The sequence below is a fragment of the Rutidosis leptorrhynchoides genome, chromosome 4 (assembly GCF_046630445.1).
Source record: "Rutidosis leptorrhynchoides isolate AG116_Rl617_1_P2 chromosome 4, CSIRO_AGI_Rlap_v1, whole genome shotgun sequence".
NCBI lineage: Eukaryota > Viridiplantae > Streptophyta > Magnoliopsida > Asterales > Asteraceae > Rutidosis > Rutidosis leptorrhynchoides.
This window is the reverse complement of record NC_092336.1, coordinates 599,004,463-599,076,551: the sequence shown is the minus strand read 5'-3', so window position 1 is coordinate 599,076,551 and position 72,089 is coordinate 599,004,463. Positions and strand designations below refer to the sequence as shown.

The window sequence follows — 72,089 nt, the reverse complement described above, 5'->3', positions numbered from 1 at the left end:
AGTTCATGTTTTCGCAGTTCAAAATATATTTCAAAAGCATTTAATAAAGCAGTTGTAAAAACAGCGCATGTATTCTCAGACCCAAAAATGTAAAGAGTAAAAGGGAATCAAATGAACTCACCCTACAATATTTTGTAGTAACAATATTTGTGATGACCCGGAAATTTCGACTAAATTTAAACTTAATCTTAAATGATTAATGATTTCGACACGATAAGCAAAGCCTATGAAGTTGAATCTCAAAATTTTGAACTATTCAATTACCCTTCGGTTGTTCTCAACGATTCGCGAACCATTATATGTAAATAGATACATATATATACTATAACTTGAAAACGTAACAAAGTTTTAATTGCATGATACCATACATTAAACTTATTGGTTTATATATCTATTTGAATATATATGATTTCAAGTTATTTAGTAAACGATAGTAACATTCGTTTATTGATTCGATTGATATTTAGATAAGTTAACTAAAGCGTTTAAGATGAACCAGTTAAACACTAATTTGTTACAGTGTTTTCAAATTGCCACATTACTCAAAATGCTACAGTGTTTTCGAAAATCACTATTTGCTACAGTGAAATTGGCTTTGCTACAGTGAATTGCTACAGTAACTTTGCTACAGTAACTTTGCTACAGTAAAACACTATTTTAACAAATAGTGAGACGATGATTTATAGAAGTAAATGACCAAGATACTCGAAAGTTTAAGATATACTTTGAGTGGTATAGTTTAGGAATAATTTAAGGCTATATTTTAACAAAGGTACGAGTCACGAAATGTAAAATGCAAGTTTTCTCAGCGTACGAAAGGACATTCGAGAAACCGGAACCGGGACCCGAGTCAAGAAGAAACGCCCAACGCAACGGACCAAAAATATCTAGTCTACTATGAACAAGAATAAAATATAATATATAAATAATTATATTAATTATTTATATATTTATATTTATTTTATATTATGTCGACAAGCTAGGAGCCAAAACAATGTGAGCTGTCCCTGGTCCTCATGCGAGTCGCATGGCCAGAAGGCCATTTCCATGCGAGTCGCATGACTCCAGATTTCAGGCCACATCTATAAATTCCAGTGTTTTCGCTCGATTTAAATCACACACATACACAAATATATATATACTCCGTAATATTATTTATTATTATTATTATTATTATTATTATTATTATTAAGATTAATATTAATCTATTATTATTAGTATTATACCTAAAATACTACGACGAGGTCATGAGCGTGTCACTTTCAAAATATGTTTTCAAGCGGGATAGAGTTAAGGAAAATATGGGTTATTACCAAGGAGGTTATGGGTAATGTTCGGGGGTATTTTTGTGAAGCAAACCTCGTGTTTATCATCTCCGATGCGTCTACGTGCTTTCCTACAATATTGTATATCAATATTTAACTGTGAGTTTCATATGATCCCTTTTTCTCAATATATTTTTGGGCTGAGAATACATGCGCAGTTTTATAAATTGTTTTACTAAATGGATATAAATACTAAAACTGATTTTGTGTGAGTTTCATAAGATCCCTTTTACTCTCTACATTTTTGGGCTGAGAATACATGCAAATGCTTTATTAACCGATATACAATATTTATATGCGTGAGTTTCATATGATCCCTTTTACTCTCTACATTTTTGGGCTGAGAATACATGCAAATGCTTTATTAACCGATATACAATATTTATATGCGTGAGTTTCATATGATCCCTTTTACTCTCTACATTTTTGGGCTGAGAATACATGCAAATGCTTTATTAACCGATATACAATATTTATATGCGTGAGTTTCATTTGCTCCCTTTTTAATTGCTTTTGCAATCTATATTTTTGGGCTGAGAATACATGCACTTTATTTTAAACGCAATGGATACAAGTACATACTAAATTCTACACTGAGTTTGAACCGAAAATCCCTTAGCTTTGGTAACTAGTAACTGCCAGTTATAAGAACTGGTGGGCGCGAGTAGTAGTATATGGATCCATAGGGCTTGATATCCCCGTCCGAGCTAGAGCACTAGCCTTTTAACGGACGTATGCTATTTGAGAAGCGTACACGTTGGTTTGCGTGTATTATTAAGATGATTATACAAAGGGTACAAATTATATAAGCATTAAAGTTTAGTTACCAGGGTGCTCAATTTTGTAGAACCGATTGATAAATGTTTCGGATGAAACAACTGAAATCTTGTGATCCACCTTTTATGTAAAACCTATTGATAAACGTTTTGAATAAAACAACTGAACTTTTGTAATCCACATTGATATACGGATTATGTGTAATATTAAAACTATGAACTCACCAACCTTTGTGTTGACACTTGAAGCATGTTTATTCTCAGGATTCTAGAAGTCTTCCGCTGTTTGCTTATACGTGATACAAGATATGTGCTTGGAGTCATACATGCTATATACAAGAAACTTGCATTCACCAAACCATTACCATGTATCTTATTTTGACTATATTGTCAACAGATGTATTATTGTAAACCATTTAAATGGTGATTGTCTATACGTAGAAATCATCATATGTTAAAAACCTGGAATTTATATATTCATTTATGAAATACCTTTTCAAATGAATACAATGTTACAAAATGTATCACATAGAGGTCAAATACCTCGCAATGAAATCAATGAATGACGTGTTCGTCCATATGGATTTGGAGCGATCGTCACAATATTCATACAACGAAACTGAACAATGCAGAGTTGGCCTCGGATTCACGAACCTATATCATTTGTGTATTTATTAATATTCATCGTTGTAATCGAACAAATATATATATATATATATATATATATATATATATATATATATATATATATATATATATATATATTTATTAGTCATATCATTTTTTTATATTAATAATATATATATATTTCATATATTAATAATATATATATATATATATATATATATTAATTTTTTTTGTTATGTTATATGTATTAAACATATCATTTGTATATCAATGATAGTAATTATAAATACACCAAAATAATATTAATAGTGGTAAAAATGATAATAATTATAATACTTAATATTATTATTAATAATGTTAATAATTCTAATAATGTAAAAATATTAATTTTACTGTTAATGATAGTTATGGTAATGGTTTATGTATTTACATAATAATACTCATGATAAGATATATAATAATACTTATAATGATAATAATCATAATAATGACTATAGTACTTATAATGATAATTATAATACCAATAGTAATTATAATACTAGTGATAATAATAATAATAGTAATAATAATAATAACCATAATATCTATAGTAATATTACTTTTACTAATAATAATAACAGTAATACTTATAATACTATTAATAATGATAATAATGGTAATAATAATTATAACTAGGTTAATAATACTGCTAATGTTTATAAATGATACTAATACTAATATTTAATGAAAATAATAATAACATAATAAAAATGATAAGTTTAATCGTTCTCATAATACTATCGGTATTCCTAATCTTTTATATACATATACTTCTATGCATTACGTTAATATTTTTATAACCTTTTATATCCATAAGCTCATATAATTATGATCATAATCATAACAATTTTTATACATATATCATTATACTCTTATTAAGGGTACGGTTTATGATAATTTCAGTAACAATATTAATAACAATACTAATAGCAATAATAATAATACTAATGGTGATAATATTAATAATTATGATATTCATAATACTTAATAATAATAACGCTATTGATAATATTACTAATACTTATTAATAATAATAAAAATAATAAAAATAATAACAACAATAACAATAATAATTATAATAATAATAATAATAATAATAATAATAATAATAATAATAATAATAATAATAATAATAATAATAATAATAATAATAATAATAATAATAATAATAATAATAATAATCAATGCTAATAAGGAAACTACCTCACAAAGAAAGAGTCCCAAAAAAATGGATGCCCTCGCCCGGGCTCGAACCCGAGACCTCCCGTATACCGACACACCCCTTAACCATTCAAGCAGTAATATTTTCCTGATTATAAACCCATTTGAGTCAATTATAACCCGCGTTCTTTATTCATCTTCTTCATCAAACAGATTCGACCAAAATAATTTGAATCTTTCCAACAATGATTAAGATATTTTAAAACAAACATAAATAATCAAAATCAAACGTTTTTATTAAAGGAAAATGTAAAAGGAAAAGAATTTAAAAATATTACAACTGCTACTGCAGTTCGTGAAACACAAAAAAAAATCGTGATTTTGATTTCAAGACCGTTTTAGATAAAAGTCACAACATGAAATAACTTTTAAAAGCTTCCTATAATCTTTCTCCATCCTTAATTGAAATAGAAACGTACAGTCGAGCTTGAATTTCACGAAGAATACAACATTTGACTTTTTTTAATAAAAGTTTGACTCCAAAATTCTCTTTCGTTTTGAAGAATTGAAAGGTGAGATTTTGCAGATAGAATCACGACTAGATTTAGAACAGTTTTGCATTTATAGATTTTGATAATTGGTTCGAATTGGAATTATGGCCAAAAAGTTGAGTTTACAGGGGACGACTTAGTGTTCTTGAGTTTCTGAGTAATTGTGCTTTTGGTAACAGATGAAAACTGTGGATGATTGATAGTTAATGATAGAAGGTTTTATTAAAACTCATTTGGTCGATTGTTATCTAATGGTGGGATAAATTGATTTATTTCTCTCGCAAACCAAAAACAAAAAATATTAACAGTTGAAAATGAATCAAACAAATTCTTTTATTTATATTGCAAATGAGCTCGACAACTATCATAATCAGATCAGGAAAAAAAATCAAAGAGAATTTGAAAGAGATGTTGACAGGAAACTAATTTTAATTGCATCAGAAATTAATATTTTATAATTTACTATATAGCATGCTGTTATTGATAAAAATAAATAATAATAAAAATGGTAATAATTAATAATAATGATATCAATAAAGATACTAGTAATATGATAATATCAAATAATGATATCTTTAATAAAAATAATAAAAATAATATTAATTAATGCTAATAATAATTATAATAATAATAAAAATAATGATTCCTAATGATAGTAGTAATTATAAATTTAATGATAATAATCTTAATAAAAATCATAATCATAATAATGATATTAATATAATAACAATAATATTAGTAATTTAATGTATCCATCTTCATATATATATGTTATACGTATATAATAGTATTAATAATACTGATATTAATATTAATAATAATAATGAAAGTAATAACATTAATATAACAATTATATTTTAACTTGTGATTACATTTTTATATATTAATCTTTTATATTATTAAGTATGTAATACTTATATCACATTTGAATTGTTAATATTTATATATTTTATATTTAATATAATGTACATATAATATTAATTATGTATGAAAGTCATATATATATATATATATATATATATATATATATATATATATATATATATATATATATATATATATATATATATATATATATATATATATATATATATTCATTTTAATAACATATTTAATTCAATTGATTAAATTGTATTTGTATTATTTCAAATTATTATATGTATGCTTTTGTTTATATTCATATGTATATATATATATATATATATATATTGAAGGTTTTTCGTATGCCCGAGAGACATATTTAATTAATGTGGCTGATATGTTATGATCCAAGTCGGGTCATACCCAATAACAAGCTTACCGACACTTTACAAGTATTTAATCTTAACGGTTGGATCGTTAAATAAATACGCGACACTTGGATTTTAGAAAATCGGTTTTCTAAAATAATATCACTTGAGATAAATTATTTGGATAATTTATATATAATTGTTTATAAGTTTAAATAATTATGTTGTGTTATATTTTATAAAAGGTTTATAAAATATAAAAGTAACAAAACTATTACATGTTTTATATATATGTAGATAACATGTTCATATATTTATTAAGACATGGTTTTATAAAATAAGTAGAGTGCAGAATTTTGGTCTCCAAGACAAGATTCCATACTCTTTTTGTTACTTTCAACATACACAACTACATAGGAGCATGGCATATTACTTGTACCCATGCTTGACCATCATCTTTCAAGTGATATACACATTCTAAGCTAGTAAAAAAACTGAATATTCTTCAGCAAAAAAGGCTGCTAGGCCGTGGCCTTTGTAGCTCAAAGGAGTGTTCACATTTTTTTACAAGCTCAATTCAAGTGTCATACAAATCCTAACTAAAGGCAAGAGTGTTGGGGTTATAGTTTGGGGTATTACACACTTGAGACTTCAAGTTAGAAGTTGCTATTTCATCATCATCTTCATCATCTTGTAACCTCCTAACTTGGAGTAGGTACATCCCTTTACTAGCACTCTTATATTTGTAAGTATATTTCTAGACTTGATCTATTTTGGAATTCATGTTTAAAAGGTTAAACTCATATTAATTTTGTTTATGTAAAATTGCTTCCGCTTCACTTTAAAATCGGGTTTTGACATGCTTGTTAATATAACTTGTTAATATGATGAATTCCAACAATGGTATCTAGAGCCGAGGTCATAGAAATATGCTTCTTGTATTTGGCTTTAAAACCCATTTAGATTACATTCTAGTAACATGCATGAAATTAGAATGTAAAAAATTTTTTGGGTTTTGGGTGGGGTGCTTTTTTGGCCGAATTTTTGGGGCTTCCAAAAGGGTTTGGAGCTTCAAATTTGGTCAAGTTTTGTTGTTTGTTGTTGTTCACAATCAAGCCTAGACCTTATGTTTGGATGGTTGAATGATTTGGTTGTTTTATTCATTCTTATGGCTTGTAATATTAATTCATTCATTTGGTTTGTAATATTGTAATTATTTTTTGAATCTTGGTGATGTAATTTATTTTATCTTGGTATGTAAAATAGATTAGGATGTAATTTCTTTTTCCTAGAAAAAATGTATTAGGTTGTATATTTTTTTTTGTAAAAAGAAATGAAGATTCAAGATGATGAAGAAAATCACAAGATGGAGCATATGGATGCAAGAGTTAGTGGGAGATTTTAAAAATCTCTTACTTTGTGATTTAACCCTTTACCGGTGACACTTGTTTTCGGCTAAACAAGTGTCCACCACTTTGGCTTGATTGTGAACATTGTTGTTATGCATGCTTGTATGATTATTGTGTTTGTATGTTTGGTTGATACAAGAAAATCACATGTTAACAACTTGCAAAATGACAGTATAATTGGTTATATTTAAAACAACAAAAGGACACCAATAAATGGTTATTAAGAACAAGATGACAATGTATATAAAATGGTTTATATCAAGTAATTGGTTTTATTACTAAGACATGAAAATAGGTTTTTCATAATGTACTATACACCAAATGCATGTTGGTGTATGGCAATATGTTTTCTTAAACTAGAATAAAGAAAGCCGAAAATCCCTTTAAAACTAAAACAAGGTAAACAAGTATAACGCCATCCTTTTGTGGGACACTTAAACATAGTAGGGAACTCATAATGGGATAAAGGTCACCTAACCGTTATGAGCTAACTAATATGGTTAAGGTAAAATTCGCATGCTTGTGGGATAAAGGTCAACTAACCACTTGTATGTTAATTTTACATGTTTACACAAGTAGGACGACTTGATTTGGGAATCATGAACTTACGGTCACCGAAGCATGAGGAACAAATAGGCGTTGATGGGATAAATATGCCATGCAAAAGGATTGCATGATCCCATAATTTAGAAGTTGCAAAAGGATTGCAATTGTCATATAAATGACTACCTAGCTAAATCAAATAACGGGATAAAGGTCACCTAACCGAAATTTGATTTACCGTTGGATTCTAATATTTAATAAGTCAATTAAAATTTAAAAAGGTATTGTTTATTAAATTTAAAATCGATACTTAAATGAACTTTGTTAAATTTTGTAGATGGTTGCCAATAACAACAACATGCAAAACGCACCTATTAACTTGAACAACCTATCGTTAAGGTCTCTCCTCGAGAAAGACAAACTCAACCATACGAACTTTATGGATTGGTTCCGCAATCTTAGGATTGTCTTCAAACTTGAGGATAAGGCGTATGTGTTGGAAGACCCCATTCCCGATCAACCCAACGAGGATGATACGGAAGGCATGGCTTATTGGGATAAGTATTGCGCCGATTCGGTGCAAGTCGCTTGCCTAATGCTTGGGACTATGATACCCGAACTCCAAAAGGATTTTGAGCATCATACTGCATACGACATGATCACGCAATTGAAGGAGATGTTCCTTCAACAAGCACGTGTCAAGCGCTTCGAGACCGTTCGAGCGCTTCATGCATGTCGTATGGACGACTCCCAATCCGTTTCATCTTATGTCCTTAAGATGAAAAGTCTCATTGATCGCGCAAACCGTCTTAATCTCAACATATCTAATGAGCTAGCCACGGATCTTATCCTAAACTCCTTATCAAAGAGGTTTGACCAATTTGTAATTAATTATAATATGAATGGGATGGATAAGACCATTGGCGAACTTCATGGCATGCTTAGGACGGCAGAAACTAGCATGGGTAAGAGGGCTTCACCCGTGCTAATGATCAATGATGGTGGGTCCAAAGGTAACAACACCTCTAAGCCAAAGGCGGCTAAGAGGAAAGGACCCGCCCATCAAGGCAAGGGAAAGGGGAGGATGATTACCCCAACCAAAAACAATAACAAGAAGCAAAAGGTTGCCGAACAAGCAAACCCCAAGGAAGACCCGTGCTTCAGTTGCGGTGAAATGGGTCACTGGAAACGCAACTGCCCGGTCTACCTTAAGGAGTTGAAGGAAAAGAGGGATGCGGGGCAAACCTCAGGTAATATATATATGGTATATATAGAGCTTAGTATCACTTCTTCTAATACATGGGTATTAGACACTGGATGTGGTACTCACATTTGCAATTCTTTGCAAGGGTTCAAAAGAAGTAGCAAGCAAACGGGAACATCAAGTCTCTTTATGGGTAATGGAGCCAAAGTGCAAGTGAAGGCTCAAGGAGACTTTGTATTAAAGCTTCCAAGTGGTTTGGAACTTATTTTGAACAATGTTTTGTATGCACCGGATTTATGTCGAAACATTATTTTAGTTTCCCGTTTAAAACAATGTGGTTTTTATCTTAATTTTGTTAATGATGATATCCACGTTTATTTAGATAATGTATTCTATTTTAAGGTTTCGCCTTCAAATGGAATTTATGAATTGGTTCATGATGACACATCATCTAGTAGCTCAATATACCATACTAGCACCAAGAAACTCAAAAGGGATTTGAGTGATTCCTACTTATGGCATTGTCGCCTTGGTCACATAAACAAGAATCGAATGAATACACTTCAAAAGAATGGCCTTTTGAAATCAAATGAACTAGACTCATTTGATGTATGTGAATCTTGTTTACAAGGCAAAATGACTAAAGCACCTTTCAAAGGGACCTACGAAAGGGCTAAGGACTTATTGGGATTAATACATTCAGATGTATGTGGACCCTTTAAGCCCATAACTCGGAATGGTGAAAGATACTTCGTTACTTTCATTGATGACTTCAGTTGTTTCATATATGTCTACTTGTTAAGACATAAGGACGAAACTTTTGAAGCATTCAAAGAGTATCAAAGCAAAGTACAAAATCAACTCAATAAGACAATCAAGGTACTTCATACCGATAGAGGAGGTGAATACCTAAGCGATGCTTTCCAAGATCATCTTAAAAGTTGTGGGATTATCTCGCAGCTCACTCCTCCTGGAACACCCCAACTAAATGGAGTTTCCGAAAGGAGGAACCGAACCCTAATGGATATGGTTCGATCTATGATGGCTAGAAGCTCGTTACCTCTATCATTTTGGGGTTATTGTCTATGCTCCGCGGCTCGTATTTTAAATATGGCCCCAACCAAGAAAGTGGAACGAACTCCTCATGAGATGTGGTTTGGAAAACCTCCATCTCTATCATACTTAAAGGTATGGAGATGTGAAGCTTATCCTAAGCGTTACGTCCCTAATAAGTTGAATGCTCGATCCACGAAGTGTATCTTCATAGGATATCCCAAGGATGATATGGGATATTATTTCTATGATCCATCCGAGCAGAATGTTTTTGTTGCTCGAAAGGCTGAATTCCTTGAAACTAAGTTCCTAATGGAAGGAAATAGTGAAAGGAAGATAGATCTTGAAGAGGTTCAAGATCAAGTAGATGATACACAATTGGTTGACACTAGCACTCAACATGAAAATGTTGAGGGTGATCAAATGGATGATCAAAATACACAAGACGTTCGCAGATCTGGTAGGATTAGTAATCCTCCTGAGAGATATGGGTTTCTCATGGATGGTTGCTATGTGGTTGATTTGGATGAAAGAACAAACTACCAAGATGCTTTATCAAGGATTGATAAGGATAAACGGCAGGAAGCCATGAACGCTGAGATGCAATCCATGTATGACAACCAAGTTTGGGAACTTGTTGAACAACCTACTGGCTCTAGGCTAGTTGATTGTAAATGGCTTTTCAAGATGAAAACCGACATACATGGAAACTTGGATACATATAAAGCTAGACTTGTAGCAAAAGGTTTCACTCAAACTCAAGGGGTTGACTATGATGAAACTTTTTCGCCCGTGGCAATGCTAAAGTCTATTAGGATATTACTTGCCATTGCTGCTCATTATGATTATGAAATATGGCAAATGGATGTCAAGATCGCTTTCCTAAATGGACATCTTGAGGAAGATGTCTATATGGTTCAACCTGAAGGTTTTGTTGATCCGAAATATCCTAAAAAGGTATGCAAGCTAAAGAAGTCAATCTACGGATTGAAACAAGCATCTAGAATGTGGAATCATCGTTTTAATGAGGAAGCCAAGAAATTTGGCTTCATTAAAAATGGTGATGAAGCTTGTGTATACAAGAAGGCTAGTGGGAGCACAATCATGTTCCTTGTACTATATGTGGACGATATATTGTTATTTGGAAATGATATTCTGGCAATGCAAAGTGTTAAAACTTGGATAAGTAAATGCTTCTCCATTAAGGATCTTGGAGAAGCACAATACGTTTTGGGGATTGGGATCTACAGGAATAGATCCAAGAAACTGATAGGTTTGAATCAAAGTGCATACATTGAAAAGGTCTTGAAAAGGTTCAAGATGGAGAACTCTAAGAGTGGTTTGGTACCTATTCAAAGAGGAATGCCTCTCAGTTCATCTCAGTGCCCTACCACGAAAGATGAATAAGAGAGAATGAAGAGAGTCCCTTATGCATCTGCTATTGGGTCAATCATGTATGCAATGATATGCACTAGACTGGATGTGTCATGCGCCCTAAGCTTGACAAGTAGATACCAGAATAACCCAGGAAACAGTCATTGGATTGCGGTTAAAAGTATATTGAAATACCTTAGGAGGACTAAGGATATGTTTCTAATATATGGATCTGGTGAGGAGGAACTTGCTGTAAAGGGTTACGTGGATGCGAGTTTCCAAACTGATCGAGATGATTCTCGATCACAATCCGGTTATGTCTTCACATTAAATGATGGTGCGGTCTCTTGGAAGAGTTCAAAACAGGATGTTGTTGCATTATCCACTACAGAGTCGGAATACATTGCCGCCTCATTGGCAGCTCAGGAAGCTACATGGATAAAGAAATTCATAGACGACTTAGGAGTGGTCCCTTCCATTCAGGACCCTCTTGAGATCTTTTGTGACAACGAGGGTGCGATTGCTCAAATCAAGGAACCTCGTGCTCACCAAAAGACCCGTCACATTGAGCGGAGATTCAACTACATAAGGGATGAAGTTGAAAAGGGAAAGATATGTATTCGCAAAGTTCACACAGATCTTAATATAGTGGATCCTCTCACGAAGCTCTTACATGGAGCAAAACATACAGGACATGTTTGTGCATTAGGGCTTCGATATTCTAGTGATTGGTCATAATCTGTTTTAAGTATTGTAACGGAACGAAATTATTCAAACTCATTAATATAATTATGGTATTAATTTATTTTGAGTCATGTTCCTATTTTGCATATTTTATCCATGAATAAGTAATTATTCTAAATTTCGTAGTCGATCACATTCGTGGGAACAAGTGTGAGGTTTAGACTATTATGAACTTGGATTGGTATACATTCACGGGATGAATGTGGGGCAAGGTTGCAACCAAGGTTCGTGGATATTTGTGGGATACAAATATTGGAAGACCCGCCCTCAAGATTTACTAAATGGAGCCTTTGTAGTTGATCACATGTAATCTTGAGTAAAGGCGAATATCATTGTATCCTCTGACCTGAGATACATATTGGGTTCGGATATTTACCAAGTATGGTGCCTTGATTCTTTCCTTCGCTATTATGAAATATGGTAGTTCATAATGAAGAGCTCAGGTACAATGCAAGGTACATATTTAGGACGTATGTAGTCAAGATGGAATTTGTCCCTCTTATTCATTGAGAGTCAGATGTCTAAGGCCTGATAAAGTTAAATCTAGAAGAGAGTGATCACTCTGTGTCTCTTGGATTTAACATGACATCTAGGACGAAAGGAAATAATGAAAGATTCACCTATTCATATTCGAGATGGAAACTCGAAAGGGATGATGTTATTGAATGGCAAAAGTCATAACATATTGGGGGTGATGGACGGTCGTTAGGTGGTATCCATCACTTGCATTAATTTCTTATGTTCCTCGTGCAAGTGGGAGATTGAAGGTTTTTCGTATGCCCGAGAGACATATTTAATTAATGTTGCTGATATGTTATGATCCAAGTCGGGTCATACCCAATAACAAGCTTACTGACACTTTACAAGTATTTAATCTTAACGGTTGGATCGTTAAATAAATACGCGACACTTGGATTTTAGAAAATCGGTTTTCTAAAATAATATCACTTGAGATAAATTATTTGGATAATTTATATATAATTGTTTATAAGTTTAAATAATTATGTTGTGTTATATTTTATAAAAGGTTTATAAAATATAAAAGTAACAAAACTATTACATGTTTTATATATATGTAGATAACATGTTCATATATTTATTAAGACATGGTTTTATAAAATAAGTAGAGTGCAGAATTTTGGTCTCCAAGACAAGATTCCATACTCTTTTTGTTACTTCCAACATACACAACTACATAGGAACATGGCATATTACTTGTACCCATGCTTGACCATCATCTCTCAAGTGATATACACATTCTAAGCTAGTAAAAAAACTGAATATTCTGCAGCAAAAAAGGCTGCTAGGCCGTGGCCTTTGTAGCTCAAAGGTGTGTTCACAATTTTTTTTACAAGCTCAATTCAAGTGTCATACAAATCCTAACTAAAGGCAATAGTGTTGGGGTTATAGCTTGGGGTATTACACACTTGAGACTTCAAGTTAGAAGTTGCTATTTCATCATCATCTTCATCATCTTGTAACCTCCTAACTTGGAGTAGGTACATCCCTTTACTAGCACTCTTATATTTGTAAGTATATTTCTATACTTGATCTATTTTGGAATTCATGTTTAAAAGGTTAAACTCATATTAATTTTGTTTATGTAAAATTGCTTCCGCTTCACTTTAAAATCGGGTTTTGACATGCTTGTTAATATAACTTGTTAATATGATGAATTCCAACATACATACATACATATATATATATATATATATATATATATATATATATATATATATATATATATATATATATATATATATATATATATATATACATACATACATACATATAGGTATACATATTTATTTACACCATATTGTTCGTGAATCGTCAGAAATTGGTCGAGGTTAAATGATTACATGAATGCAGTTCAAAATGTTTGAGATTTAACTTAACAGACTTTGCTTATCGTGTCGGAATAATATAAAGTTAAAGTTTAAGTTTAATTTTGGTCGGAAATTTCCGGGTTGTCACAGTAATACCCCTAAAAGTACACTTGGCTAGTGTGTATGTCCTCGAAGTATCAAACACCCCTTAAATGCTAGCGCAACTAGCCCGAGTGGGGATGTCAAACCCTATGGATCCATATCTAATATTCGCGTTCACCGGTTCAAAACCAATGATTAAATGTTACCGTGCTAAGGGGAATCTTTATGCCATTATATAACCCACACATATGTAAAGTTTAAGTACTCGTGTCAAGTAAGTAAAACATAAAAAGCGCATGTATTCTCAGTCCCAAAAATAGTATAAGTAAAAAGGGAAGCTATAACTCACAGTGAATAAGCAGTAAAAGTCGATACAAAACGTATGCAGGTAGTAAGTCGGTTCGAAAGGTCGTCAACCTAAGTCAAAGGTCACTAGGTCAGTATGTTGTCCTAAAAGGTTAAAAGTGAATAAATTAAGTTTAAGTTTCATCATCGACATCATCATTATCATCATCATTCATCAACACTAAGGTAAGTTTAACAAGAATAGAGATCGAAACAAAAGGCTGACTTCGGATAGCTGTTACGACCTCTATACAAATTAAAAAGACGTGTTGTCAGTGGCTATGGCTCCGTATGTGAGTCCTTTAACCACTGACCAATTTTCAGAACCTAACTCATCTTCGTTTGATCGTGGCGACGGTTTTAGTGCGAGTAGGTCAGAAATTTCAACACAACGTTACAAGGGCGTAGTGACTTTCGGAAGGTCATAAATCCTAAACCGTATATCGGATTAAGTCTAGGCCTAAACAAAAAGTCATCTACTCGAAACTAACTATCTGAAAATTAATTTTCCAGAAGCCCAGGGGTCTAATCAGACCCTAGAAATAGCAAACAAGTGCTCCGGTGAGGTCCTTGGTGCTTGATGCTCATCACAGTTCTCATCCTTGATGCTTGTAAGCTTCAAGTGTACAACTCTTAGATGTTTTAACATCACTTTGACCAAGGTTCAACCATAAACATACAACTAAGAGTAAAATCTATCATTTTACAAGTTTTGAACATCAAGATTGCCTCTTTATTGCATAAATCCAATAAAGCTTCAACCTTTGTCCATTTTACACAAGTTCATGCATCTATATCATATGTGATGATGAATACTTGATCTTTATCGTCACAACAAACACAAAAAGGTTCCAAGTAAGTGAGATCTACAATAATAACTTAGATCTCAAGTATTAAGAAAACCCTAAGCTAGAAAGCTTAGATCTTTACAAGATTAATGAGACCATAAGCTAGAAAGCTAAGATCTTTAACAAATTAATGAAAGTAATGAGACCATAAGCTAAAAAGCTAAGATCTTTAACATAATAATGAAACCCTAAGCTAAAAAGCTTGGATCTTTAGTGTTCTTGAAGATCTTGAAGCACAAAGTTTGGATCTTTAAGATACATGAAGATTACAAACAAAAGTTTGAATCTTTATAATAAAATAACAAGATTAAAGCTAAAAAGATTTAGATCTACAAAATAAGTGAAGATTCAAAGCTAGAAAGCTTGAATCTTCCATGTTTTTGAAGGATTCAAATCCATGTTTGAATCTACAAGATGTAATCAAGATCAAAAGCTAAAAAACTAGACCCTTTGATGATGATGACGAATTCGTGAATGGTGAAGGGAGAATAAGAAGAAAAATCAAATACTTACACTTTTTAGAGAGAGAAAGACTAGAGAAAGAATTAGAGAGTAAGTGTGTGTAAATTGCAAATGAGATCAAGTGTAAAATGGGTGAAATAAGGCTTGTATTTATAGGTGGTGAGGGTGTGGGAGGGGTGAGGTGGCTGTGGGTTGTATGGGGTGACAAGGGGGACACTTTTTTGCTTTTTGGTTAATGGTTGTCTAAAGTTGGTGCTTACGTTAGGATCCCATGCAACATTAAGGATAATGCTTAACAAAAATGCTAGTATGTTCCCTCTAATAAATGGGCATTTGTCTCACATATTAATGGGTCACTAGTTACTAATAATTGGGCTAATTAAATAGTCCACTAACTAGTGTAGGGTGGACTAAAGTCCAACAAGGTAGAAAGTCCAACAAGACTAACTAGTGTGCTTTAGTAAATTACTAAGCGTAATTAAGCATCCGAAAACCCAAGTAATTGTTATTATAAAATAACAATTAGTATTTCGTAGTCGTAATATTTCGGTTATGACAAAAGTTAAACGTGTACACAGTACGCAGTTCGTTTTAAACGTCAAGTGACACCAACGGTCATAAAGGCTTCCGGGGATCAAGTTAAGTAACCTACGTACTTAAAGGCACGTTTAAACATATAAACGAAAGTAATCCACATGTAGTAAGATCCTAAAGTATAGTATAGCTCAGTACGCACAATTACGAAGTTTCGTGAAAGAACAAAGCACAAAAGCAAGTCGAAAAAGTCGGGTCGTTATATATATATATATATATATATATATATATATATATATATATATATATATATATATATATATATATATATATATATATATATATATATATATATATATATATATATATATATATATATATATATATATATATATATATATATAATCAAGAGGGAAGCATTTTTTTGGGGGGAAGTGGGGGGAAGTAATTTTTTTCGTTTTTTCGAAATTTTTTTCAGGCATTAAGATCACATGAAAATATGAACATTTAAAAAAGACACTTTGTGATGAATGTTATTATTTTGGCGGTAAAACGCTCGGAGAAACAAAATGAAAACATTCAATGTAATGAATGTTTTGATTCTGAGTTTTTTTAAGGGTTAGAAATTAGGGTTTAGAAATTGAGGTTTAGAAATTAGGGTTTTGGGTTTAGAAATTAGGGTTTAGGGTTTAGAAATTAGGGTTTAGATTGAATATTTTAACATGAACGGTTTAGATTTTAGGGATTTGGGTTGAGGGTTTACGGAGTAAACCCGAAAAACCTAAACCCTAAACTCTAAATCGGGCTAAATTCGAAAAAAAACACTTCACACAAGATGAAAACAAAACGATGCAAATAAACTCAGCAGCAAAACATTCAATGCATTGAATGTTTTTATTTTTTTCTTCGAGCGTTTTTCCGCCAAAATAATGACATTCATCACAAAGTGTCTTTTTTAGATGTTCATATTTTCATCTAATCTATAATGTTCGTGAACAAATTTTTTTCAAAAAACGAAAAAAAAAATTTCTTTCCCCCAAAAAAGTGCTTCCCTCTTGATTATGACCCTATATATATATATATATATATATATATATATATATATATATATATATATATATATATATATATATATATATATAGTCATAATAAGATACTTGGTTGTAGCAAAACGTATAAATTAATGGTGCTTCAATTTGATTAAGTTGTTTGATAACGCAGTTGATCAAACCAGAATCGTTTAGTATGAATAGATTTCGGGTTTGAGTGCTTGATTTGGGGGAAAAAGTGGATCGAATGTTTTAAATCCAATAATTGTGCGAACCCCAATTTGAAATATGGATTTCAAGGGCGTAAAACAATCGATTAGATTAACCTTCCTCGATCGGAATCGAATAAGTCAATATCTTAAGGTGAGGATTAATTCCGATGATGACCGGAGCCTTAATCGGAATTGCATTAACGACTGGAGAGATGCTACTGTAATTAATTTGAGCAGAGTAACATTAATGCATCCAGTGTTGTGAAATAAATGATCTTGTTTACGTATTTATAGATGTTATGAGGGAATGGTGACGTGGCACCTGTCCCTTTCATGGTTGTAACAAACTTTGCCAATCCCGAGGGGTGATGTGGCACCTGTCCTTTTCATGGGAATAATCGAGCAGATCCTAACAAACTTTCCTAGATTCATGGGCTGAAGTGGCGTGCAGCTTGTTTGTATGTTTGTTCCGGGATCAAGTACTCGTTCTGGGACATTGTACTCACTCCGGGATAAAGTGGCTGCTCCGAGATAATGCACTTGCTCCGAGACAGGTGCTTGTCCTGGGACGTTATCCTTGTACCGGGTCAAAATATTAAACTAGGAAGCTGTGGTAGTTCTGGTAGTGTGGTGGCCCCGACTAGGTCATTACGGGTGAATGCCTTGATTAGTCGGGAGGGGCTTTGCTTCTTATTTACTCCAAGTGTTTCTTCGCGGTGTTTGTCATGACCGGGCAAAATTGTTGTCGGTTTATGAACAGGCTTATTTGTGTTGATATAATCCTTATTTTTTTAATGCCTCTGCATCCGGCTAGGTGATGCCGTTAGCGTGTATGCTTATTCGGGCTGGATGACGTTCCCGTTTAGCCGTTGTCCGACATGGTCCTTCCCGGGTGCATGCGTAAGTAACCTTCTGGTCATGTTACTGAGGTGATGCCGGGAAGACGTCCTTTTCCGGGATAGGCTTATGCCGGGTAAGAACCCTAGCCGGGATGCCGCTAATTAGTGTCTTTTTGAGACGGACCATTATACGTATCATAAAGTCCCCCCAGTTTGATGATGGTAGCCGCAACGGGTGCTGTCGTCAAACTTTTAAAATGAAGCCATGGTTCCGAATGGATGTGTATTTAATGCTTGTCAGGGTGAAAAGACAGTTTCTGCGAATACGCTCCCTTTTGTGTTTTTTTTTCCATTTTTCAACTTTTTAGAACGGCGTTTGAGGAACTTCTTTTTGCAATTTTAATGATCACTTTTGTTGATCCATCCTTTGATCTGATCCGTTGGATCAATTTCCTTGAAACCTATAAATAGCTTTCTTTTTCCAATATTTTCACTTTTTACAACCTTCATACCCTAAACGTTTCTTCTTCAAAAAACCAACAGTTTTTCACTAAAAAAGGTACCTTTTCTGCTTCCTTCCTTTTATTACTTTGTACTTCTGTATTTTCTTATATATATGGCGAATCAGTCTTCCACTTCTACTAGCGTAGATGCTCCTGAATCATCATCCAGGCCTTAGATGTTAGTACTATTATGAGTCGAGTGTGTGACCAATACCTTGACGAATTGGTACGTAAGTACCCATTTTTGACTCGTTATACTTTGAGAGTGCCTGACGCCAGCCATCGTGCCCACAATCCTCTAACGGACATGGTCAGTGTGTACGGTGCAATCCATCACTGTGGGCAATTTTCAGTTGCCCTATTCTGAGTTTATGTATCAATTCTTTACTCATTACGGAATAGCGCAGAGCTCAAGTACATCCCCATGCGTACCAGAAATTGGTAATGTGGGAGATGTACCTTAACCATTATCATATACTTCCTACCGTTTGTATGTTTCGATACTGTTTCTCCGTCTCGAAGTCTAAGATATGATGGTTTTCCATTAAATGGAGAGCATTATTCAATTTCACCGGTGACATGGATACCTCTTTAAAAGAGTGGCGGGAGTCGTTCTTTTTTGTTGATAGAAAGGGACTGCCGGCACGGTTTGTCGAGCTTTGTAAATGGGCAGTCAATGTGAAAAAAGAGCCAATAAGATCCCGAGTTTGAATGCTGCAGAGCAGGCATGTATATTGGCCATTCGGGAGTTCAAATTTCCCCAGCGGCCATACCTGGAGGCCATGTTTGTGCTGGAAGGAGTTAGTCACCAGTGGCCAGATCCAAACACTAAGCCTGCCATTCGCTTCAATAGAGCAGGTGGAGACTGATCCTAGCCAACTGTTACGTCGCATAGTTTATCATTTGTACACTAACTTCGTTTATGTTTATGCACCAGTGATGGATTTTGCTACCGCAATGGCTTTTAGTGATCTGGAAGAGATCTAGGTTGAGAGCATCCCAGTTAACCCAGGAGATGAGCCAGATATCGTTCCACAAGACCTAGGACAAAATGTCGGTGTTGGGTCCGACTTGGTCCTCCCGGGACCGGATGTGCCGAAGGGGCACACGGCTGTGAAGAGGAGAATTCACGAGCTCCCTCAGCTAAGGATGAAGAAGGCCAAAGGTAAACTCCTTTTTCCGACAAGCCAGTCTTACTTTTTGTTATGACTTGTCTCATGCTTGACTATCTTAATTTTTGCAGCTATTGCCGAGCCTTCTATTAGTGCCGGGGCAACCAGGATGGAGCCCATATATTTGGGTGGTGGAGAGGGTGAACATTTTTCCCTGGAGAGTTTTGATGACATTCACTTTAATGTCCCGCGGCGAGGATCTCGTCCTTGCGTTCTCACAGTTGGATATCGATTATCCTACCTGCATGAGTTCTTTGGAGAAGGGGTCCTCTCCGGTCCTCCGTCAAGCTTTCTCTACCCTTCCTATGGGTGACGCCAAGGTTGTCCGTGCCTGGACAATCTTGGTGTTAAACACTTTTTTGTATGACAGCTTTAACCGTGACGAGCAGGTAATGATGGACCTGGAGCGTCAGCTAAAAGCTGCTCAGGATGAGCTGTCCCGGACGTCCATGGCCAGGGAGGCTATTAAGAGCTTGGAGAGCCAGCTTAGGGTTGCCAAGGAGGAGCTTGTCCGGGTGTTGGCGGAGAAGGATAAGGAGGTTTCTTCTGATGTTTCTGCCAAGGAGGCAGCCTTGGTGGAGTGTAAACGGTTGCAAGGTGGTCTGCCTTCACTTTTGAAAAGGGCTATCAACTCCGGCATCGTGAAGGCGCCTTTTTAGAATTACTTGAATAGCTTCGGTGCGGCCAACTTTACACAGCCGGCATTGAAGGAGATCCGATTTGGCAGCTTTGAGGATCTTTGCTCTGATGAGGCGACAACCGTGCAGCAGCTGTTAGACTTTGAATTTTAGTTTGTTGTACTGCATGTTGTTGCACATTTTTTGAAGTAAACTTGTAATGAAATCATATTTAATTAATGAAATTTTAATTTTCAAGTGTTTTGTGATGAATTTTCTTCAATCGAACTAGTTTGTATCTTCATATGTAGGTCTAGACTACATTTGTATTAGTTTTAGCGTGTACACCGTGCAGTCATGTGTGTTTATGCCATCTACTCATTGGCCGTTTATCAGTATAAACTTGTACCGACGAGGGCTAGACAATCACCGCTTAAGGGGGTACAGAATAACTAGTGTGGGACTTATGTGGATGCCGGAATCCGTCTGCCGCTAGCCGGTTATTATTATATGAACATTTTTTGTAAATAACATAATGAACAAGTTATTGTAAACGATAAAATGCTTTTATTCATTCCTAAGAGGGAAAAACATACATAGATTCTTTTATTGAAAAAAAAAAAGACATAAACATCAAGATAACCATGAGTTGAAGTGATCAGTTTCAATCACGGTATCCATCTAAATTTTAGTGTAGCGTCTAGCCACTTTTGTTTCCTTTAACCGGTGTTCCATCTTGGTTGGAGCTTTCACAACTTTCTGGCCTGAAACATTTTAGTGCCGGATTAAGGTATTCAGTTATTCCATGGGCATTGTTAAATTGTTCCTCCTATCCCAGCTGATAGTGCCAGCCGACACTTTTTTGTTCAATCTTGTAAGAATTAGTCGGGCTCTTTTTGTTGGCGCGCGCTGATGGAGGAAAGTAACTTATCCGTTTAAGCACTGACACACGTTTTTCTTCCAAGGTGTGTGGTGTCTTTCTTGCTGTGATGCTTCGTGTGACTTGAGTATTAACTTTTTCCGGGAAGGGTTGTCGGGTGGATTCAACCGTTGTCACGCCTTTTCGAGTTAGAAATTTAAGCAAACTGTGAGCGGTGGAGGTTATGGCGTTAAACTTTCTGAAGAAGTTTCTTCCCAATATCACATTCTTGGTGATGACGGATCTGATGACGTAGAAGTCAATGACCTCACTACGGAGGTAGGGCTGGGTGCCTACCGTGACCGTTGCCTTGATTCTTCCTATAGGTTCTTCAGTAGAGCCCGTGAACCCAGAGATGACAGCATTGGACTGTCTCATTTTCCTACTGACACATTTCGGGAGTTGAGAAAGGTAATGGGCATATAAGACATCAACCTCACTCCCGTTGTCAGTGTACATTTCTCGAACTCGAAAGCCGTCTATCAAGCCGTCAATCACCACAGGCTCATTTCGAGCGTAGCGTGCCGGTAGCTTTGGGAACATGAGTGCGGCTTCTCTCCAGGGGTTGAGCTCGTCTTTTTCAATACTGATCATGTTAATTACAACCTTATCTTTTACTTTCTCACGCTTCTTGCCGTCTTCTTTCTGCCAACTAAATGTCTTGTTTGGATCAGCTTTTCATGTGTGCAGGGTAGTATACAAAATAGTTATATTTTTATTGCGAAATACTATTAAATACGATACAATTTTACACAAGTTATTTATTTTTTTATAGAGTGGATATACCTAAACCTTACTACAACACTATAGGCAGTGTACCTAATCATAAAGTAGTGTAGTTTTTAGTAAGTCCGGTTCGTTCCGCAGGGAGCTAGCTGAGTCTAACGCTATATTTATTTTAAACTATATTTGTATCAATATATATATAAGTAATATTATTATTATTATAAAAGGGGGGGGGGGGTTTACCGTTTAATGACCGGTTTGTCGATTTTATGTCTTAAGTCACAATTAAAACCTAATGCAAAATATTAAATATAAATACAACTTAATTTAAAGCGTAAAGTAAATGACGATAAATAAAAATGCGATAATTAAAAGTACGATAATTAAAAGTGCAATAAATAAAATGACAGTAAATAAAAGTGCGATGAGATATAAAATAAAGGAATTATGCTTATTTAAACTTCCGTAATCATGATGTTTGACGTGTTGATTTTAATTTATTACCATGGGTTAATTGTCCTTTGTCCTGGATTATTCGACATGTCCATCTGGTTTTTGTCCATAACAGTCCATCAGTCATAAATATAAAGTGCGAGTGTCCTCGTCAAATTATCCTTTACCCGAAGTCAAATATTCCAATTAATTGGGGACTTAAACTGTAATAGGGTTTTAATACATTGTTAATTATTACACCAGGTTATCGACTGTGTGCAATCCAAGGTTTTAATAATTTATTAACAATTACACCAAGCGTCCTTGTATGTAATCCACCCCTGTTTTAATGAGTCCATTGACTATTAATTCATCCCCGTGTCCGGTTAAATGAACGATTATTAGTATTTATAAATATCTCGCCCATCGTGTCTGATCGAGTGTATGTGGTTATTTATAATTACCTCAAATTGTAAATCTCTATATTAAATTAACGAACTATTATTCAGTTAAACAAATATAAAGCACATTAATAGCCCATAGTCCAATTTCTACAAGTGTCGATCGTTTGTCCAAACCCCAATTATAGTACAAAACCCAATAACCCCGTCTTTAATATTTAGCCCAACATCATGATTACTTTGATTTAAATAAGCATAATACTAACTTAGCTACGAGACATTAATTTAAAAGGGTTGAACATAACTTACAATGATTATTAATAGCATAGCGTTACACGGACAGAATTTCGACTTACAAACTTATAGTTGGTTCATGTCTTGGTTCCGGACTTTTAATTATAATATATAATAATATATATAATTAATTATATATTATATTATATTCTTGTGAATAGTTGACTTGTAATTTTTGATCCGTTGCGTCGCGTGCTGATAGTTGGTTCATGTCTTGGTTCCGAATTTTTGAACGTCTTTTCGTACGATTTAATATCTTGTACTTTGCGTTTCGCGGCTTGTACTCTTGTAATTTCTAGACGTTTTCATCAATAATTTGAACCACTTGGATTGTACTTTGTACTTTTTAGCTTTTTGGTCGTTTGCGTCTTCAAATTGTCGAATCTGTCTTTTGTCTTCACCTTTTATTATTTAAATGAATATCACTCGTAAATAGAACAATTGCAACTAAAAGTTTGTCTTTCTTGAAGGATAATGCTATGAAATATATGTTCGTTTTTAGCATTATCAAATATTCCCACACTTGAGTGCTTGTCCTCAAGAAATATAGAACTTGAATAAAAACATACTAGAATCACTTCTTTATTCTTCACACTTTGTACATCAGTGATTTCAATACGGCGGTTATGAACAATGATGGTAACGATGTGGTTTACAGTCCCACATGACTATAAAATTTTAGATCCGTTAGGAAATTGGATCTTTATGAAAACATTTCATCTTTTAAAAATTGATTCTAGCTTTTACCCTTGATAAGTTTTCCGGAATAACCCTTCACCGGTGTTTGCAAAATGTTTTTGTTGGTTTTGTGAGTTTCAAATTTGAAAATTTTAGCTTAAAACTTGCAGTTTTGTGTCACCCACTTGCTAACCTTGTATTAGGAAAGCAACACGTCCAGTATACTTGCTCAGTATATTACCTTTTGGTAAACTACCGTCCGGTTGTAAAGGAAAGCGTTGAACAAGCAACTGTTAAGGCAATTTCTAATGACATGCTTTTGATTATGGTCTATATCGTGTCGGATGTAATTACTATCCTTTGTAGGAGCAATAGCAAAGATCACCCTATAGTTTTTCGGTCTGGCACAAGGTCCTGTCTTCGACCATGCTATGCAACCACCGTTCTTACGGTTGACACCCGATTTGGTTCAGGTGACCTAATGAATTCCGGTGAATTCTTAGGATTTTACGTTCAATGATAATGAACGCATTAAAAATGGGTTTTCAGAAAACAAATCGGTTTGTAATTTGATCAAAATATTTTCTCGTTCAAGCTCGAGTTTAGATATCATCAAATTTCATGAGTTTGTAATTCTCAATCTTTAAGATCAATCTCAAGGATTGAGTAATATCAGGCTTAAAAGCTGATTTTTAATCTTTTAAGGAGATTATCCTTTCTGGGGATCTGATTCATTAGTCTTATAAGCTAATTTGCACGGTGCCCCCCTATTGTACGAGACAGATCCTCTCATGGTTAGGATAAGTCTGACCACTTGACGACCCTGTTTGATGCTGAGGTCTGTGGATTGCCAGCTGATTTTCGAGAAAACTTTTCAAGGTTTTTCGTAAACTCTACAACTGGTCTGGACGACAACTTCCTGACCTAAATCAAGAAGCGCGTGTCTTTTTCCTCGGAAGACTTTACTTCCTTTTAAATCAAGTGGCACATTTCTTTCAAATATATTATAAGAAATCGGGTAAAACTGATAAAATCGTTCAAAACAAAAGTATCTTTAATTATTTGTACAAAGATATGTGATTTAAATAACTTGGTAAAAATTTCTCACACTTGGCTTTTATTTTCCTTTCTTTGCCTTTTTATTCTCCTCTATTTCATTTTAAATGAATTCTAACATTTTAGGTTGTTTCTCAATTTATGTCCTTTACGAGGTAACGACAATTTTGGTATTAACACCTAGTTTTATCGTTCATAAATATGTATAAACATGATTTTGAATTCATTTATTTGAAAATTTTTTAAATTTTTTTTACTAGAAGTAGGTAGTCAGTATATAAGACTAGGGCTGTTCTTTATTATCAGAGAGCACTAGATTCTAATACAACTACTGCGTTACTAGTATTTTTTAATAGTAACCAAGTGTTTAAATTAAAAATTTTTTAAAAACCCGGAAGAATTTAATCCCTTCCCACACTTAAGATCTTGCAATGCCCTCACTTTCAAGAAATCAGTAACAATTTAAATTATTGAGGGTGATTAGCGTAGAAAAATGATTAAAATTTTACCAAAGTTTTCAAACATATTGGCGTTTGTTTTGAATTATAAATGGTGCACTTCATTTGTTCATTCCGTCTGTTGTTACATCACACTTGTTTTTCGTTTTGTCATCAAAATTAATAGCTTTTGCTGAACTTAATGCCAGTCTTTGAAAGTGCGCTATTTTTTCCTGTTTTGTACATGAGATCAACTACAAACATATATATATATATTTTTGAAGTTGGGTATATCACCCCACATTCAAAAATTATTAAAATCTAATAATAAAAGTTAGAAAATTATAAAAACTATTATAGTATCAAAAGAAGTATTAAAAGTATAAAATCACAAGTTACAAAATACATAAAAATAGGCATAAAAGAAAATTAGGGTTGATGAGGATGGTGCCAGTAGGGATTCCATTCATAGCCGTAAGTGCTGTAGAATGCTTGAGCTGGGTCATATGTAGGGTACGGTGGTCGGGTCTGTATAGTCCAGGGAGGAAATATGAGCATTTGAGTAGGAATGTTGTTTGTATTTATGTGTGCACAATGACTTATGATTTGACTTTGATGATACTGCCAATCTTGAAATGCTCGTTGTCTAGCCATTTCATACTCATGTTGAGCCATAAAAATTTGCATTTCTGTCATCTGATTCCCTCCTCCCGCATTACCTTGCTCCTGATCTCTTTCTACCTGTGGATGATTGCCATCATATGGTGGTGCTGCAGCGTTATGTCGTTTCTTTAAAACCTTTGCACCATGATATACTTGCAAACCAATTCTATCACGGGGTTCTGGTACTGCAATTAATAATCCCCCCTGATTTCTATCCACACCGAGATACTCAGCAATTAAAGTAATAAAGATACCACCTCCTATTATACTATTAGGCCGCATACCCCTAACCATTACCGATAAATAATAACCCACACAATAAGGTATGTTCACAACGCTCTGTGGGTCTCTAATACACATGAGGTAAAATAGATTATTTTCATTTACCTTCTCTTTGTTCCTACCTCGCTGTGTAATCGAGTTTGCTAAAAACCTATGGATCACTCTTAGCTCAGCTCTATTAATATCAGTATAAGAGTAATATCCCCCACGAAATCGGTTATGGCTAGTCATTCTACTCCATATTCCATTCATATCAAAATTTTCATCAACCCTCCTACCATTAATTATCAACCTTTGACAATCAGTAGATGCTAGTTCCTCCGGCGTATATATACACAAAGCCTGAGCCATATCTAATAGAGACATATGGCGCATCACACCTCCTAACAAAAATCTAATAAAGCTCGGATCGGTTAAGGTAGCTACCCGATCATTTATTTCAACACTACATAATAATTCCACACACCATTCTCTATATACAGGCCTACGTATATTGAATAATCGTTTTCAATCATTAAAAGCAGAATTAACATACCTTTGTGTAAGTAATTCTCGGATTCGCTCGGTTAATCCCACTGTTTCTAACGGTTCCCAATCTATCACCCTGGGTACTTCAACATTCTTTGACTGAAGAATGTGTAAGTTCCTCTGATATTTTGGATAATCTATTCAATGTCTGTCAAATCTTAAATTAGGGTGTAAATCTGCCAATTGTATATTTGAATATGAAATGAATTGATGCGGTAGATTTTGTCTGTATTGGTCGTTAATCTCCTGTTCATCTGCATTCTCAGGAGGAGCATTGTGAGCCTGGGATGCGGATGAAAATTCACCCCTTTCAGTCTGCAAAACACATTAAACACAATTTTTGTGCATCCAAATATACATTAGTGTTAGCAGAATCATAAATTAAAACAATCATAATGACATGTTTAAACAATATTAAACTTATACACAATTTCATAAAATTAACAATTCTACACTTTTACAAATAAACATATATCAAAATGTATACAATGTTTCTAAGCATTCATCTTCTAAAACATGTCAAAAATAATCATTATAGCATTTAAACAGGTTCCAAATGGCATTCATGTCAATTAAATCAAGTTCATGCATTTTTGACTTAAAAAGTCAACAATCTTGCTCAAAAATCATGTTTAGAATCAAAGTTTTGATCATTTAGCAACCTAAACATGTTACATTACTTAATTAAGCATGAACTAATAACATAATTTGGCCATAACCTGTTTATATCAAAAAACCCCAATTTTGCTCAAGAACACAAACTCTAGATTACTCAAAATTTGAAGTTTAAGGCTTCTAATCATGTTAAATAGTATCAATCTAGGTTATACAAGTATAATATACAAACAATTTAAGCACAATTAAACTAGAAATCATTAAAATCAAATTAGGTAAAATTATGCTCAAGAACACTAAAATTCTGGATTAAAGAGTGTTTAGATGTAGAAATTACCGATCTCCTTGAAAAACTTCTTGGTAGGATTCTTCTTAACATGTTTTTATGAAAGATTTGATGAAAATGGGTAAAAATCGCGAGTTTGCAGAAAAATGGGTGTGTGATGTGTTTAGAACTGGTCTGTCGACTAGTTAACCTGGTCTGGAATTTTGGAGCTCCGCAAGTGCTGAGATTTTTCCACTCTGGAGCTCCGAGAGCGCTGAGCCCCCCCCCCCCCCCCCCCCCCCCCGTTTAAAAAAAAAAAAAAAACCTTTAACCATTAAAACAATTAATTGATTAATTAAAAATTTTGTTTCTTTTTAGAATGAGGGCGTTTTGGTACATTGACCTAGTTCGTCCCTCGACAAAATTTTAAAATTTATCATTTTAAAGCGTTTGTTTTAAAAGCAAAGATTTTTGGGTTTTTTAAATGTTTTTGGCATACTTTAAATCAATAAGATTAAAAATAATGATAATAAAATTTCTCGTCCCGCCCTCGGGTAAAGCAATTTAGGTTCAACGCCCTAGTCTTCAACTTACGACGAATTTTAAATATCAAATTTTTAACTTAATGAAATAAAGTAATTTTTTTTTTAAATTCACACCAAACTTAAATTTAAAATGCATAAAATTTCATATAAGTATTATTAATATTTATATACATTAATTTTACAAATTTTCATTTAAAATATTATAATTATATATTGGTTTTAAAAACAAGGTAAAAATAAAATAAAAATCTTTTTGGTCTTTTATCCCACTTTAATCAATCAAATTTTAACAAAAATATACGTCCCTCTTTTGGGTAAAGTAATTTCGGCTATATTACCTAGTTTTACTCCTGACGAATTTCTGAAATATTTTGGATTGATTGATTAAAGATATTTATACCTTATGAATAAACGGTAAATTTCGCAGTGATGTAATAAATTTTTGTATGATATCAATAATTTTAGTTATGCATACCTAATTTTATTGAATATCAATTTAATACTTTATAGCGAACAATTCAGCGTTTATTATCAAAAGGTTAAAAGCAATAAATAAAAACAAATAAAAACTGTACATACTTACCTGTGAGAAAGAATTCTCAGAGACCTGCTTTAGTTGACTCATAGGAGAGTCGTTCGATTTGGTTCTCCATTGCTGCATAAGCGTAACCTCGATTCTTCAATAACTTTTCTTCTAAACATGTGAACGGTCCTTCTCTGCATAAAGTAACGAACTCGGTATTGGAATGTGTTTGATAATTCGAACATTTTCCTTCGTGTGACCATTTTCCGCATTTATGACATCTTTCAAGGTGTCGTGCTCTTCTTTTTGTTGTGGATTTTGATTTTCCTTTACCAAAATGTGTCTTATGATGATCTTTTCTGAGTTCTTTCCTCACTTCGTCCATTTTGCCTCTTATGAATGATACCAGTTCACTCGGGAAGGTGTCATTATTACGTTTAGTAATCATAGCGCGTAGTAGTAGACCATGGGTCAGATCAAAGGAATTCTTCATCTCGTAAAACCTAAAAGAAATAAAAATTCAGAATGGAGGGAGAAGACTAGTTCTTTAGGGTCTGCTAGGGAAAGACCATTCGGATTCTATTTTCGAAAACTACACGAAAACAGAAAATCTAACTCTAACAGAAATACAGGATCTTAAAACATTCGAATCTTCTCACACTTAGTTAGTTGTGGTGTCAAAATTGTGATTAACTTCATCTTCAACTTCCATTGGATTATCTATGTAATGTTTAACTCTGTGACCATTAACCTTAAATTCAATCCCGTTTGAATTTATTAACTCTACTGTTCCGTATAGGAAAACTCTTTTGACTATGAATGGTCCAGACCATCTTGATTTCAATGTTCCAAGAAATAGCTTGAATCGTGAATTGAAAAGAAGAACTCGGTCTCCTTCCTTGAATTCTTTTGAACTTCTGATTCTTTTATCATGTCATTTCTTCGTTCTTTCCTTATAGATTAAGGAATTTTCGTATGCCTCATGTCTTAATTCTTCTAATTCGTTTAGTTGACTTAACCATAGACGTCCAGCTTCACGTAAATCAAGATTACATGTCTTCAAAGCCCAAAATGCTTTTTGCTCAATTTCTACTGGAAGGTGACATGCTTTTCCGTAAATGAGTCTAAAAGGTGTGGTTCCAATTGGAGTTTTGTAGGCTGTTCTAAAAGCCCAGAGTGCATCCTCCAATTTCATGGACCATTCCTTCGGATTTAATCCTACGGTTTTCTCTAGAATACGTTTTAATGCTCGGTTGGTATTTTCAACTTGTCCACTTGTTTGTGGATGATAAGCGGTTGAGATTTTATGAGTTACTCCATATCTTTTGAGAACTTTCTCAAGTTGATTATTACAAAAATGAGTACCCCGATCACTTATTAAATCTTTTGGTGTTCCGAACCTAGCAAAAAGACGTTTTAAGAAGTTGACTACAACTTGTGCATCGTTAGTTAGGAGAGCTTGTGCTTCCACCCATTTAGATACATAATCAATGGCAACGAGAATGTAGAGATTATTATGAGATTTTGGAAATGGACCCATAAAGTCAATACCCCAAACGTCGAATACTTCACATACTTGAATGACATTATGCGGCATTTCATCACGTTGACTTATTTTTTCGGCCCTTTGATAAGCATCACAGGATTTACAAAGAAGGTGTGCATCTTTGAAAATTGTAGGCCAATAAAATCCAGCGTCGTAGACTTTTCTTGCTGTGAGTTGAGGCCCATAATGCCCTCCTGTTGCTCCTGTGTGACAATGGTTTAAGATTTGACTAGTTTCATCCCTGAATACACATCGACGGATTATTCTATCGGGACAATTTTTAAACAAATGTGGATCTTCTCAAAAATAGTGTTTTATATCACTAAAGAATTTCTTTCGTTTTTGGTACGATAACCCTTTTTCAACGAATCCACATACTAAGTAGTTTACATAGTCTGCAAACCATACCATTTCATTATAATCGATCTTTTAAAGATATTCATCAGGAAAGTTATCTTGTATGGCTGATTCATTTAGAACTTCTAATTCAGGATTTTCAAGACGAGAAAGAAGATCAGCGGCGAGATTTTCTGCTCCCTTTTTGTCTCGGATTTCAATATCGAACTCTTGTAAGAGTAAGATCCAATGGATTAATCGTGGTTTGGCATCTTGTTTTGAAAATAGGTATCTAAGAGCAGAATGGTAGGTATAGACCACCATTTTAGCTAGAACGAGATATGAACGGAATTTGTCAAAAGCAAAGACAATAGCAAGGAGTCCTTTTTCAGTAGTTGTGTAATTCGTTTGTGCTCTTTGTAACGTCTTACTAGCATAATAAATAGGTTGAAATCGTTTTTCAATCCTTTGTCCTAAAACGGCTCACATTGCAAAATCACTTGCATCGCACATGAGTTCAAATGGTAGATTCCAATTTGGAGTTATCATGATTGGTGCATTAGTGAGTTTTTCTTTAAGAATATTAAAAGATTTGATGCATTCATCTGAAAAGATGAATGGAGCATCCTTTTCAAGGAGTTTATTCATAGGAGTGGCAATTTTAGAAGAATCTTTTATGAAACGTCGGTAAAAACCGGCATGCCCTAGAAAACTCCTAACTCCTCTAACATTGGTAGGATGTGAAAGTTTAGCAATTACATCTACTTTAGCTCTATCCACTTCAATTCTTTCCTTTGAAATTTTATGACCAAGAACGATGCCTTCTCTAACCATGAAATGGCATTTCTCCCAATTAAGAACTAGATTTGATTGCTCGCATCTAATAAGCATTCGTTCAAGATTAACTAGACATGTTTCAAAAGTATCACCGAAGACTGAAAAGTCATCCATGAAAACTTCCATGCATTCTTCTATCATGTCGTGAAAAATCTCCATCAAACACCTTTGAAAGGTTGCAGGGGCGTTGCAAAGTCCAAATGGCATGCGTTTGTAAGCAAAAGTACCATAAGGGCACGTGAAAGTAGTTTTCTCTTGGTCTTCCGGTGCTATTGGAATTTGAAAGTATCCGGAGAAACCGTCAAAAAAATAATAGTAACTATTCCTGGCTAATCTTTCCAATATTTGATCAATGAAAGGTAAGGGAAAGTGATCTTTTCTGGTGGCATCATTTAATTTTCTATAATCAATACAGACACGCCATCCTGATACAGTCCTAGTAGGAATAAGCTCATCTTTTTCATTTGTGATGACAGTCATGCCACCCTTCTTAGGTACACATTGAACTAGGCTTACCCATGGACTATTAGAGATTGGATAAATTAAACCTGCATCAAGCAGTTTAATAATTTCTTTCTTAACAACATCTTGCATATTAAGATTTAGTCTTCGTTGGCGTTGCACATATGTTTTATGACCTTCTTCCATAAGGATTTTATGTGTGCAATACGAAGGACTTATTCCTTTAATGTCATGAATCTTCCATGCAATAGCTGGTTTATGAGTTTTTAGCACAGAAATGAGTTGAGATTTTTCATTCTCAGTAAGAGAAGACGATATTATTACAGGTAATTCAGATTCACCATGTAAATAAGCGTATTCCAAATGGTTTGGAAGTGGCTTTAACTCTAATATTGGTGGTTCTTCTATCGATGATTTGTATCGATATCTGTCTTCCTCTTTTAGCATTTGAAGTTCTTCTGTTGTTGGTTCGTAATCATTAACCATAAGTGCGGCTAACAATTCAGCTTCATTAATTGGTTATGTTCCTTCTCCTAAAGAACATTCTCCTGTTCCTTGTAATTCTGGAAATTCTTGTAACAATTCTGCTTGTGAATCTATAGTTTGAATATAATAACATGTATCATCTAAAAATTGCGGTTGTTGCATGGCTCTATCAACAAAAAAGGTAACACTCTCGTCCTCTATACTTAGGGTCAGTTTCTTACCAAACACGTCTATTATTGCTTTAGCCGTGTTTAAGAATGGTCTTCCTAATATGAGAGGAACTCGAGAAACTTCTTCCATGTCCAGAATAACAAAATCTACTGGAAATACTAAAGTACCAACTTTAACTAGCATGTTCTACATTATTCCTCTAGGATATTTTACAGCTAGTTGTATGCTTATTCGTGTTGGTTTCAATTCTCCAAGGTCTAGTTTAGCGTATAGTGAATACAACATTAAATTTATACTAGCACCTAAGTCTGCCAATGCTTCTATTGAACTAAGACTATCCAGAAAATATGGAATTGTGAAACTTCCCGGATCTGATAATTTTTCTGGTAGTTTATTCAACAGCACTGCAGAACAATTAGCATTCATAGTAACAGCCGAGAGTTCTTCCATTTTCTTTCTATTTGTGATTAGATCTTTCAGGAATTTAGCATATCTTGGCATTCCTAAAATCACATCAATGAAAGGAAGATTGACATTTATTTGTTTAAACATATCCAAGAATTTGGATTGCTCGGCTTCAACTCTTTCTTTTCCCATTTTACTGGGGTAAGGAAGCGGTGGTTGGTATGGTTTAACACAAGGCTTTGCCTTAAGTGTGTTATCTTCATTAACTTTTTCAACTACCGGCTCTGTTTCCTTATCTTGCTTAGGCTGTGGTGCCTGTGTAGTAGGAATAGAGTCATCGAAAATTACAGGTATTTCAGGTGGTTTAAGTTAATACCACTTCTTGTGGTAATGGCTTTAGCTGTTTTATTCCGGGGGTTAGCATTTGTATCACTAGGTAGACTCCTCGGTTTTCTTTCACCTATCAACCTTGCTAGGTTGCTCACTTCTTGTTCCAGATTTTGGATAGAAGCTTGTTGGTTTCTAAATGCTTGAGCATTTTGTTCATTAGTTTGTTTCTGAGATGTGAAAAACTGCGTTTGAGATTCAACTAGCTTCGACATCATATCTTCTAAATTTGGCTTTTTATCATCGGTTTGTGGTGGTTTATTTTGAAAAATAGGTCTTTGCTGGTTGTAAGTATTATTGGATACTTGTTGATTGCTAGGACCTTGTTGATTGTTGTATGGAATATTTCAGTTATAATTCTGATTTTGATTGTAGTTTGGTCTTGGCGGTTGATAATTATTTTGATAATTATTTCCAGGCCTTTGGTTCATGTATGAAACATTCTCTCTTTGTTCCATTGTTTGTTCAATACTGAGACAATATTTTGTCAAATGTGGTCCTCCACACTGCTCACAACTAATTCGTATTACGTAAATATCTTTCATCATCTTTTCCATTCGTCTTTCGAAAGCATCTAACTTTGCGGAAATGGAATCAAAGTCATGGCTAGAATCGGCTCTAGCTGCTATAGATGATCTAACGATGTCTTTTTCTTGATTCCACTCATGTGAGTGGGAAGCAGTGTTATCAATAATTTTGTAAGCTTCAGTTGCGATTTTCTTCATAATGGAACCACCAGCTGCTATGTCGATGTCTTTTCGTGTAGTAATATCGCATCCTTGGTAGAATATTTGTACTATTTGATAAGTATCTAAACCTTGTTGAGGACATCCTCTCAATAACTTTCCAAATCTTGTCCACGCCTCATATAGAGTTTCATTTGGCTATTGCGTGAACGTAACTATTTCTCCTTGAAGTCTCACAGCTTTAGATGCCGGAAAGAATTGTTTAAGAAAATTTTCAAATAAGACATCCCATTTATCAATCGCCCTTTCAGGTAATGATTCTAACCAATCTTTGGCTTCTCCCTTTAAAGTCCGGGGAAATAATATGAGATAGATCTGTTCATCCTCAACTTCTCTGATTTTGAATAGAGTACAGATCCTATTAAAGGTACGAAGATGTTCGTTTGGATCTTCCTTCGTTTCACCACTAAATTGGCATTGATTAGTTACCATGTGTAGGATTTGTCATTTAATTTCATAATCTGGCGCATTAATGTCTGGTTAGTAATTGCGTGACCTTGGCCAGTGCGTTTAGCTCTCATTCGATCTTCCATACTTAGAGGTTCTTGATTTTCCATTATTGAATTTGATGAATCTGAATTACTAAAGGATTCTGATTTAATGGTTTCTTCCTCAACAATCTCTGGTTGTATGATTTGCCGTTCAGGAGGAATGATTAGTGGTTCAGGATCTCTGAATTGTCCTTGAATATCCTCCGGGTTCTCAATTGTGAGGTTGGGTTCAAAAAATGGATTATCGGAAATTTGAATTGGAGTACTTGGTCGACTAGATGACGATTCCAAAGAAAAATCAACGGTGACAATATTGGCTAGATGTCTTGATTGAGTTACAGGTGGTGAACTTATGAAAGGTGGTGAACTTTTTGCTCGGTGCATTCATTGAATATCCTATTAGTTATAAAGATAAAAATTATATAATTTATCAAATTAATAGACTTTTCTGCTTTTGCCCACGTTTCGAATAGCCAAAAGATGCAGCAGGGAGCAAGGATCCTTTAAGTCGGAAAATCCACAACTCAGCCACTAACAAATCCAACTATTACTACGAAGCAGAAAATTTTGGATGTCTATCAATTTAACCGCTTAAAATAATTTTTTCGTCGAAGTTTAAAGAAAATAAAGGAAATTCTATGTCCTAAAAACTAGAGCGTAGAAATGAGAAAGAAGAAGAGTGCGTCGAAAAACGTCGAAAAATAAAAGGTCAAAAAACAATAATAAGAAAGTAGAGCGTCGAAACTTAAAAGTCTAAAAACTAAATATTAAAAGTTGCGTCTAAAGGAATTAAAACTTAAAGGAATTCTATATCCAAAACGGCAGTTAATTAATTAGGCACTAAAATCTCTTAAATACTAAAGCGATAAGCGACGTCATAAAATTCTAAAGCGCCGAAATCTTAATCTAAAGAAAAAGCATTTAAGGGATTTTACGGCAAATCCTAAAAATCTAGAAATATAAACAATAACTATGGCAAAATACTAAGTTTAAAACTAATTACGAACGATAAAAATACAAATTACAAATTAAAAGATTAACATATACAATTTATAAAAAGATATAAAAAATGATAAAATTACTTATTTTTATAAAAATATTATTTTTATATTATTATTTTATAAAAGTATTAATTTATATATTAATAAAACTAATTAAAACTTAAAATACAAAATTAAATAAAACTAAACTAATTATTATTAAATTAAAACCTAATTAATAATAATAATTAAATAATTAACCCTAATTTCGTAATAAATGCAGTGTGATGTTTGACCTGTCAGACGGCTCCGCGAGTGCGGATTTCTGCTACCCAAATAGCTCCGCGAGTGCGGAGTTACGCAGGTTTAAATTGAGTGCGGACTCAAATTCGCAGATTCAGTTTTTAATATTTTTTTATTTTATGTTTTTAATTTAAAAAAATATTACTTAACTAAAAAATAATAAAAACTTTTTAATTTAAACTCTTAAAAATATAGAAATATATACTTTTTTTATGTTTTTATATTTTAAAACTTATATAAAATTATATTTTTACAAAAATGGCTTAAAAACTAACTTTTTTATAGCGTTTCGCTTCGGTGTTAATGAAGTTCCCCGGCAGCTGCGCCAAAAAATACTTGATGTGTGCAGGGTAGTATACGAAATAGTTATATTTTTATTGCGAAATTGATAAGCTAAAAACGAACATATATTTCATAGCATTATTCCTCAAGAAAGACAAGCTTTTAGTTGCAATTGTTCTATTTACAAGTGATATTCGTTTAAATAATAAAAGGTGAAGACAAAAGATAGATTCGACGAATTGAAGACGCAAACGACCAAAAAGCTCAAAAGTACAAAAGACAATCAAAGAGATTCAAATTATTGATAAGAAACGTCTCGAAATTACAAGAGTACAAGATTTAAAACGCAAAGTACAAGATATTAAATTGTACGCAAGGACGTTCGAAAATCCGGAACCGGGACCAGAGTCATCTCTTAACGCTCGACGCAACGGACTAAAAATTACAAGTTAACTATGTATATAAATATAATATAATATATAATTAATTATATTAATTATATATATATTATATATATAAAATAAATCGTCGGCAAGAAAGACTCCAAACATGGGTGAGCTGTAAAAGTAAACTCCGCGACTCGCGGAGTTTGAAGGCAAAATATGCCGCGAGTCGCGGAGCCCCAAAAGTCGAAAATCCCTATAAAAGCAAACGAATTCTGATCGCAAAAATCATCTTTTTCTTCTTCTCCTCATTCATACGTAAAATATATATATATATTTATAATTTATATTTTAATTTTAATTATAATTCTAATAATAAGGGTATGTTAGCGAATGTTGTAAGGGTGTAAGTCGAAATTCTGTCCGTGTAACGCTACGCTATTTTTAATCATTGTAAGTTATGTTCAACCTTTTTACATTAATGTCTCGTAGCTAAGTTATTATTATGCTTATTTAATCCGAAGTAATCATGATGTTGGGCTAATTACTAAAATTGGGTAATTGGGCTTTGTACCATAATTGGGGTTTGGACAAAAGAACGACACTTGTGGAAATTAGACTATGAGCTATTAATGGGCTTTATATTTGTTTAACTAAATGATAGTTTGTTAATGTTAATATAAAGATTTACAATTGGGCGTCCCTATAAATTACCATATACACTCAATCGGACACGATGGGCGGGGTATTTATATGTACGAATAATCGTTCATTTAACCGGACACGGGAATGAATTAATAGCCACTAGAATAATTAAAACAGGGGTGAAATTATGTACAAGGACACTTGGTATAATTGATAACAAAATATTAAAACCTTGGGTTACACTCAGTCGACATCCTGGTGTAATTATTAAACAAAGTATTAAAATCTTGTTACAGTTTAAGTCCCCAATTAGTTGGAATATTTAACTTCGGGTATAAGGATAATTTGACGAGGACACTCGCACTTTATATTTATGACTGATGGACTGTTATGGACAAAAACCAGATGGACATATTAAATAATCCAGGACAAAGGACAATTAACCCATGGGCATAAAACTAAAATCAACACGTCAAACATCATGATTACGGAAGTTTAAATAAGCATAATTCTTTTATTTCATATTTAATTTCCTTTATTTTATATTTAATTGCACTTCTAACTATCGCATTTTTATTTATTGTTATTGTATTTATTTGCACTTTTAATTATCGTACTTTTTAATTATTGCAAGTTTATTTTATCGCACTTTTATTATTCGCAATTTCATTATCGTTATTTACTTTATGCTTTAATTTAAGTCTTGTATTTATTTTTAATATTTTACATTTAGTTTTAACTGCGACTAAAGTTTTAAAATCGACAAACCGGTCATTAAACGGTAAAAACCCCCCTTTATAATAATAATATTACTTATATTTGTATTTTTATAAAAGTAAACTAATATAGCGTTAAGCTTTGTTTAAAAAGATTCCTTGTGGAACGAACCGGACTTACTAAAAACTACACTACTGTACGATTACGTACACTGCCTATAAGTGTTGTAGCAAGGTTTAAGTATATCCATTCTATAAATAAATAAATATCTTGTGTAAAATTGTATCGTATTTAATAGTATTTCCTGCTAAAATTTAATAGTATTTTATACCCCTTAGCTTTGACATCAAGTATTTTTGGCGCCGCTGCCGGGGACACTCTTAAAAGCCGGAAGCGCAACGCTAATATAAAAAAAAAAAATTTAGTTTACTTTTATTAAATTTCGTTTTCATAAAAATACGTTTTAAAAATTCGAAAATATAAAAAGAAAAACAAAAATTTATATATTTTTAAGAGTTTGTTAAAAGTTTTATAAGTTTCTTTATTTTTATTTTAAGTTTATAAAAATATAAGTTTTATTTAAATATCTTTTATTTATATAAAAAATAGAAAAAAATATAAAACAGAAAAAAAAAAAAAACGTGTCGAGTTTTAAACTGTTCCAGGGTTGAATTTTGGAACCCCGCGACTCGCGGGGTTTGCTGTTTGAAATACCGCGACTCGCGGAGCTTTTTCTGACACGCCTGCCAGAAACCCTAACTGCAATTAATATGGAGTAATAATTATTATTATTAATTAATTAAGATTTAGGTTTTAATTAAATTAATATTTAATTTTAATTATTTAGTTATATTAAGTTTTAATTATTTTTATTTATATATTTAAATTAATACTTTTATAAAATAATATAAAAATAATATTTTTATAAAAATTGTACTTTTTACAACTTTTTGTATATTTTTATATTTTATCCCTTTTTAATTGTTTTAGCGTAATATTTGTATTTTTAGCTCATATTTAGTTTTAATTCATAGTTTTTGCCATAGTTATTTTTACTTCTAGATTTTTAGGCTTTGCCGTAGAATTCCTTAAGTGCTTTTTCTTTAGACTAAGATTTAGGTGCTTTAGAATTTTGCGACGCCTTTTTAAGTTTTAGTTTCTTTTTAAGTTATTTCCATTTGGGATTTAGTTTTTCCTGTAAGCTTTAATATTTTTAGACACCTTTTACCTATGTATCAATTATCATTCCAATTAGTAATCTCAATTTGCGATTATAATTTTAAGTTAGTTGTAGTAATAAGGTTAGGTTAGTCAAAGTACTTTTAAGTTTTATAAGTTTCTTTAATTTTTCCGTCACCTTTTATTTTTCAAACATTTTTCTTTTTTGACCTTTTCCGACGAACTCTTTTTCTTTCTTATTTCTCGCTTTTCTAGTTTTAGGACATAGATTTTTATTCTACTTCTTATCTAAATTTCTTAAAATTACGAAAATTTATTTTAAGTGGTTAAATTGATAGACATCAAAATTTTCTGGTTCGTAGTAATAGTTGGATTTGTACGTGGACCTGGTTATTGGAGCCAAACAGTCCTCAATTATATTGAGACCAAACGAATCCTGCCCCTCTGCTGCATCTTTTGGCTATTCAAAACGTGGGCAAAATCAGAAAAGTCTATTGGTTGGATAACTTATTATAATTTTTCTTTCCTTTTAAAAACTAATAGGATATTCAGTGAATGCACCGAGCAAGACGATCACCACCTTTTGTACGTTCACCACCTGTAACTAGATCAAGACATTTAGCAAATATAACCGCCGTTGATTTTTCTTTAGAATCGTCATCCAGTCGACCAAGTACTTCAGTTCAAATTTCCGATAATCCATTTTTTGAACCCGACCTCACAATTGAGAATTCGGAGAATATTCAGGAACGGTTCGTAGATCCTGAACCATTAAACTTTCCTCCGGAACCACCAATCATTCAAACAGAGATTGTTGAGGAACGAACCATTAAATCAGAATCCTCTAGTGATTCCGATTCAACAAATTCAATTATGGAGAATCTTGAACCTTTAAGTATGGAAGACCGAATGAGAGCTAAACGCACTGGCCAAGGTCACGCAATTACTCATCCAGACATTAATGCGCCAGATTATGAAATCAAAGGACAAATTCTACACATGGTGACTAATCAATGCCAATTTAGTGGTGCGCCGAAGGAAGATCCAAATGAACATCTACGTACCTTTAATAGGATCTGCACACTATTTAAAATCCGAGAAGTGGAGGATGAACAGATATACCTCATGTTATTTCCCTGGACTTTAAAGGGAGAAGCCAAAGATTGGTTGGAATCGTTACCTGAAGGGGCGATCGATACATGGGATGTTTTAGTTGACAAATTTCTTAAACAATTCTTTCCTGCATCTAAAGCCTTAAGACTTCAAGCAGAAATTGTTACGTTCACACAGAAGCCGAATGAAACTCTATATGAGGCATGGACTAGATATGGAAAGTTGTTAAGAGGATGTCCGCAACATGGTTTAGACACCTGTCAAATAGTACAAATATTCTACCAAGGATGCGACATCACTACAAGGAAAGACATAGATATAGCAGCTGGTGGTTCTATTATGAAGAAAACCGAAACTGATGCTTACAAAATTATTGATAACACTGCTTCCCACTCACATGAGTGGCACCAAGAAAAAGATATTGTTAGATCATCTAAAGCAGCTAGAGCCGATTCTAGCCATGACTTAGATTCCATTTCCGCAAAGATAGATGCTGTGGAGAGACGAATGGAAAAGATGACTAAAGATATTCACTCAATACGAATTAGTTGTGAGCAGTGTGGAGGACCACATTTGACAAAAGATTGTCTCAGTATTGAATTAACAATGGAACAAAGAGAGAATATTTCATACATAAACCAAAGGCCTGGAAATAATTATCAGAATAATTATCAACCGCCAAGACCTATTTACAATCTAAACCAGAATTATAACAGAAATATTCCATACAACAACCAACAAGGTCCTAGCAATCAACAAGTATCCAATAATACTTACAATCAGCAAAGACCTAATTTTCAAAACAAACCACCACAACAAACCGATGATAAAAAGCCGAATTTAGAAGATATGATGACGAAGCTAGTTGAAACTCAAACGCAGTTTTTCACATCTCAGAAACAAACCAATGAACAAAATGCTCAAGCATTTAGAAATCAACAAGCTTCTATTCAAAATCTGGAACAAGAAGTGAGTAACCTAGCAAGGTTAATAGGTGAAAGAAAACCGGGAAGTCTACCTAGTGATACAAATGCTAACCCCCGGAATGAAACAGCTAAAGCCATTACCACAAGAAGTGGTACAACACTTAAACCACCTGAAATACCTGTAACTTCTGATGAAGCTATTCCTACTCCACAAGAACCACAACCTGATCAAGATAAGGAAAAAGAACCGGTAGTTGAAAAGGTTAATGAAGATAACACAGTTAAGGATAAACCTTATGTTAAACCATACCAACCACCACTTCCTTACCCGAGTAAAATGAAGAAAGAGAAACTTGAAGCCGAGCAATCCAAATTCTTGGATATGTTTAAACAGATAAATGTAAATCTTCCTTTCATTGATGTGATTTCAGGAATGCCTAGATATGCTAAATTCTTGAAAGATCTAATTTCAAATAGAAAGAAAATGGAAGAACTCTCGGCTGTTACTATGAATGCTAATTGTTCAGCAGTGCTGTTGAATAAGATACCAGAAAAACTATCTGATCCAGGAAGTTTCACAATTCCATGTTTTCTGGGTAGTCTTAGTTCAATAGAAGCATTGGCAGACTTAGGTGCTAGTATAAATCTAATGCCGTATTCACTATACACTAAACTAGACCTTGGAGAATTGAAACCAACCAGAATAAGCATACAACTAGCCGATAGATCAATAAAATATCCTAGAGGGATAATGGAGAACATGCTAGTTAAAGTTGGTACTTTAGTATTTCCAGTAGATTTTGTTGTTCTGGACATGGAAGAAGATTCTCAAGTTCCTCTCATATTAGGAAGACCATTCTTAAACACGGCTAAAGCAATGATAGACGTGTTCGGTAAGAAATTGACCCTAAGTATAGAGGATGAGAGTGTTACCTTTTCAGTTGATAGAGCAATGCAACAACCACAATCTGCAGATGATACATGTTATTATATTCAAACTATAGATGCACATGCAGAATTATTAGAAGAATTTCCAGAATTACAAGGAACAGGAGAACGCTCTTTAGGAGAAGGTAATGAACCAATTGATGAAGCTGAAATGTTAGCTACACTAATAGCTAATGGATATGAACCAACAACAGAAGAAATTCAAATGCTAAAAGAAGAAGACAGATATCGATACAAATCATCGATAGAAGAACCTCCGAAATTAGAGTTAAAGCCACTTCCAAACCATTTGGAATACGCTTATTTACATGGTGAATTTGAATTACCTGTAATAATATCGTCTTCTCTTACTAAAAATGAGAAATCACAACTCATTTCTGTGTTGAAAGCCCATAAACCAGCCATTGCATGGAAGATTCATGATATTAAAGGAATAAGTCCTTCGTATTGCACACATAAAATCCTTATGGAAGAAGGTCATAAAACGTATGTGCAATGCCAACAAAGACTAAATCCTAATATACAAGATGTAGTTAAGAAAGAGATTATTAAACTGCTAGATGCAGGTCTAATTTATCCAATCTCTGATAGTCCATGGGTAAGCCCAGTTCAATGCGTACCTAAGAAGGGTGGCATGACTGTCATTACAAATGAGAAAAATGAGCTTATTCCTACTAGGACTGTAACAGGATGGCGTGTGTGTATTGATTATAGAAAATTAAATGACGCCACCAGAAAAGATCACTTTCCCTTACCTTTCATAGATCAAATGTTGGAAAGATTAGCCGGAAATAGTTACTATTGTTTTCTAGATGGATTTTCCGGATATTTTCAAATTCCAATAGCACCCGAAGATCAAGAGAAAACTACATTCACGTGCTCTTATGGTACTTTTGCTTACAAACGCATGCCATTTGGACTTTGCAACGCCCCTGCAACCTTTCAAAGGTGTATGATGGCGATTTTTCACGACATGATAGAAGAATGCATGGAAGTTTTCATGGATGACTTTTCAGTCTTCGGTGATACATTTGAATCATGTCTAGTTAATCTTGAACGAATGCTCATTAGATGCGAACAATCAAATCTAGTTCTTAATTGGGAGAAATGCCATTTCATGGTTAAAGAAGGCATCGTTCTTGGACATAAAATTTCAAAAGAAGGAATTGAAGTGGATAGAGCTAAAGTAGATGTAATTGCTAAACTTCCACATCCCACCAATGTTAGAGGAGTTAGGAGTTTTCTAGGGCATGCCGGTTTTTACCGACGTTTCATAAAAGACTTTTCTAAAATTGCCACTCCTATGAATAAACTCCTAGAAAAGGATGCTCCATTCATCTTTTCAGATGAGTGTATCAAATCTTTTAATATTCTTTAAGAGAAACTCACTAATGCACCGATCATGATAACACCAAATTGGAATCTACCATTTGAACTAATGTGCGATGCAAGTGATTTTGCAATGGGAGCCGTTTTAGGACAAAGGATTGAAAAACGATTTCAACCTATATATTATGCTAGTAAGACGTTACAAGGAGCACAAATGAACTATACAACTACTGAAAAAGAACTCCTTGCTATTGTCTTTGCTTTTGACAAATTTCGATCATATCTCGTTCTAGCAAAAACGGTGGTCTATACCGACCATTCTGCTCTTAGATACCTATTTTCAAAACAAGATGCTAAACCAAGATTAATCCGTTGGATCTTACTCTTACAAGAGTTTGATATTGAAATCCGAGATAAAAGAGGAGCAGAAAATCTCGCCGCTGATCATCTTTCTCGTCTTGAAAATCCTGAATTAGAAGTTCTAAATGAATCGGCCATACAAGACAACTTTCCTGATGAATATCTATTGAAGATAGATTATAAAGAAATACCATGGTTTGCAGACTATGCAAACTACTTAGTTTGTGGATTCCTTGAAAAAGGATTATCGCACCAAAGACGAAAGAAATTCTTCAGTGATATAAAACACTATTTTTGGGAAGATCCACATCTGTTTAAAAGTTGTCCCGATGGAATAATACGCCGATGTGTATTTGGAGATGAAGCTAGTAAAATTTTAAACCATTGTCACACAGGACCAACTGGAGGGCATTATGGGCCTCAACTAACAGCAAGAAAAGTTTATGATGCTGGATTCTATTGGCCTACAATTTACAAAGACGCACACCTTCTTTGCAAATCCTGTGATGCTTGTCAAAGGACCGGAAAAATAAGTCAACGTGATGAAATGCCACAAAATGTCATCCAAGTATGTGAAGTATTTGACATTTGGGGTATTGACTTTATGGGTCCATTTCCAAAATCTCATAATAATCTATATATACTCGTAGCCATTGATTATGTATCTAAATGGGCGGAAGCACAAGCTCTCCCAACTAATGATGCACGAGTTGTAGTCAACTTTTTAAAACGTCTTTTTGCAAGGTTTGGAACACCGAAAGCTTTGATAAGTGATCGGGGTACTCATTTCTGTAATAATCAACTTGAGAAAGTTCTTAAAAGATATGGAGTAACTCATAAAATCTCTACCGCATATCATCCACAAACAAGTGGACAAGTTGAAAATACCAACCGAGCCTTAAAACGTATTCTAGAGAAAACCGTAGGATCAAATCCGAAGGAATGGTCCATTAAATTGGAGGATGCACTCTGGGCTTTTAGAACAGCCTACAAAACTCCAATTGGAACCACACCTTTTAGACTTGTTTATGGAAAAGCATGTCATCTTCCAGTAGAAATTGAACACAAAGCATTTTGGGCTTTAAAGACATGTAATCTTAATTTACATGAAGCCGGACGTCTACGATTAAGTCAACTAAACGAATTAGAAGAATTAAGACATGAAGCATACGATAATTCGTTAATCTATAAAGAAAAAACGAAGAAATGGCATGATAAAAGAATCAGAAGTTCAAAAGAATTTAAGGAAGGAGACAGAGTTCTTCTTTTCAATTCACGATTCAAGCTATTTCCTGGAAAATTGAAATCAAGATGGTCTGGACCATTCATAGTCAAAAGAGTTTTCCCATACGGAACGATAGAATTGATAAATTCAAATGGAATTGAATTTAAAGTTAATGGTCACAGAGTTAAACACTACATACATAGTCCGATGGAAGTCGACAACGAAGTTAATCACAATTTCGACACCACAGCTAACTAAGTGTGGGGAGAATCAAGTCTTTAAAGGATAATATGTATTTCTGTTAGAGTTAGATTGTCTGTTTTCGTGTAGTTCTCGAAAATGGAACCCGAATGGTCTTTCCCTAGCAGACCCTAAAGAACTAGTCTTCTCCCCCCATTCTGAATTTTTATTTTTTTTAGGTTTTTACAAAATGAAGACTGCCTGTGAACTAAACCATGGTCTAATGCTACACGCTTTGATCACTAAACGAAATAATGACATACTACCGAGTGAATTAGTATCAGTAATCAGAGAAAGAATGGACGGAGTTAGAAAAGAATCCAGATGCGAAGATAATAAGTTACAATTTGGTAAAGGAAAATCAAAATCCGCAGCGAAAAGAAGAGCACGGCACCTAGAAAGATGTCACAAATGCGGAAAATGGTCACATGGAGGTAAATGTTCAAATAATCAAACCTATTCAAATACCGAATTTGTTACTTTATGCAGAGACGGACCGTTCATATGTTTAGAAGAAAAGACACTGAATGCTCGAGGTTACACCTATGTAGCTATGGAAAACCAATTAAACCGACTATCTTATGAATGGGATAGATCATATAACTAAGAAATCTATTTCACAGGTATGTCTGTACAGTTTTTATTTTTATTTTTATTTTTAACCTTTTGATAATAAACGCTAATTTGTTCGCTAAAAAGCATTAAATTGGTATTGAATAAAATTAGGTTTGGCGACCGAAATTATTGATATCATTCAAAAATTTATTACATCACTGTGAAATTTAACGTTTATTCTTAAGGTATAAATATCTTTAAACAATCATCCCAAAATATTTCAAAAATTCGTCATGAGTTAAATTAGGTTTTGAAACTGAAATTACTTTACCAAAAAGAGGGGCGCATATTTTTGATAATATTTGATTGATTAAAGTGGGATAAAAAGCCAAAAAGATTTTTAATTTTATTTTTACCATGTTTTTAAAATTAATATATAAATCTTAAATTAATAATGTAAACTTTGTAAAAACAATATATTTAAAATTGTAATTATTTGAAAAATTAATATAAGTTTGGTGTGAATTTATAATATGAATTTTTAAATTAAGTTTGGTGTGAATTTTTAATTATTAAAATATGAATTTTTAATTTTATGTATTTTAAATTGTAAGTTTGGTGTGAATTTTTAATATTAATTTTGAATTTTATATTTAAATTGTGTGAATTTTAAAAACAAAAATTTACTTAATCTCATTAAGTTAAAAATATGATTTTTAAAATTCGTCACTAGGTCTTTAAACCGAAATTGCTTTACCCGAGGGAGGGACGAGAACTTTTATTATCATTATTTTTAATCTTATTGAATTAAAGTATGCCAAAAACATTGAAAAAACCCAAAAATCTTAGCTTTTAAAACAATCGCTACAAAAAGACAAATTTTAAAATTTTGTCGAGGGACGGACTAGGACATCGATCCGAAACGACCTCGTCCTAAATAACAAGGGAAACAAAATTTTAAAATTAAGTACTTAATTGTTTTATAAGTTAATGATTAAAAAAAAATAATAGCAAACTCCGCGACTCGCGGAGTTTGAAGGCTTAAATGCTGCGAGTCGCGGGAGGACTAATTTACAGGAAAAAAAATATAACGCAAGAACTGATCAGTCCAACCCAACACAAAACACATACAGCGAAAAACTGCCGAAAAAACACCCAAAAACACCCCCAAAATCACAATTTTTAACCCTTAATCACCAAATCTTTTACTAAAATCATGTTGAGAAGGATGCTATCTAGGAATTACTCAAGAAAAACGGTAAATTTCTACACCTAAACACCATTTAATCCGAAATTTGGTGTTCTTGAGCAATTTTTTCCCCAATTTGATTTTGATGCTTTTTAGTGTAATTATGCTTAAATTGTTTATGTATTATGCTTGTATAACCTAGATTGATGCTATTTAACATGATTAGAAGCCTTAAACTTCAAATTTTGAGTAATCTAGGGTTTGTGTTCTTGAGCAAATTTGGGGCTTTTTGATATAAACAGGTTATGGCCGATTTTTGTCATGAATTGTTGCTAAATTAAGTAGTGTAACATGTTTAGGTAGTTAAATGATCCAAACTTTGAGCCTAAACATGATTTTGAGAATTAAAGTGGACTTTTTCAAAGTCTAAAATTCATGAACTTGATTTTTGAGAGATAATGCCATTTGACACTTGTTTAATTGCTAGTAATGATTATTTTGACATGTTATTTGAGTTAAATGCTTATGAACTTGGCGAACATTTTCGTATATGCTTATTTGAAAAAGTGTAGATTTGATGAAAATGTGAAAATGAGCTTAAGTTTGATATAAATTGATCATGTCATTGTGATTATTTTAATTGATGATTTTGCTGACACTAATGCATATTTGGATGCACAAAAATTGTGTTTGATGTGTTTTGCAGACTGCAAGGGGTGAATCTTCATCCCAAGCTCGCAATGCTCCTGCTGAGAATGCGGAACAACAGGAGGTGGATAACTACTACAAGCAGGATATACCTCATCCAGTCATGACCTTTTCTGATATGCACTTGGAAGAGTTGCACCCGAACCTGAGATTTGACAGACTTTGGATAGATTATCCAAAATATCAAAGGGTTTGCATACTCTTCATTCTAAGGTTGTTGAGGTACCGAGGGTCATAGAATGGGGACCCTTAGAAGCTGTAGAATTGGCCGGACCAATTAGGGAATTACTTGTACAGAGGTATGGTAATTCTACTTTTAATGACTGGGTACGTTTATTCACCATGCGTAGACCTGTATATAAAGTATGGTGTGAAGAATTGTTGTGTAGTATAGAGTTGAATATTCGGGTAGCTAGTTTAACTGATCGTTCTTTTATTAGATTTTTGTTAGGCGGTTCGATGCGCCACATGTCTTTACTGGACATGGCTCAGGCTTTACGTATATATACGCCTGAGGAGTTAGCATCTGCCGATTGTAGAGGGTTGATACTAAATGGTAGAAAGATAGATGAAAATTTTGATACACACGGTGTGTGGAGTCAAATGACAAGCCATCACCGTTTCAAAGGGGGAAATTACTCTTATTTGGATATAGATAGAGCCGAATTAAGAGTGATTCATAGGTTTTTAGCTAATTCGATTACACAAAGGGGTAAGAACAAGGAAAAGGTAAATGAATAGGATTTGTTTTACCATATGTGTATTCGAGACCCACAAAGCGCTGTAAGTATACCATATTGTGTGGGTTATTACTTATTAGCTATGGTTCGGGGGATGAGACCGCATAGCATAATAGGAGGTGGTATTTTTATTACTTTGATTGGTGAATATCTCGGTGTGGATATAAGTCGGGGGGGATTATTAGTAGAAGAACCAGAACCCTGCGATACTATAGGTTTAAATGTATACCATGGTGCGAAAGTTTTGAAGAGGCAAAATAACGCCGTAGTACCATACCATGGTAGACATCCACAGGTTGAGAGAAACCAACAGCAAGGTAATGTAGGAGGGGGAAATGAGATGCAAGAAATGCAAAGGTTTATAGCTTCACAGGAGTACGAAAATGCTAGACAGAGAGCATTTGAAGATTGGCAAGTTCATCAGAACCAAATCATAGCTCATTGCCAACATATAGGTAGAAACTATATTCCTACACCGAAACCCATCTTCCCTCCCTGGTCTGTAGAGATGCAACCACCGTATCCTACGTATAACCCTGCCGAAGCATTCTATAGCACCTATGGTTATGCCTGGAACCCCTATTGGTACCAGTATCATCCCTAGTATACTTAGTTTTATTTATTTTGTAATTTGTAATGATTGATACGTTTAATACTTTTGTTAATATTGTAATAGCTTTTATAATTGTCTAACTTTTATTCTTAGATTTTAATAATTTTTGAATGTGGGGTAATATACCAAACTTCAAAAATATGTATATATGTTTGCAGTTTATCTTATGTACACAACAGGGTAAAACAATGCATTTTCAAATACTGGCATTAAGTTCAGCAAAAGCAACTAATTTTGACGACAAGATGCAAAATATATGTGAAATAACAACAAGACGGAATGAACAAATGATGTGCACCATTTATCATTCAGCAAACAAACGCCAATATATTTGGAATCTTTGGTAAAAATTTAATCATTTTCACACAAATCACCCTCAATAATTTAAATTATTACTGATTTCTTGCAAATGAGGGCATTGCAAGATCTTAAGTGTGGGAAGGGGTTAAATTCTTTCGGATTTTAAAATTTTTACTTTATACACTTGGTTACCATTAAAAATACTAGTAAAGCAGTAGTTGTATTAGAATCTAGTGCTCTCTGATAATAAAGAACAGCCCTAGTCTTATATACTGACTACCCAATTCTAGTAAAATTTTTCAAAATTTTCAATTAAATGAACTCAAAATCATGTTTATACATATTTATGAACGATAAAACTAGGTTTTAACACCGAAATTATTGTTACCTCAGAAAGGACATAAATTGAGAAACAAACCAAAATGTTAAAATTCATTTAAAATGGAATAGAGGACGATAAAAAGGAAAATAAAAGCCAAGTGTGGGAAAAATTTACCAAGTTATCTTAAACATATGTCACATATATCTGTAACAAATAACTGAAAATACTTTTGCTTTGGACTAAACTAAACTGTTTTACCCGATGAAAGAAAAGAAGAGATGGATCTACACGATGAATCAATTCCATCATTAAAAGGAAGTAAAGTCTTCCGAAAAAGAAACGCGCTTCTTGATTTAGGTCATGAAGTTGTCGTCCAGACCAGCTGTAGGTTGACGAAAAATCTAGAAAAGTCATCACTAAAATCAGCAGGAAATCCACGGACCTCAGCATTAAACAGGGTCGCCAAGTGGTCAGATTTATCCTAACCATGAGAAGGATTTATCTCGTACAATGGGGGGGCACCATGCAAATTAGCTGGATAAGACTAATGAATCAGATCCCCAGAAAGGATAATCTCCTTAAAGATTAAAAATCAGCTTTTAAGACTGATATTACTCAATCCTAGAGATTGACCTTAAAGATTGAGAATTACAAACTCATGGAATTCAATGATATCTAAACTCGAGCTTGAACGAGAAAATATTTTGATCAAAAATTACAAACCGATTTGTTTTCTGAAAACCCTATTTTCAATGCGTTCATTACCATTGAACGTAAAATCCTAGGAATTCACCTGGAATTCATTAGGTCACCTGAACCAAATCGGGTGTCAACCGTAAGAACGGTGGTTGCATAGTGGTCAAAGACAGGATCTTGTGACATACCGAAAAATTATAAGGGTGAGCTTTACTATTGCTCCTACCAAGGATAGTAATTGCGTCTGACACGTTATAGACCATAATTAAAAGCATGTCAGGGGACATTGCCTTAATAGTTGCTTGTTCAACGCTTTCCTTTACAACCGGACGGTAGTTTACCGAAAGGTAATATACGGGACACGTAAACTGGACGTGTTGCTTTCCAAATACAAGGTTAGCAAGTGGGTGACACAAAACCATAAGTTTTGAGCTAAAATTTTCAAATCTGAAACCCACCAAACCCACAAAAATATTTTGCAAACACCGGTAAAGGGTTATTCCGGAAAACTTATCTAGGGTAAAAAACTAGATTTAATTTTTAAAAGATCAAATGTTTTCATAAAGATCCAATTTCCTTAATGGATCTAAATTTTTATAGTCATGTGGGACTGTAAACCATATCGTTACTACCATTGTTTATACCACCGTATAGAAATCACTGATGTACAAAGTGTGAAGAATAAAGAAGTGATTCTAGTATTTCAAGACGATATTACTTGAGGACAAGCAACGCTCAAGTGTGGGAATATTTGATAATGCTAAAAACGAACATATATTTCATAGCATTATTCCTCAAGAAAGACAAGCTTTTAGTTGCAATTGTTCTATTTACAAGTGATATTCGTTTAAATAATAAAAGGTGAAGACAAAAGACAGATTCGGCGAATTAAAGACGCAAACGACCAAAAAGCTCAAAAGTACAAAAGACAATCAAAGAGATTCAAATTATTGATAAGAAACGTCTCGAAATTACAAGAGTACAAGATTCAAAACGCAAAGTACAAGATATTAAATTGTACGCAAGGACGTTCGAAAATCCGGAACCGGGACCAGAGTCAACTCTTAACGCTCGAAGCAACGGACTAAAAATTACAAGTTAACTATGTATATAAATATAATATAATATATAATTAATTATATTAATTATATATATATTATATATATAAAATAAATCGTCGGCAAGAAAGACTCCAAACATGGGTGAGCTGTAAAAGTAAACTCCGCGACTCGCGGAGTTTGAAGGCAAAATATGCCGCGAGTCGCGGAGCCCCAAAAGTCGAAAATCCCTATAAAAGCAAACGAATTCTGATCGCAAAAATCATCTTTTTCTTCTTCTCCTCATTCATACGTAAAATATATATATATATTTATAATTTATATTTTAATTTTAATTATAATTCTAATAATAAGGGTATGTTAGCGAATGTTGTAAGGGTGTAAGTCGAAATTCTGTCGGTGTAACGCTACGCTATTTTTAATCATTGTAAGTTATGTTCAACATTTTTACATTAATGTCTCGTAGCTAAGTTATTATTATGCTTATTTAATCCGAAGTAATCATGATGTTGGGCTAATTACTAAAATTGGGTAATTGGGCTTTGTACCATAATTGGGGTTTGGACAAAAGAACGACACTTGTGGAAATTAGACTATGAGCTATTAATGGGCTTTATATTTGTTTAACTAAATGATAGTTTGTTAATGTTAATATAAAGATTTACAATTGGGCGTCCCTATAAATTACCATATACACTCAATCAGACACGATGGGCGGGGTATTTATATGTACGAATAATCGTTCATTTAACCGGACACGGGAATGGATTAATAGCCACTAGAATAATTAAAACAGGGGTGAAATTATGTACAAGGACACTTGGTATAATTGATAACAAAATATTAAAACCTTGGGTTACACTCAGTCGACATCCTGGTGTAATTATTAAACAAAGTATTAAAATCTTGTTACAGTTTAAGTCCCCAATTAGTTGGAATATTTAACTTCTGGTATAAGGATAATTTGACGAGGACACTCGCACTTTATATTTATGACTGATGGACTGTTATGGACAAAAATCAGACGGACATATTAAATAATCCAGGACAAAGGACAATTAACCCATGGGCATAAAACTAAAATCAACACGTCAAATATCATGATTACGGAAGTTTAAATAAGCATAATTCTTTTATTTCATATTTAATTTCTTTATTTTATATTTAATTGCACTTCTAACTATCGCATTTTTATTTATTGTTATTGTATTTAATTGCACTTTTAATTATTGTACTTTTTAATTATTGCAAGTTTATTTTATCGCACTTTTATTATTCGCAATTTCATTATCGTTATTTACTTTATGCTTTAATTTAAGTCTTATATTTATTTTTAATATTTTACATTTAGTTTTAACTGCGACTAAAGTTTTAAAATCGACAAACCGGTCATTAAACGGTAAAAACCCCCCTTTATAATAATAATATTACTTATATTTGTATTTTTATAAAAGTAAACTAATATAGCGTTAAGCTTTGTTTAAAAAGATTCCCTGTGGAACGAACCGGACTTACTAAAAACTACACTACTGTACGATTAGGTACACTGCCTATAAGTGTTGTAGCAAGGTTTAAGTATATCCATTCTATAAATAAATAAATATCTTGTGTAAAATTGTATCGTATTTAATAGTATTTCCTGCTAAAATTTAATAGTATTTTATACCCCTTAGCTTTGACATCAGAAATACTATTAAATACGATACAATTTTACACAAGTTATTTATTTATTTATAGAGTGGATATACCTAAACCTTGCTACAACACTATAGGCAGTGTACCTAATCGTAAAGTAGTGTAGTTTTTAGTAAGTCCAGTTCGTTCCGCAGGGAGCTAGTTGAGTCTAACGCTATATTTATTTTAAACTATATTTGTATCAATATATATATATAAGTAATATTATTATTATTATAAAAGGGGGATTTTTACCGTTTAATGACCGGTTTATCGATTTTATGTCTTAAGTCACAATTAAAACCTAATGTAAAATATTAAATATAAATACAACTTAATTTAAAGCGTAAAGTAAATGACGATAAATAAAAATGCGATAATTAAAAGTACGATAATTAAAAGTGCAATAAATAAAATGACAGTAAATAAAAGTGCGATGAGATATAAAATAAAGGAATTATGCTTATTTAAACTTCCGTAATCATGATGTTTAACGTGTTGATTTTAATTTATTACCATGGGTTAATTGTCCTTTGTCCTGGATTATTCGACATGTCCATCTGGTTTTTGTCCATAACAGTCCATCATTCATAAATATAAAGTGCGAGTGTCCTCGTCAAATTATCCTTATACCCGAAGTCAAATATTCCAACTAATTGGGGACTTAAACTGTAATAGGGTTTTAATACATTGTTAATGATTACACCAGGTTATCGACTGTGTGCAATCCAAGGTTTTAATACTTTATTAACAATTACACCAAGTGTCCTTGTATGTAATCCGCCCCTGTTTTAATGAGTCCATTGACTGTTAATTCATCCCCGTGTTCGGTTAAATGAACGATTATTAGTATTTATAAATATCCCGCCCATCGTGTCCGATCGAGTGTATGTGGTTATTTATAATTACCTCAAATTGTAAATCTCTATATTAAATTAACGAACTATCATTCAGTTAAAAAAATATAAAGCCCATTAATAGCCCATAGTCCAATTTTCACAAGTATCGGTCTTTTGTCCAAACCCCAATTACGGTACAAAGCCCAATAACCCCGTCTTTAATATTTAGCCCAACATCACGATTACTTCGATTTAAATAAGCATAATAATAACTTAGCTACGAGACATTAATTTAAAAAGGTTGAACATAACTTACAATGATTATTAATAGCGTAGCGTTACATGGACAGAATTTCGACTTACAAACTTAAAACATTCGCTAACATAACCTTGTTATTATTAAACTTTAAATTATAATTATAATTATAATTATATATAAATATATATATATATATATATATATATATATATATATATATATATATTACGTAGATAGAAAGAAGGATAAGGGATGATAAAATCGATCAGAATGCGCGGCCTTTTATAGGCCACTTTGAACTGTACAGCTCCGCGAGTGCGGAGGTTTTATGCTTCACAGCTTCGCGAGTGCGGAGGTTTGGATTCAAGCTCACCATAGTGATTTAAACGTGGGCTGCTTTTAATTATAATATATAATAATATATATAATTAATTATATATTATATTATATTCTTGTGCATAGTTGACTTGTAATTTTTGGTCCGTTGCGTCGCGTGCTGATAGTTGGTTCATGTCTCGGTTCTGGATTTTCGAACGTCTTTTCGAACAATTTAATATCTTGTACTTTGCGTTTCGCGGCTTGTACTCTTGTAATTTATAGACGTTTCTCATCAATAATTTGAACCACTTGGATTGTACTTTGTACTTTTTAGCTTTTTGGTCGTTTGCGTCTTCAAATTGTCAAATCTGTCTTTTGTCTTCACCTTTTATTATTTAAACAAATATCACTCGTAAATAGAACAATTGCAACTAAAAACCTTGTCTTTCTTGAAGGATAATGCTATGAAATATATGTTCGTTTTTAGCATTATCAGCTTTCTTGAATTTCTTTCCTTGCAACAAGTGATTGAGTTCACCAGCCTTTATTTTTGCAATTATCTCTCGCATTAACGCTTTACATTCGTCAGTGTCATGACCGTGGTCCTCGTGGAACTCACAGTACTTGTCGGATTTTTGACCTTCCCGTTTCTCAAATGGTGCCGGAGGAGTCAATTTGGCTTTCGATGGCTCTGCTAGCAGTATCTCCCTTGGAGTTTTGGTCAAGTTGTCAAGAAGAGAGCCCTTATCATATGGTCTTCGGTTGCTTTTGTCATGCCTGTGACCGTCATGGCTTTTGCCGTGACTGTTATGACTTCTGTGGGGACTGTCACTGCGTCGGCTTTCATCATGATGGTGCCTACTATCGCTTCTTCTTTCATTGTCTCGCTTCTTCTCATCTCGGTGGTACCCAGCTTGCCACTCCCGCCCAGAATGCTGATACTGCCTTGCTACTGTCACGGCATCCGCGAATGTACTCGAGATGTTCCATCGAATTTCGGCAATAAGAGACGGGTGTGCTTCTTTGTCTAGGCAAGTTATGAACCCGGAAATCTGCTGTGTTTCCGGAAGCCCTGAGATTTTTTGACATTCCAGCATGTACCTTGTGATGAAACTTTCAATTTTCTCTCTTCGGTACATTGGTATCTCATAGGCATACAAGTGTGTAAACGTGTGCTGGCGAAGATTTTGATATTGCATGAGAAACTTTTCCCGTAGATCTGCGAAGCATGTGATACCGTTTGGTGGCAGTTTAGCGAACCACTCTCTAGCAGCAGACTGTAGGACAGTCGGAAAGAGATGGCATGCAACCTCATCACTCCAATGTTGGGTTTTCATGGCACCCTCAAAGATTTGCAGAAAATCGTCCGGGTCAGTGGTGCCACTGTACACACCCAAGGTGACCGGTATGACAATGTTGTCGGGCAAAATGCAGCAGGCTATTCTTTCGCAAAACTTCTGGCTAGCGGTTGACATCTCAACCGGCTGCTTTGCTTTATTTCCAGAGATTAGAGCAAACAGATTCTTGAGTGTAGTATCCTGGACGGCAGGTTATGACAGAGAATGCTTGTATGCTGGCGGTGCAGCCTGCACGAGGAGCTCTGTGAGCCATGCGTTGGCGGCGGCCTTGGCAGATCTGTCACCTCCTGAACCGATGTGTGGCAGAGGGTTAGCCTTTAGAATGTCAGAGTTTTGTTGCTGTTGCCTTCCTGCGATATTAGTGCTATTGCCTAACGTGGTCTTCAATTTCTCGATTACTTTTTTTCAACGTCAGCTGAGATCATCTTGGTGATTAGTGTCTTTTTGAGACGGATCATTATACGTATCATCAGCAGTAATCATTATACGGATCATTATACGATATTAGTGAAGTACCACTCGAACCACCGGTCTTGAAACCGGATATGCCCGTGTTCAGTCTTTTCCCGCCAGCTGGTGACTTCTTCGCGGTGTTTGTCATGACCGGGAAAAATTGTTGTCGGTTTATCAACAGGCTTATTTGTGTTGATATAATCCTTATCTTCTTAATGCCTCTAAATTTCGGCTAGGTGATGCCGGTAGCGTGTATGCTTATCCGAGCTGGATGGCGTTCCCGGCTAGCCGTTGTCCAATGTGGTCCTTCTTGGGTGCATGCATAAGTAACCTTCTGGTCAGGTTACTGAGGTGATGCTGGTAAGACGTCCTTTTCCGTGATAGGCTTATGCCGGGTAAGAACCCCAGCCGGGATGCTGCTAATTAGTGTCTTTTTGAGACGGATCATCATACGTATCATCAGCAGTAATTAAATAATCAGCTTTAGGCGTTTGGTAAATCAAATTATTCTATAAATCAACAAGTAATTAAGAGAAAAATAGGTAAAAATAGAAAAATTGATTATCACGTTTTGCTACGGTGAATGTAAGTTTAACGCTTGCATTCTCATTTACAATAATGTGGTATTTATACAATAATAATATCTTGGTCACCAAGCAATATAGAATCCTAACAATTTCTGCTATTAATATACTTTCCTAATCAAAGTATACAACAAATCAATAAATTATGTCGGCTATAACTCCTTCTGCAGTTTTAGCGATTTGAGGATGAACACAAAGAATGTATTGGAAATAATAAAATAATAAGTGAGGCAATCCTTCAGTAAAGATGTATGCTATTTGAAACCAAGTAGGTACGTGTAAACCCGAACTTGACCTCGAACTACCTTTTCTCGAGCCAAATGAATATCGGACTTTATATGTTCAGTCATTAGGTGTTAAATGGAATCCTCAGACAAATACATGGCACTAGCATTATCACAAAATACCATGATTTCTATAGCAATCGGACGATAAAGTTCAAGCAATAAATTGTGAATCCAACATGTTTCTGCGACAACATTTGCAACACCTTTATATTCAGCCTCAACGCTTGAACGAGAAAGCGTAGGTTGTCGTTTCGAAGACAAAGAAATAAGATTGGAACCCAAACAAATAGAGTAGCCTGACGTAGAACGACGAGTGCCCCAGATATACTGAATAACTCGTTTTAAGGTGTGCATGTGAGCATCGGTAGGAGCATGCATGTGCAAACATAGTTGTTGTAAGGCATACGATATATCCGGACAAGTGAAAGTGATATATTGTAGAGCAGCGCAAGGCTATGGTATAAGGTTGGATTATGATATAGTGTACCTGTGAAGTAGCTAATATTTCCTTGAGTAGAAACGGGATTGCAAGAGGTCTTACCAACACGTGAAATAATGTTCTAAGCATATACTTGTTGAATTAAGAATAATTCTTGTGCATTGCGCTTAACGAAAGGCCAGGAAAAGAATGTAACGGGCCAAAATCTTTCAGATAATTATAATTATATAATTACAATAAAATCATATTAACTACACTCTAACAAAAGCTAAGGGCAAAATAGTAAACTTACAGTTATGCCCGGTCCGAGGGTATTACAGTAGAATATTAAGAAGGTATGTTGCCATGTCAAGGGCATGATACAAGAATTTTGGAGGGATATTGGAATGGGAAAGGAGGGTATGAATAACGTTATTTATTGAATGAATTATACTTTGGGGTTTGCCATTTTAAGAAGAGGTATAAGAACGAGAGAATCGAAAGACATGCCAGATTGTGAACAACTTAGATGAAAGTGATGGTTGTTATATTTAGTATCGTTATCACATTGAAATGTTTTAATTGAGAGAATAAATTGTGTTTTAACATATGTATGTAAAACTTTAAAGATAGAAAAGACTCGTGATTTGTTCGCAATTGGGAGAAGTGAAATATTGCAAAAACAATACTCCGTACTTAATATCGATATCCTCCATTGCTTATGATAGAGGAGGTCCATATGACACCATGAATTAATTCAAAAGGTGCAAATGTAGTAGAATACGATGTATCATGGGGTAATTTTATTTATTTGTCAAACACACCAGAAGAACAAACTTTATTAATACAATTCAAATTACAATCAATGAAACGTTTAAAGAGATTTTAAAATATCAATTCTTGGATGTCCTTGTCGATGATGCCATAAATCAGACGATAAAGCAGTAAAGGTGGATGGTGTTCGAACACACCATAACAAAGAAGGGTTAAGTGAATAAAGATCACCAGTGTTGTTGCACCGAATTATGGGGGCCCATTCGAAAAGTCCTTCATAGTGAAACCAAAAGGATCAAAGTCAATATCAATTTCATTATCAATAGCAAGGTGACAGACATATATTAGATTTTTAATAAGTTTTGTAGAGTATAACACGTCTGATAAATGGAGTGGGCGATTAAGAAAGGGAAGGAAAGTGTGGCCTGACCCAAGAATAGAATACTAGTAGTATTGCCAACAATAATTTTACTATTAAAGCTTGAAGGAAAATATGGCGAGATGTTACCTTGAGAACCCGCCATGTGAGATGTTCCTCCACTATCCTTGTACCAGTTGTCATCCTAGGTATTAAGATTCATCGTGTACAAGTTTGCTCAATGTCTGTGGGAGTGTAGGATGCGGCAACAAATAGTTTATACTGACGATTGGGTCTTGGGCCCAACAAGCTGCCCCGTCCAATTTTTTGAATTTTCAAACCAAGACCAAGGAGTTGTAAGATATGGACATAGAGTTTTAGCCCACGATGATAGGTTAGATAAATAAGTGTTTCAATCATTCCATAACCTGCGTGCATTGTTCAATGACCCATTATAGTTGTAGTATGGGTGCCAGATAATGCTAAAAATGAACATATACTTCATAGCATTATCCCTCAAGAAAGACAAGCTTTTAGTTGCAATTGTTCTATTTACAAGTGATATTCGTTTAAATAATAAAAGGTGAAGACAAAAGACAGATTCGACGAATTGAAGATGCAAATGACCAAAAAGCTCAAAAGTACAAAGTACAATCAAGTGGTTCAAATTATTGATGAGAAACGTCTCAAAATTATAAGAGTACAAGACGCAAAACGCAAAGTACACGATATTAAATCATACGAAAGGACGTTCGAAAATCCGGAACCGAGACCAAAGTCAACTCTCAACGCTAGACGCGACGGACCAAAAATTACAAGTCAACTATGCATAAGAATAAAATATAATATATAATTAATTATATATATTATTATATAATATAATTTTACGCAGCCCACGTTTTGGATCTAATATGTGAGCTGGTTTCCAGACATCCGCACTCGCGGTACTTTTGTGAAGGAGACATCCGCACTCGCGGAGCTCTACAGTATAACGTGGGCCTATAAAAGCCATCGAATTCTGCACGAATTTTACACACTTTTTCTAATCTTTCCTTTGTCTATCTCACGTATATATATATATATATATATATATATATATATATATATATATATATATATATATATATATATATATATATTATAATTTTAATTTTAATTTTAAATTCTAATAATAAGGGTATGTTAGCGAATGTTGTAAGGGTGTAAGTCGAAATTCTGTCCGTGTAACGCTACGCTATTTTTAATCACTGTAAGTTATGGTTAATGTTATTTTTAATTTAATGTCCCGTAGCTAAGTTATTATTATGCTTATTTAATGCCGAAGTAATCATGATGTTGGGCTGAATATTAAAATTGGGTAATTGGGCTTTGTACCATAATTGGGGTTTGGATAAAAGAACGACACTTGTGGAAATTAGACTATGGGCTATTAATGGGTTTTATATTAACTAAACGATACCTCGTTAAATTAATATATAGACTTATAATTTAACGTAATTATATATAACCACATACGCTTGACTGGGTACAGTAGGCGGGATATCTATAAATACCAATAATTCTTCATTTTACCGGACACAGAACTGGATTAATAGTTAATAGACTTGTTGAAACAGGGGTGGATTACATTCAAGGGTAATTGGTGTAATTGTTAACAAAGTAGTAAAACCTTGGTTTACACGCAGTCGATAACCTGGTGTATTCATTAAACAAAGTATTAAAATCTTGTTACAATTCGAATCCCCAATTAGTTGGAATATTTGACTTCGGGAATAAGAATAATTTGACGAAGACTTTCGCACTTTATATTTATGACTGATGGACTATTATGGACAAATCCGTATGGACATATCGAATAATCCAGGACAAAGGACAATTAACCCATGGGAATAAACTAAAAACAACACGTCAAACATCATGATTACGGAAGTTTAAATAAGCATAATTCCTTTATTTCATATTTAATTGCACTTTTATTTATTGTCATTGTATTTAATTGCACTTTTAATTATCGTACTTTTTAATTATCGCAATTTTATTTTATCGCACTTTTATTTATCGCAATTTCATTATCGTTATTTACTTTACGCTTTAAATTAAGTTATATTTTTTTTTATATTTTACATTAGGTTTTAACTGCGACTAAAGTTTTAAAATCGACAAACCAGTCATTAAACGGTAAAAACCCCCCTTTTATAATAATAATATTACTTATATATATATATATATATATATATATATATATATATATATATATATATATATATATATATATATATATATATATATATATATATATATATTTGTATTTTCATAAGATTAAAACTAATATAGCGGTAAGCTTGTTTAATTTTCCCTGTGGAACGAACCGGACTTACTAAAAACTACACTACTGTACGATTAGGTACACTGCCTATAAGTGTTGTAGAAAGGTTTAGGTATATCCATTCTATAAATAAATAAATATCTTGTGTAAAATTGTATCGTATTTAATAGTATTTCGTTGTAAAAATAATACTATTTCCTAGTACACCTCGCATAACATCAAGAATTTTTGTCGGCGCTGCCGGAGATCATAAACGCCGAAAGCGCAACGCTATATATATATATAAAAAATTATAAAAGTTTTTATTAAGTTCTTTTTATAAAAATATAAGTTTTAAAAATAATAATAAAAATATAAAAATACAAAAAGAAAGAAAAATACATTTATATTTTTAAGAGTTTATAATATTTATAAAGTGAATAAGTATTTTTATTTTAATTTTAAAATTAAATTTTTATTTAAGTTATATCTATATTTTTATATATATTGAAAAAAAATTATTATTAAAATTATAACTGAACCTGCATAGAAATCGACCTGATTCTCAGCTGAATTTGGACCCTGAGCACTCGCGGAGTATTTGAACTGGGTTTATCCGCACTCGCGGAGGTACTCTGACAGGTCAAACCTGGTATGCATTTATTACGAAATTAGGGTAAATTTATTTATTATTAATATTAATTAGGGTTTGCTTAAATTAATAATTAGTTTTAGTTTTAATTAATTTGTATTTTTAAGTTTAATTAGTTTAATTAATTTATAAAACTTAATACTTTTATAAAATAAATAATATAAAAATAATATTTTTATAAAAATTGTACTTTTTACAACTTTAAGTATATTTTTATATTTTGTATATTTTTATTCATTTTAGCGTAATATTTGTAATTTTCACTCGTATTTAGTTCTAAGTTATAGTTTTTGCCATAGTTATTTTTATTTCTAGATTTTTAGGCTTTGCCGTAAAATCCCTTAAGTGCTTTTTTCTTTAGACTAAGATTTAGGTGCTTTAGAATTTTGCGACGCCATTTTAAGTTTTTAGTACCTTTTTAAGTTGTTGCCATTTTGGGATATAGTATTTCTTTTAAGCTTTAATATTTTTAGACGCAACTTTTAATTCTTAGTTTTTAGACTTTTTAAGTTTCGACGCGCTACTTTCTTATTTTTAATTTTTAACGCCTATTATTTTTTCGACGTTTTTCGACGCACTCTTTTTCTTTCTTATTTCTCGACACTCTAGTTTATAGGACATAGAATTTTTTTCTATTTCTTCTCTAAAATTTCAAAACGAAAAATTATTTTAAGTGGTTAAATTGATAGACATCCATTTTCAGGTTCGTAGTAATAGTTGGATTTGTACGTGGACCGGGTTATTGGAGCCAAACAGTACTCAATTATATTGAGACCAAACGAATCCTGCCCCTCTGCTGCATCTTTTGGCTATTCGAAACGTGGGCAAAATCAGAAAAGTCTATTAATTTGATAACTTATATAATTATTCTTATTTTTATAACTAATAGGATATTCAGTGAATGCACCGAGCAAAATGATCACTACCTTTTGTACGTTCACCACCTGTAACTCGATCAAGATATCTAGCAAATATTGTCGCCGTTGATTTTTCTTTAGAATCGTCATCCAGTCGACCAAGTACTCCAATTCAAATTTCCGATAATCCATTTTTTGAACCCGACCTCATAATTGAGAATCCGGAGAATATTCAGGGACAATTTTGAGATCCTAAACCATTAATCTTTCCTCCGGAACCACCAATAATTCAAACGGAGATTGTCGAGGAACAACCCATTAAATCAGAATCCTCTAGTGATTCAGATTCAACAAATTCAATCATGGAAAATCTGGAACCTCTAAGTATGAAAGACCGAATGCGAGCTAAACGCACTGGCCAAGGTCACGTAATTACTCAACCTGACATTAATGCGCCAGATTATGAAATCAAGGGACAAATCCTACACATGGTGACTAATCAATGCCAATTTAGTAGTGCGCCGAAGGAAGATCCAAACGAACATCTTCGTACCTTTAATAGGATCTGCACTCTATTCAAAATCAGAGAAGTGGAGGATGAACAGATCTATCTCATGTTATTTCCCTGGACTTTAAAGGGAGAAGCCAAAGATTGGTTAGAATCGTTACCTGAAGGGGCGATTGATACATGGGATGTTTTAGTTGAAAAATTTCTTAAATAATTCTTTCGGGCATCTAAACCCGTGAGACTTCAAGGAGAAATTGTTACGTTCACACAAAAGCCAAACGAAACTCTGTATGAGGCATGGACAAGATTTGGAAAGTTATTAAGAGGATGTCCGCAACATGGTTTAGACACTTGTCAAATAGTACAAATATTCTACCAAGGATGCGACATCACTACAAGTGAGAAAAATGAGCTTATTCCTACTAGGAATGTAATAGGATGGCGTGTTTGTATTGATTATAGAAAATTAAATGATGCCACCAGAAAAGATCACTTTCCCTTACCTTTTATTGATCAAATGTTGGAAAGATTAGCCGGAAATAGTTACTATTGTTTTCTTGATGGTTTTTCCGAATATTTTCAAATTCCAATAGCACCCGAGGATCAAGAGAAAACCACATTCACGTGCCCTTATGGTACTTTTGCTTACAAACGCATGCCATTTGGACTTTGCAACGCCCCTGCAACCTTTCAAAGGTGCATGATGGCGATTTTTCACGACATGATAGAAGAATGCATGGAAGTTTTCATGGATGACTTTTTAGTCTTCGGTGATACATTTGAATCATGTCTAGTCAATCTTGAACGAATGCTTATTAGATGCGAACAATCGAATCTAGTACTTAATTGGGAGAAATGCCATTTCATGGTTAAAGAAAGCATCGTTCTTGGTCATAAAATTTCAAAGGAAGGAATTGAAGTGGATAGAGCTAAAGTAGATGTAATTGCTAAACTTCCACATCCCACCAATGTTAGAGGAGTTAGGAGTTTTCTAGGGCATGCCGGTTTTTACCGACGTTTCATAAAAGATTTTTCTAAAATTGCCACTCCTATGAATAAACTCCTAGAAAAGGATGCTCCATTCATCTTTTCAGATGAATGTATCAAATCTTTTAATATTCTTAAAGAGAAACTCACTAATGCACCGATCATGATAACTCCAAATTGGAATCTACCATTCGAACTTATGTGCAATGCAAGTGATTTTGCAATGGGAGCCGTTTTAGGACAAAGGATTGAAAAACGATTTCAACCAATTTATTATGCTAGTAAGACGTTACAAGGAGCACAAACAAATTACACAACTACTGAAAAAGAACTCCTTGCTATTGTCTTTGCTTTTGACAAATTTCGTTCATATCTCGTTCTAGCAAAAACGGTGGTCTATACCGACCATTCTACTCTTAGATACCTATTTTCGAAACAAGATGCCAAACCACGATTAATCCGTTGGATCTTACTCTTACAAGAGTTCGATATTGAAATCCGAGATAAAAAGGGAGCAGAAAATCTCGCCGCTCATCATCTTTCTCGTCTTGAAAATCCCCAATTAGAAGTTCTAAATGAATCGGCCATACAAGATAACTTTCCTGATGAATATCTATTGAAGATAGATTATAATGAAATTCCATGGTTTGCAGACTATGCAAACTATTTAGTATGTGAATTCCTTGAAAAAGGATTATCGTACCAAAAACGAAAGAAATTCTTTAGTGATGTAAAACACTATTTCTGGGAAGATCCACATTTGTTTAAAAGTTGTCTCGATGGAATAATACGCCAATGTGTATTCGGGGACAAAGCCAGACAAATCTTAAACCATTGTCACATAGGACCAACAGGAGGGCATTATGGGCCTCAACTCACAGCAAGAAAATTTTACGATGTTGGATTCTATTGGCCTACAATTTTCAAAGACGCACACCTTCTTTGCAAATCCTGTGATGCTTGTCAAAGGGCTGGAAAAATAAGTCAACGTGATGAAATGCCACAAAATGTCATTCAAGTATGTGAAGTATTTGACATTTGGGGTATTGACTTTATGGGTCCATTTCCAAAATCTCATAATAATCTATACATTCTCGTAGCCATTGATTATGTATCTAAATGGGCGGAAGCACAAGCGCTCCCAACTAACGATGCACGAGTTGTAGTCAACTTTTTAAAACGTCTTTTTGCAAGGTTCGGAACACCGAAAGCTTTAATAAGTGATCGGGGTACTCATTTTTTGTAACAATCAACTTGAGAAAGTTCTCAAAAGATATGGAGTAACTCATAAAATCTCCACTGCTTATCATCCACAAACAAGTGGACAAGTTGAAAATACCAACCGAGCTTTAAAATGTATCCTAGAGAAAACCGTAGGATCAAATCTGAAGGAATGGTCCATTAAATTGGAGGATGCACTCTGGACTTTTAGAACAGCCTACAAAACTCCAATTGGAACCACACCTTTTAAACTCTTTTACGGAAAAGCATGTCATCTTCCAGTAGAAATTGAACACAAAGCATTTTGAGCTTTGAAGACATGTAATCTTGATTTACATGAAGCCGGACGTCTACGATTAAGTCAACTAAATGAATTAGAAGAATTGAGACATGAAGCATACGAAAATTCGTTAATCTATAAAGAAAGAATGAAGAAATGGCATGATAAAAGAATCAAAAGTTCAAAAGAATTTAAGGAAGGAGACAGAGTTCTTCTTTTCAATTCACGATTCAAGCTATTTCCTGAAAAATTAAAATCAAGATGGTCTGGACCATTCATAGTCAAAAGAGTTTTCCCATACGGAACAGTAGAGTTAATAAATTCAAATGGGATTGAATTTAAGGTTAATGGTCACAGAGTTAAACATTACATACATGATCCGATGAAAGTTGACAACGAAGTTAATCACAATTTCAATACCACAGCTAACTAAGTGTGGGGAAGTTTTGAATCTTTAAAGGATAATATGTATTTCTGTTAGAGTTAGATTTTCTGTTTTCGTGTAGTTCTCGAGAATGGAATCCGAATGGTCTTTCCCTAACAGACCCTAAAGAACTAGTCTTCTCCCCCCATTCTGAATTTTTATTTTTTTTTTAGGTTTTACGAGATGAAGACTTCCTGTGAATTAAACCATGGTCTAATGCTACACACTTTGATCACTAAACGTAATAATGACACCCTTCCAAGTGAATTGGTATCATTAATCAGAGGTAAATTAGATGGAGTAAGAAAAGAATCTAGGAACGAAAATAATAAGTTACAGTTTGGTAAAGGAAAATCGAAATCCGCAGCGAAAAGAAGAGCACGACACCTTGAAAGATGTCACAAATGCGGAAAATGGTCACACGAAGGAAAATGCTCGACGAACCAGACATATTCCAATACCGAATTCGTTACTTTATGCAGAGATGGACCGTTCATATGTTTCGAAGAAAAAACGTTGAATGCTCGAGGTTACGCCTATGTAGCTATGGAAAACCAATTAGTCCGACTATCTTATGAGTGGGCTAAAACAGGTCACTGAGAATTCCATTTCACAGGTAAGTATGTACAGTTTTTGTTTTTATTTTATTGCTTTTAACCTTTTGATAATAAACGCTAAATCGTTCGCTATAAAGTATTAAATTGATATTCAATAAAATTAGGTTTTGCGACCGAAATTATTGATATCATACAAAAATTTATTACATCACTGCGAAATTTACCGTTTATTCTTAAGGTATAAATATCTTTAATCAATCAACCCAAAATATTTCAAAAATTCGTCAGGAGTAAAACTAGGTAATATAGCCGAAATTACTTTACCGAAAAAAGAGGCGTATATTTTTGATAATATTTGATTGATTAAAGTGGGATAAAAGACCAAAAAGATTTTTAATTTTATTTTTACCATGTTTTTAAAATTAATATTTAAATATTAAATTATTATTATAAACTTTTTAAAATCAATATATTTAAGTTTGTAAATATTTGAAAAAATTAATATTTTTAATATAAGTTTGTATGTATAAAAACAAAAATATAATTTAAGTTTGGTGTGAATTTTTAATATGAATTTTTAATTTTATGCATTTTAAATTTAAGTTTGGTGTGAATTTAAAAACAAAAATTTACTTTATTTCGTTAAGTTAAAAATATGATTTTTAAAATTCGTCGTGAGTTGAAAACTAGGTCGTTGAACCGAAATTGCTTTACCCGAGGGAGGGACGAGAAATTTTATTATCATTATTTTTAATCTTATTGAATTAAAGTATGCCAAAAACATTAAAAAAAATCAAAAATCTTTGCTTTTAAAACTAACGCCAATATGTTTGGAAACTTTGGTAAAATTTAATCAATTTTCTACGCTAATCACCCTCAATAATTTAAATTGTTACTGATTTCTTGCAAATGAGGGCATTGCAAGATCTTAAGTGTGGGAAGGGGTTAAATTCTTTCGGATTTTTAAAATTTTTGACTTATACACTTGGTTACCATTAAAAATACTAGTAACGCAGTAGTTGTATTAGAATCTAGTGCTCTCTGATAATAAAAAACAGCACTAGTCTTATATACTGACTACCCAATTCTAGTAAAATTTTTCAAAATTTTCAAATAAATGAATTCAAAATCATGTTTATACATATTTATGAACGATAAAACTAGGTGTTAACACCGAAATTATTGTTACCTCGGAAAGGACATAAATTGAGAAACAACCCAAAATGTTAGAATTCATTTAAAATGGAATAGAGGACAATAAAAAGGCAAAGAAAGGAAAATAAAAGCCAAGTGTGGGAAAAATTTACCAAGTTATTTAAAACACATATCACATATTTTTGTACAAATAATTGAAAATACTTTTGCTTTAGACTAAACTAATCAGTTTTACCCGATTTATTGTAATACCTTTGAAAGAAAAGATGGAGCTACACGATGAATCAATTCCATCGTTAAAAGGAAGTAAAGTCTTTCAAAAAAGACACGCGCTTCTTGATTTAGGTCATGAAGTTGTCATCCAGACCAGCTGTAGGTTGACGAAAAACCTAGAAAAGTCATCACTAAAATCAGCAGGAAATCCACGGACCTCAGCATCAAACAGGGTCGCCAAATGGTCAGACTTATCCTAGCCATGAGAGGATCTGTCTCGTAAAATGGGGAGGACGCCGTGTAAATTAGCTTGATAAGACTAATGAATCAGATCCCCAGAAAGGATAATCTCCTTAAAGATTAAAAATTAGCTTTTAAGCCTGATATTACTCAATCCTAGAGATTGACCTTAAAGATTGAGAATTACAAACTCATGGAATTCGATGATATCTAAACTCGAGCTTGAACGAAAAAATATTTTGATCAAAATTACAAACCGATTTGTTTTCTGAAAACCCATTTTCAATGCGTTCATTACCATTGAACGTAAAATCCTAAGAATTCATCAGAATTCATTAGGTCACCTGAACCAAATCGGGTGTCAACCGTAAGAACGGTGGTTGCATAGCATGGTCGAAGACAGGACCTTGTGCCAGACTGAAAAACTATAAGGTGATCTTTACTATTGCTTCTACAAAGGATAGTAATTGCATCCGACACGTTATAGACCATAAATAAAAGCATGTCAGGGGACATTGCCTTAACAGTTGCTTGTTCAACGCTTTGCTTTACAACCGGACGGTAGTTTACCGAAAAGTAATATACGGAGCAAGTATATTGGACGTGTTGTTTTCCCAATACAAGGTTAGCAAGTGGGTGACACAAAACCATAAGTTTTGAGCTAAAATTTTCAAAAATGAAACCCACCAAATCCACAAAAACAATTTGCAAACACCGGTGAAGGGTTATTCCTGAAAATTTATCTAGGGTAAAAGCTAGATTTAATTTACAAAAGATCAAATGTTTTCATAAAGATCCAATTTCCTTAAGGATCTAAATTTTCATAGTCATGTGGGACTGTAAACCACAACGTTACTACCATGGTTTATACCGCCGTATAGAAATCACTGATGTACAAAGTGTGAAGAATAAAGAAGTGATTCTAGTATTTTTATTTCAAGACTATATTACTTGAGGACAAGCAACGCTTAAGTGTGGGAATATTTGATAATTATAAAAACGAACATATACTTCATAGCATTATCCCTCAAGAAAGACAAGCTTTTAGTTGCAATTGTTCTATTTACAAGTGATATTCGTTTAAATAATAAAAGGTGAAGACAAAAGATAGATTCAACGAATTGAAGATATAAATGACCAAAAAGCTCAAAAGTACAAAGTACAATCAAAGTGGTTCAAATTATTGATGAGAAACGTCTCAAAATTACAAGAGTACAAGACGCAAAATGCAAAGTACACGATATTAAATCATACGAAAGGACGTTTGAAAATCCGAAACCGGGACCAAAGTCAACTCTCAACGCTCGACGCGACGGACCAAAAATTACAAGTCAACTATGCATAAGAATAAAATATAATATATAATTAATTATATATATTATTATATAATATAATTTTACGCAGCCCACGTTTTGGATCTAATATGTGAGCTGGTTTCCAGACATCCGCACTCGCGGTACTTTTGTGAAGGAGACATCCGCACTCGCGGAGCTCTACAGTACAACGTGGGCCTATAAAAGCCATCGAATTCTGCACGAATTTTACACACTTTTTCTAATCTTTCCTCTATCTATCTCAAGTATATATATATATATATATATATATATATATATATATATATATATATATATATATATATATATATTATAATTTTAATTTTAATTTTAAATTCTAATAATAAGGGTATGTTAGCGAATGTTGTAAGGGTGTAAGTCGAAATTTTGTCCGTGTAACGCTACGCTATTTTTAATCACTGTAAGTTATGGTTAATATTATTTTTAATTTAATGTTTCGTAGCTAAGTTATTATTATGCTTATTTAATGCCGAAGTAATCATGATGTTGGGCTGAATATTAAAATTGGGTAATTGGGCTTTGTACCATAATTGGGGTTTGGATAAAAGAACGACACTTGTGGAAATTAGACTATGGACTATTAATGGGTTTTATATTAACTAAACGATACCTCGTTAAATTAATATATAGACTTATAATTTGACGTATTTATATATAACCACATACGCTTGACAGGGTACGGTGGGCGGGATATCTATAAATACCAATAATTGTTCATTTTACCGGACACGGAACTAGATTAATAGTTAATAGACTTGTTGAAACAGGGGTGGATTACATTTAAGGGTAATTGGTGTAATTGTTAAAAAAGTAGTAAAACCTTGGTTTACACGTAGTCGATAACCTGGTGTATTCATTAAACAAAGTATTAAAACCTTGTTACAATTTGAATCCCCAATTAGTTGGAATATTTGACTTCGGGAATAAGAATAATTTGACGAAGACTTTTGCACTTTATATTTATGACTGATGGACTATTATGGATAAATCCGTATGGACATATCGAATAATCCAGGAAAAAGGACAATTAACCCATGGGAATAAACTAAAAACAACACATCAAACATCATGATTACGGAAGTTTAAATAAGCATAATTCCTTTATTTCATATTTAATTGCACTTTTAATTATCGCACTTTTATTTATTGTCATTGTATTTAATTGCACTTTTAATTATCGTACTTTTTAATTATCACAATTTTATTTTATCGCACTTTTATTTATCGCAATTTCATTATCGATATTTACTTTACGCTTTAAATTAAGTTATATTTATTTTTTTTATATTTTACATTAGGTTTTAACTGCGACTAAAGTTTTAAAATCGACAAACCGGTCATTAAACGGTAAAAACCCCCCTTTTATAATAATAATATTACTTATATATATATTTGTATTTTTATAAGATTAAAACTAATATAGCGTTAAGCTTGTTTAATTTACCCTGTGGAATGAACCGGACTTACTAAAAACTATACTACTGTACGATTAGGTACACTGCCTATAAGTGTTGTAGCAAGGTTTAGGTATATCCATTCTATAAATAAATAAATATCTTGTGTAAAATTGTATTGTATTTAATAGTATTTTGTTGTAAAAATAATACTATTTCCTAGTACACCTCGCATAACATCAGTGCCCTCTTCCCTGGTAGTTGTAACAACCACGGTAACTACCGTGACTGCGGGCATGTTGTTGAGAATATTTATTGCAAGGTGTTGTGGCACTAGATGATGAGGTCGTAGTCGATGTAGTGGATGTGTTACGGTTGCTAGAAGTCGTGATCGTAGTAGTGGATGGATTTTGAATCGGTTTGTTTTTGCAAGATTCTTCTAAGATCAACATAGACCAAGCTTCATAAAAGGACGGTAGATGCTTACGATGAGTGATGATGGATTGGAGACCATCATATGTGTCATTAACTGGTTTTTATTTTCATGTTTTAAGTCTTTTTCAAATCCCAATGAATTAACAATCTAAGTATATTTGTAAAACACTATTAATTATTTATTTACGATTTTAAAACATCATAATCAAATAATCATATTCCAAAAGTAAAGTCAAATACCCCTTAATTAAATGATTCAATGTTGAATGTTAAATCATTCAACATTCAACACGTTTATTTGTATCCTTTGAATGGCAAATATAGTGAAACCTCTATAAATTAATAATATTGGGATCAGGATATTTTATTAATTTAGCGAGATATTATTATATCGATAAATTAAAAAATTATTAATTTAAAAAAAATGTTTATATTTGTGACCAACTCTCAAATTAATGCATCGAGGACCTTCAAAATTATCATGTCTGTTCGCTTTACCTATTTGAATAAAATATAAACAAGATTTTCAAAATTCCTATGTGTATATACATTTACGGATTACAGAATACAATGACTCAATTCTTAAGTGCGATGA

General features: G+C 33.4%; 1 protein-coding gene across 1 annotated transcript; it reads right to left on the bottom strand.

The window, feature by feature from the left end:
• Positions 1-21,376: 21,376 nt before the first annotated feature.
• LOC139842950 (uncharacterized) lies at positions 21,377-56,016 on the bottom strand. Its single transcript, XM_071833046.1, has 2 exons — positions 55,218-56,016; positions 21,377-22,140 (listed from the first exon to the last, which is right to left on the bottom strand). Exons 1-2 carry the CDS (start codon positions 56,014-56,016, stop codon positions 21,377-21,379), a joined length of 1,563 nt encoding a protein of 520 aa, XP_071689147.1.
• Between the last annotated feature and the right edge of the window lie 16,073 nt (positions 56,017-72,089).

Coding starts and splice junctions, on each gene's coding strand:
- LOC139842950 (XM_071833046.1), bottom strand. CDS start 56,016: ATGAAAACCCAACATTGGAGTGATGAGGTTGCATGCCATCTCTTTCCG. Junction 22,141..55,217: donor AATTGCAAAAATAAAGGCTG/GTGAACTCAATC, acceptor ACACATGAAAAG/CTGATCCAAACAAGACATTT.